Source organism: Zootoca vivipara, chromosome 8 (assembly GCF_965207765.1).
Source record: "Zootoca vivipara chromosome 8, rZooViv2.hap1.1, whole genome shotgun sequence".
NCBI lineage: Eukaryota > Metazoa > Chordata > Lepidosauria > Squamata > Lacertidae > Zootoca > Zootoca vivipara.
Genome location: NC_142591.1, coordinates 56,254,400 through 56,326,488, shown reverse-complemented (window position 1 = coordinate 56,326,488; position 72,089 = coordinate 56,254,400). Strand labels below are relative to the sequence as shown.

Below are 72,089 nucleotides of genomic sequence, written 5' to 3'. Positions count from 1 at the left end.
AAATGATGAGCAAATCAAATATTCTTCAGGCATTTCTGCACTTATTTCTCAGCTGTATGAACAGCAATTTCTAGCATTGAGACCACATTCAAGATTTTTACAATAATATATTCCCCCAGCTACTGAGGAAAGGCTTCTCATGCAGACTGTTCATCTGTTGCAGACATAGTAATTTTGGGTTATGAGTGTAAAAACTGACAATATGAGAAACAGACAAGCCCTAGGTTAACATTCATTTCATTCCTCTTGTCCAACAACAACGTATGATAACCTTATGACCTAGAGTTAATTAGTTAACTAAAGGCAAGATACATACTTCAAAATACAAAATATCTTGAAACCTTTTGTGATGTGGCAGCAATAAAATAATGGCATCAGTCACTACAAATGGACAATTTCCAGCATAATTTGCTTTATGTGCAGTTCCTAATGTTTTTCAGACATCCAAATGTTTTTCAGATAACTTTTCAGATATCAAGCCTGTGATATTAGTATAACTGAAATAAAGAAACCCCTAAGTTTTCTGGCTATGGAACATGCTCCGATTCCGTTAAGTAGTTGAAGGAGCAAATATGTAGCCGCTTCCAGCTGCTTTAAAGTGGTGCTATATTTCTTCATAGAATGTAATTTTAGTGTATCTTCTTAGCTCCATATCTGATTTCCCAGGCCACATTCCACATTTACATGACCATAAATTGCTTTAGAGATTGTGACTGGGAAGGGAGAAAAGTGGTTTACTTATGTGGCGCCCAGGCCATTAAAGGCTTAAAGGATGAAAGTTAGCACCCAGAATTATCCATCCAAGGCCACAGAAAGTCAATTCAGAGATGCTACTAGTGATAAAGGTAAATTCAGAATTGGGGTGGGGGGTTTCCCCAAATGCTCCCCTGGTGTCATGCATAGGAGAATCACTGCTGATTAAGGAGACAGAAATAAAGCCACTTCTGTTGTCAGCAAGTCTTTCATATTGCCTCATCTTCCTTCTCAAAAGTAAGGATTTTTTGAGGGGAGGGGTGGCAGAATCTGGCAGGGGAGGACTAGTGTTTTTCAACCCTATAAACCCCTGAGTGGTCCTGCCCACCCCCTGCCAAGTATTCGTTAGAAAACCTTTGGAAAAATAAATGGATGTATTTCAAGGGGAGGGGAAGGTGGAGCAGAAGGTGAAGGGAATTTCCTAACAGTAGATTTTACTGCCATGATTCCTATAGGGACATGTATTTTGGTTTCCCTTCTACACTTTAGTTTCTATTGGAAAGAATGTTTCCAGCTTTGCAGCAAAGAAATAAAGTATTATATATTAAGTAGTATTAAATACAAACTTATATATTGAATTAGCACCAAAAATTGTGCTAATTAGTTTGCATTGTTTTTGTTTTCTAGGGCAGTCTTATGGCCAATATTTTTGAAGCCTATAGCTTCTGATATCTCTTTAAAAACAAACAAACACCACTTTGTACTAAGAGATCAGCCCAATGGCAACTGATCAGCATTACTGTAATTTGTTTTATGGCTCCCCATAGCTTGGAATTGCCTTCTGAGTTTAGATGTCAAATGTTATTTTGATCATCTGTAAAGCTTTTAATAGTACAGTTTTTATTTGAACTGCTTTGTTGCCATCAAGTGGTTTATAATAGCATTTCATCACAGGCAAGAAATCACTTTGAAAGCCAAATCCATTACCAGATATCCGCCAATCGTTTTTAATAAAAGGAAATGAAATCACATATGGAGGCTCTATTTGGAAGTTTGGTTTCATAAAGTGAGATGAGTGTAATTAGCACATGCAAGACAAAAGCATCACACAGATGTTTGCAGACTGTTGGAATGGCTTGATGATACTGATTGGCTTTTTTTACATCCCCTCTGCAATCTTTTTTCTCTATGGATGGCAAAACATCATTTGTCCAGCTAGCTTACTGGATTTCCTTGGATAACCAGAAGCCCAGACAAATTCAAAGGCTACAGTGGTGACGACAGAGAGTGACGAAAGAGATGAGCGGAGAGCAGCCCATTTTCAATCCTTTAGACCACAACTCAACAAACCTGCTGTACCTGGAACTGGGTGTGGAGAGTGCAGCTGAATAGGACATAGCTGTGGGCAACCTGAAGAAGTACCATCCACCTTAGGTAGGCCTGCCCATAAAAAGAAAGTTTAGAGTAAGAGACTAGGGGCCACTGTTCCAGGAACTCTTCTAATTGTGAGGCCTTTGTGCTTGAGCTGAGAGTTTCCACATTTACCACAAATGGGGTTGGTTTGGCCATGGTTCCTTCTCACAATTATACCGTGATGCTTTGACTCTGAGAGAAATGGATGATGGAGTGAATGAATTTTCCTCACTGAGTGGCCCCTGCCTATGCCCCCCCCCTCAGCAAGCCACTGGGATGTATCTTGGACATTACCAGCTAAACCCTGTAGAGCATCATGACTAGTCTATGTTTGGATCCTGGAATCAGAACCATAGAACTGCAGAGTTGAATGTTTGCAGGTTTCTTTAATATACATTTTGCTAGATCCCCAGGAATTAAACATTGTGCATGAGCAGAAGTAGCTTAACTGTTGAAAAAGAACAGTTTGCGTATTCTGAAGTTTGTTTAGGGGGAGTTTGCTTATTCTGAAGTGCCTATGCTTAAGGAATGAAAACATGTACACTATTTGAAAGCCTACAGGGGGAGTAACTTCTTCAGGAGGGGATTTGTAGAAAGGGAATGGCAGGCAGGGCAAAGGTCACCAACATCCCTTTTCTCAGCTCTCACCCACCTTTTCCTGAGTATATATATTGAGAAGGGGGCAGTGAGCCACAGTTAGATGCATTTGACTATAATGTGTACTTTTCTATTATCTTTATACACTTTTTTACTTTTAGCCTTTCATGCAGCTCATTATGTAGAAAAGCATAAACCTCTAAGTTGAGCACATCACCATCTTTTATTCATATGCTGCATTATATTAGTTTAGACAGGACAGAGTTTAAGCAGCATTAGTGAAAATGGGTGCATTTCTGACTGGATGGAGTCCTGTTTGGGTCTGGTGTGTCTACCATTCTCTAGCTACATGATCCTGGTTCCACCCACCCTTCCGTCAAATCTTGAATTTATCTTACAACATCCTCAGTGTTTTCCCCAGAAGTCTCCCCCTTTAATTAAGCATTTCTGATTGATTCAGTTTTATAATGACTTGCATTGTTTCTGTAAAGTAACAATGAAAAGGGAGCTGTGTAGAGAAAAGCAACCTGCAAATGCAGAATTTGCAGTTTATAACACTTAAAGACAGCTTAGACAACTGCACAACAATATCTCGGCTGATTTCAAAAAAGGTCATACTTTACTACTTCAGAAGAACGTTGCAATGGTGAACCAAATGCAAGCCATGAAGGCAATGTAGCTTTGCGGAGGTTTGCCTATTTCTAACAACTGGGTATAAATCTGTAATTATTTATGCCAAACAGGAGTAATTAAGATTGCAATCTCCTGAGTAATAGCATTCATTAGTGCTAACACAAGCAAACCATCAATACTGCCCTTCGGGAAAATGGCAGCATTTAACATCAAATTCTCTATTATTAGTAGGAAAAGGAAAAGTAAAGGATTATTTTCTGTTTCATCAATTTCTCAATCTTAGGAAAAGTAGTTGCTCATTAAAAAGTTTGAAAGGCAGACATGTATACTGTAAACACTGGTGTTGAATTCCATTTCCATAAAAAAAGCATCTTATTTCCATGTTAGGATAGTTTTATCATCCTGCAAATATTCTTGGAGGCAGATGGTGATTTTTCTTGAGAGATAATCTGATGATCCCTGCTCTGGCTTTCCTCTTTTAAATACAGCTGATCATCTCATGAGTCAGCTGTTCCACAGTCTATTTAACCATCTGGATTTAAAACTTGGCTCAAATTATGAGCATAAAATGCATATTTCCTTTTAATTTAATTTTATTGTGAGTCTAGCATTTGGGAACAGCATAAAAATATAATTTAGAGATAGCTTCAGTATTTGCAAGTTATATAGCTTCAGATTATTGGTTAATTAGTTTAGTTTTTAAATTTGCAGCTAGTAATTACCAGGCTTGCTTAAATGTCTGGTGTCAATGGCATATTACATATTTGAATTCTTGGTATTCTGCTATTAAGTATACAAATTCAATTTGATCCACATATTAATGTGAACTTAGCCAAAATAAGATCAGAACCAAAACTGTAGCTATCTTTCAAAATGCACCCTTCTCTAAATTTTGTGACAAAGTTCCCTAGCCAAAATATATGTACAGTATAAGAATACGTATAGTAGGGGAAGGTGTAAATAAAACTCATATTTAGGGATATTGCTTGCAAAAAAGTGTATATTATGTTATGTTAGATATGGAGTGAAACTAAAATTGACTAATTTGCCCAAACCCATTTGCTATGCCATCTTGCTATACACCATGATCTGGGGGTAGCCAATGTGGTGTCCTCCAGGTATAGATGGACCAATGGTCTGGCTCAGTATAAGGCAGCTTCTTGTGTTCCTTGAAGAGATTTCATACCCACCTGTCAAAGGGGCCTGAGAGGGTGGTGAGGAAAGACAGTGGCCAACCTGATGTGGAAGGAGTTCAATCCTGCTTTCTGTAAGGTTTGAGTGCACCAGTGAGTATAAAAGCCTTTCTAGAATTCTATCAATCAATCAATCAAGAAAAGCAAAAGAAATGTCTGTCTAGTATTTTCCCAACCTAATGCCCTCCAGATATGTACAACTTACTACTACTACAACAAAATCTATTTAAATTATTAGCCCACAGCTCTACTGACATAGGTATTTACAAACAAAGGCAGAGAGTACTATCAGAGTTTTACAAGGGAGCCAAATGCTCTTCAGCCATAACGAAGTAGTTGCGAAACAGTCATTAATAGCAAATTCTTATCTTAATCCCATCCGTACTTATGGATAATGAAGTATTCCATCACCAGCTAAGTATCCAATTGGCAGCAATGAATTTAATATTTACATATGTTGGTTTTGGCATGGTGCTTTAATAGCAACACACTTCTGAACATTATCAGAGGTGCATGTGGGAAAATCTGAAAACAGCTTTTGGGGTATGCAAGTCATTAAAAGTCAGTGCACACCATGGTTTAAGGTCAGCTGTAAAGAGAGTTCATATACTCATGACTATGGTCCCTGTGTTGCTACATCTCACCAGCCTCGCTTTCGCCTCTACTCAAAACAATTAATCTTCAGTAGCTTATTTTCTAAGCTAAGAATGTTAGAATATTATTCACCTGACACTTTGCTAAAAGATGCATAAATTTCTGCTACCACTGCTTTCTTGGCATAGGATTACATATGGCAAAATAAAGTTTTTGACTTGTTTATATAATCAAGCTCCAGAAGATGATAGCTCAGATTGTTATCCCAAGGTGTTACTCTGATTTTTTTAAAAAAAACAACAACCCCTGTACAAATGGGGAGGGGAACATCCAGGGCTTTTCTTGGATAGTTCATCTACATCCCTATGTAGATAGTGAAAGTAAGGGAGAGGAATCCCTTTTCTTTACAATTCCTCAGCAGCAGATCCAGGCAGCACTCAGAGGTCTGCCCTCATGCATCACCCAGACCCTCTGCAGCATAGCAGTTGGGGGGTTGCTCGGTGAGCTAAACAGTCTCAATATTTGTAGGCAGTGTACCCCTGGAGTACTAGATGCTGAAAACAAACAAGGATGAGTTGCTACTGAACTCACATTCCTCTAGGCAATGTAAAAAGTTAAAACAATCCACTATAACAATACAACTAATCAATCAGTAAACACAATAAGCCAAGCAGCTAAAATCAGCCTTCAATTCCAAAGGAACAACTACCACCAGTTAACAGAGAACAAGCCAATAAAAGATGTTAAAAACCAGTTTAAATTTTTACAAGGGTTTCAACAGAATATATGCTTGGAACACTACTACAATCTATGTTCTATTATCCAGGTTAACTTGGTCATTGGTGGAGATGGGTTTGCCTGCTTTGCTGGATCCGTGTGACTTGTTGATGAAGTTTTTACACTGTATATATCTTACGCCTGAGATATAGTACCCTACTCTGGGATTTTTAAAATAAGGAGTAGGTAAAAATATCTAAATAAATAAATAAATGTATTCTAGTACACCACAGCTATAGTATTTGTGGCTCACAAAATATCAGAAATAATTGACAGTTCTTGCCACCACTTATTTCAGTGTACTTTCTCCACTATACTGCAGAAACACTGCCATCCAATGGTTGCTATATTAAGTTGTTCTTTGAGCATTTGTCAAAAGGCAGAAAAAGTAGTTGAACATCTTCATTATTTTGAATGTTGAATTGATAAAAACATGCAATTTAGATTTGGCTCAAAATCCAAACTGCTCCCATAGTCAGCTGTATGTGAAGTAGCCATTCCAACCTGGCCAGTTTTAGGAAGTAGAAATGTATAGGAAATATTCAAAATAATAAAAAACTTTGCATGAAATTCAATGGCAACAAATATATTTTATTGCTTACAGGCCAATGCTCTGACTTAATTGGTCATTTAAACAGTACTAATGACCACAACCCTGTTTTCAGCTCATTCTGATATTATATTGTTACACAGTACCCCAATCTCAGAGTGATGTGAGATTCCAGGGGTCCAGGTCTGTGTTTCCTTTGGAAATGAGGCATAGCAGAGACTGTGGTGTGTTTGGTATATGTGGTTTATTTATACATATATACAACCTGAGTCTAGAAGGAGGAAATTCAGAGCGTTCACATTCCAAGAGAATCTCTTGCTTCTCCCATAGGCACAGCAGTCTTGGCTCTAAAACAGCAAAATGCCATGTTGTCTGTCCCTTTTACAGCCTGTCTGCCCACATGGTACTCTGCTCCCAACCCCTTTCTCTGCAGCTTGCAAACTCCAAATGGTGGGGTAGGAGAAATTAAAACAATGCTAATATATTTCACGTCTGGCAACGAATGTGCCCCTTTGATCACATAGTACATGAGCAGAGACGTCTAAAAAGTCTGGGACACAAATTTTCATGGCTGTCTAGTGGCTTTGGTGGCTCATTTAACAAAAGTAATGTGTTTAGCATTAACTATGGAAGTGTATACTTGATTATGACCAAACTAAGCCTCCTAGGAGGTGCACATATCAGATGCACATAAAATGGTTGCTGCCTGCACTTCCATTTGCTGATCCATCCAGAATTCCAGGCCAGTTATCTTCCTTGCTCCATTCTAGCATTTTGAAACTATTTTTTCTCTATTCACTATCTTTATTCTACCCACCCACCCGCAATTATTTATCAGTCTTTTGTGGTAACAACCAAACTTTAAGTGCTCATTAATGTTGCTTGCTAAATCTGCTATTTCACAATTCTCTGCCAGTTCCCATTTGATTCCCCCCCCAAAAAAAATGAAGCAAAGGCTTCAACACTGGCATAAAAGCTTTAAAAATCTGAACACTATAATGCTAAAAGCTAAAAGGAACTGATCTCCATATTGCTGCCCTCAAAAGAAAAATGGCACTGTTCAGATTGTTCAGCCACAATTAGAAGGGCTCCCTCGACTCCCAAAGCAATTGAAAACTGCATTAGGAAATTATTGTCTTTATTGGGAAAGGGAGCAGCGGAACCCAGACTATATCACTACCCAGCAAGCTGCCTGATGGCCAAACCAAAAGAGCAAAGTGCAGGGCAAAGGGTTACAATGTGGTATATTAGCATGAACTTTGCTTCAAACTTTGGTGGATTTTCTCTCTCTTCCAAATTGCTATACAGCAAGAACCGAGAAATGCTGCCCTATCTCTGGCTATTTGATCTGGACAACTTGCGATAGATTTGATAGCTACCCATCTAGGTAAGTGCTTGAAGTCAGCCTTGCAATAACAACAAAAAAGTCTGCAAGATTTATTAGAACACACAATGTTTTCATAGTCTGCCAGCCACATATTCCTATATTAGTTTTTTGTGGACTTTGAAGGTCAATAAGAAGATGACAAAGGGAGGGAAGGAGGACGAACTCTTCCCCAATTCACAGAACTTTTCAGTCCAATTACCTGGAAGAAATGAGCATTCTTTGTCCGCTTGCAAACATGTGGAATTTGTTCTAAGGTCACATGCAGTGCAGTCCTGTACATGCCTTCTCAGAAATCTGTCCCTTTGAGTACAATTGGGTTTTGAATTCAGGTAAATGAGTACAGAAATGCAACCTCAACAAACCCACATATTGTACTTTCTAGGATTATCATGTCCCATGTACTATTCTTAACATGTTTCAAGAACAGATGCAGTTCTCCACTTGCTGAATTTTTTTACACTTACATGTATGTACATATACACATCTTGATATAAAGCCATGCACAATAAATTAGAGGGATGATATAGGATTCCATTATCAAGCGGTAGATAAGTTTAGCTTCATAACAAAATAAATTAGCAGATTCTTCAAACAAGGTGTCTACAGAGGCATCCTTTGGTCCCTTGCACCCTTTTCAAAGAACTGTTTCAGCAACTCCCCACCCCCCCACCCTAAACCGCCAAATTAGAAATTACTACATTTTATGTGACCCAAATACATCTGGAGTGAGGGAGAGGTGAAGAGAAAGGGTGAATAAAATGCCATCCCTTTGTGCCATAGAAGCTTCTCCTGTGTTTGATCTTGTGGCAACAGTGTGCAACGCAGTGCCACACACATACACTCCATCGTTTGATAGGAAATTTTTGTGCTCCCCACTGGACCTGCGCACCTGGTGGGGGTGGTTTCGCGAACACCTAGGTATGCCTCTGGGTATCTACAGTGAAAAGCGCAGTCATGCCAACTCCTTGTTAAAATATTCATTTTTTACCATAAAATGAAGAGAGAAAGGAGAGGCAGTGACCTGAGTAGGGATGGGCAAATCTGTCAATTTCACCCCTGGCCAACATTTTAAGATCCAGCTGAAAAGCCAGACACTGGAAATGTGAAAGCAGCCTTTCAAAATTTTTTCATTTCCTGGGTTTTCTTTTTTCACCCAGCTAATGCTTTTAACACAGATGCCTAAAATAAGCTTCTTATCCATTTCTCCAAATGAGATGAACTATGCTATGAACTTAGTGTATTTCCCCCCCCCCTTTACCACAGTCCATTAGTACACCACACCTGGTGCTTGTATAAACATCTTCATGTAAATTAAACAGAAATTTTTAAAACATTATATACAAGAGGTAATGTGTACACAGAATAGGAATCAGCCAAGATCCGTCAGTTAAGTACACATCTGAGTGCTAACTCCAACATACAAAGGCAAACAGAATCCAATCTGGGGCATGGTTCTTTTTCATAATGGGAAGGTAGCCTCCTCAAACTAAGAAATATAGTTCTGTTTTATTGGGAGCACTACATACTTACTTTCTACTTAGGTATATAAAATGGTAGTAAAGATGTCTTATTATCAATTGTGTATGCATTCCATGCACCACAAAGACAAAACGAACAACTAAGTCTCAGGAACTGTGCTTATGGATTATTATTTTTTAAAACAGTGCTTCATTATCTAGAAAAAACTTAGTAAGAGCCATTTTATTAAATTATTTACATACAAATTCACCCAGCTGTGTGAGACTTTCACAGCCCATATGAAGAATATTTAACACGCTCACAGTACTGTATCTGTCAGTTCACTTCCAGACCAGGACCTCAGAGTTTTTTGTTATTTCTCTGAAGAGGAATCATAGAAATGTAGAGTTGGAATGATCACTAGCATCATCTAGGCCCAACCCTCTGCAATGCAGGAACCTTTTTGTCCAATGTGGGGCTTGAGCCCACAATGCTGAGAATAAGTATCTCATGCTCTACTGACTGACCTATCCCAGAATAACAAGACAATATTGATCCCTATGCTTAAATGGCCAGGTGGCGCTGTGGTTTAAACCACAGAGTCTAGGGCTTGCTGATCAGAAGGTCGGTGGTTCGAATCCCTGCAACGGGGTAAGCTCCCGTTGCTCGGTCTCAGCTCCTGCCCACCTAGCAGTTTGAAAGCACATCAAAGTGCAAGTAGATAAATAGGGACCGCTCCGGCAGGAAGGTAAACGGCGTTTCCGTGTGCTGCTCTGGTTGCCAGAAGCAGCTTTGTCATGCTGGCACATGACCCGGAAGCTGTCTGCGGACAAACGCCGGCTCCCTGAGCCTATAGAGCGAGATGAGCGCCACAACCCCAGAGTCGGACACGTCTGGACCTGATGGTCAGGGGCACCTTTACCTTTACGACAGGGGTAGGCAACCTAAGGCCCATGTGCTGGATGCGGCCCAATCGCCTTCTCAATCCGGCCCACGGACGGTCCGGGAATCAGTGTGTTTTTACATGATAAGAATGTGTCCTTTTAATTAAAATGCATCTCTGGATTATTTGTGGGGCCTCCCTGGTGTTTTTATATGAGTAGACTGTCTGCTTTTATTTAAAACGCATCTCTGGATTCTTTGTGGGGCATAGGAATTCATTCATTCCCCCCCCCCCAATATAGTCTGGCCCACCACATGGTCTGAGGGACGGTGGACCGGCCCACGGCTGAAAAAGGTTGCTGACCCCTGCAGTAGGATCACCAGCATAATGCCTGCAGCTACCAGTACTTCCTGTGGAGCCTCAGTATAAATCTTCTTAAAAATCCACAATGCATGGGAGACTTGTTTCTTCTTCCTGCTGAGTTCCTGTTTGCACTGGCTTAGCCTTCTACACTGAGCATGTCCCTTTTACACTTAGAAACCCAGCCTTCCTTCTACGTATTCTGAACAGAAGATTGGTGCAAAGAGCTTCTCTCTGTGAGACGACATGACAATGGCTGGTGTAGATGCCTTTCTTGCATTGATGGGGTGGCTGATGGGGGTGGGCATACCCACACCATTTTGTGGTAGTCTTATTTGTTTAGATGTTGCAACTATTTTGTGTTATGCCACAGCAGCGTTTTGTGACTAGCACCCACGGCACTTCCTCAAATTCCAATTACGACCACTGGTCAAAAATGGTTGGTGACTCCTGGCCTATGATTTCCAAAATATACAGGGCTGGCATCAGGTTTGAGGAGTGGATCCCTCAACTGTAGCTGGTCCCTCACTTTAAGGGTATAGCTGGTGGAGATGGTCCAGTGGTGAATGGGAGCTCACATGGCTGGTCTCACTGGCATGGCCACCATTTGAATTTCGCCAGAATGCAGTATCAGTGCTGACGGACATGCTGGGCCCATGCCAGTGCAATCTCACTTACTTTTATTTATCCACAATGCAGTGCCTGTGAATTATGCAACAGCACTGCATTGTGGTGAAATTACGACAGTCCTGAGCCTGTGCTGACCACAAAAAAGTTAATGGTGGCCTACAGGCCCAGGGCCAGCTGTGGTAGTGGATCCCTATCCACTGCCTCAGGCACTTTCCTGAAACTCTATAAGCTGTGTTGAGCTAAACGGAAGCATGCAAAATGCACTGGAGAAGAGGTGCCTCTTCTCCTATCCTCTTTATCTCCTACCCAAGACTCCTGTCCCTCCTGTCCTCTTTTTAATATCCACCAACTACCACACCTCCTCCTGTTTGTATACCTTTCACATATGTATATCCTACTTCTCCAATGAATGCCATACTGTGGCAGTTAAGATAGCAAATTGATTTTAATAGAAACCATTGAGCGTACGGAGCATCACAGCAATCCCACTAACTACCAGGGGAATATTCTGTATAATTGTTATGCATAAGGTTGATTGGGTGTTACTTAATAGTGTTTTTATGAACAATGTAATGAAATTACACCTGAGAGATGTAACTGCTTCCAGTCACTAGAAAATATGATGGAGCTTATGGTTGGCATTTTAACAGCAACAGATAGTAGTGTATATTCCATTTTCTGTATTTAGTTTCTCATTTAGGAACTGAGCTAAATGGCCTCATTCAATACAGCTTCATGATGATGAGCTTAGGTCCTAGCTATCTGAAAGACTGAATTCCCTCATACAAACCTGCCCAGGCTTTGGGATCTTCAAGGATGGTCCTTCTCTTGGTCCCACCCAGTGCTTTTTTCAGCTGGAACTCGCCAGAACTCAGTTCCAGCACATCTTTTTCTAAGGGAAAAAGCACTGGTGGGGACACAGGAGAGAAGTTATTTGGCTCCCACCTTGCTGTCCTATCAGCAAGTGAAGACCTTCATGTTCCAACAGGCTTCTATGAACTGACTGCTTTTAATTAAAGGGCTGGTGCCATATTGTAATTCTTGGTATGTTTTAAACAGATGTGATGCATAGCTTTAATTCTATTTTGTATTTTAATGATGGATTTTTCTATAGTTTTAGTGGTTCTTGTTTTTATCCATAAGCCGCCCTGAGTCGTGTCAGGAAAAAAGGCAGGGTATAAATATATAATAAATCTGAAGCTATACAAAGTTAGATCCTTTGTACTGTTCTGCCTGCTTTCTTTATATCCTCAACTGTAACCTCACTCCATGTGCCCATTTTCCTCCCTGGGTCCCAGAATTCTCCTTATAGTTTGCTTGGTTATATCTTCATATGTATATTTTGTAGTTTGCGTCTTCCAATTAAACCATGAACATTAAGTCAAGAACAAACCTTGGTTGCAGCCCATAGTTTGTTTGAAGTGACATAAACCACAAGCTCAGGTTTGGGCATAGCGCTAAGCCAAACAATGCCTTGGCACCTGGCAGTCTCAAAGGAGGGAGAGGAGAGAGGTAGCGTGGCTTAGTGTTATGTATGAACCCAACTTCCTGTGAACATAGAGAAAAGGGAACAATGGAAGTCCTATTAACTTGCTAAAAATTCAGATATTATGACTGGAAGTCGATAGGCTCTAAAGAGGCAGGGAGGTAAAGTGGATAATAATGGTGTGAATGTATATTATTAAATGGAAAATAAATAAAAATTATATATATATAAAATAAAAATAAAATTCAAATATTACAAAAACATATAACAGCAATCACTCTAATCCTATGGCTTAATAAGTTGACGTAATGTTGTATCTGTCTAAATATTTCTTTGTCTTCAAGTTCCATCAAGCAAACGTTTGAATTTTGTATCAGGTATGTACTCAATTGCAGTCACAGCTATATTTATGGACAGATTTCAGTATGAGGAATTGCTGCCTTTATAATGGATTTATAATGGAAATGCAGACACCACTCTGCCCATTCCAAGGCAAACTGTGCTGTTAGAATATTTATTACATTCATTTTGTAGCTATGCAACTGCGAGCCCCAGTTTTAAATGAAAGAGAGCTTTCCTGACCTGTGTGATACATGAGGGGCATCTGATTTTAAAACACTGAAGTTCTGAGTGCCCATTTTACTTACAAGGATTGTTCTTGGACAATAATGTGAACTCTACTATTAGCACTGTATCAACTGAAGAAATTAGTCCACAAATGAAAGCATTTATTTCTTTCGGTGTATGACCATCATTAGTTATTCTGAGTTATGTACCTTCCTTTGCCCCTTAACATTTCCTGGATCCAGTGATTCGAGAGGTCTGGCATCCAGTTTAACACACCAACCCTTGATTAAATTCCAACAGTTGCTAGATCCAGGGATTAGAAGTCTGGCACCTACAAACTCAGAAGCAATTACCGTATATTTTATGCTTCAAACCTGACCTAGAACTGGCAACAATGGAAGATGGGATAGAACTCTTTAAGATACATCCACACCCACATTGCAGCTCCTAATGATAAAGTACACATATATGTTTGTGTGCTGAAGACAGGAGACACAAATTACTATGCATAATATCCAAGATTCATATGAAATGATCATGCCTTATTATCCTATTTTTAGAAAGGTGTCGAGAAAGAAGTACTAAGCATTTACAGCTCAATCAGTGCAACAAACTACAATATCAGCTAATGTAGAGATTGAGGCAATTAGAATACAAAGAACAAACTGAACAGCATTAATATTTATATAAAATCTTTTTGTTGCCTAGTCCAACGTTTTTAGTATCCATCACATTTATCAACCCGCTCCAATCCACTACATAGGCAGGTTAAAACAACTACATATGCAGATTCATATACGTACAGTGTAATACCTCTCTGGTTTCTGTTTTATATTTTTCAGTGTCCAGATGCCCCTCATGTTTTCTCTGAAGCATTTCCTTTTGCAATCCTTGGGCACTCTCCACCTATGGCTTCTGAACAATACCTCTTCAATTACAGTTCACTCTGCCTTAAATGAAAATATGGAGCAGGTATGCACAAAGAGTGACCTGGTCAGCCTGTGGTGGGACCTCTGATACCTCTGAATTACATACAGCTATCCCTGAAAATGGACATGTTTTCTTTATTGTTTTTCATCTTTTCTGCCATATGCTCTGAGTAACTGATCCTCTATAACTAGATTTTTTTTCTGGACAGAAGTCAGTAGTTAAGTCATACAGCTGAAATTGGGAAAGAGTCTCTGGATCCCAGAAAAGGTGCCTGCTAATTCTTTATTGGTAACAGATACTGAGCACTTGTGGTCAGCTTCTACAACAACACTGACTTTCCAAAAACAAATGTGATGAACTTTTTACTGTCAAATATTTCTATCTGTCTATATTGGCACTGGGTATGAAGGCTCCAAAAACATATCCCACACTTTATGTTGCTTTATATCTTTGCAATAGCATTTTCCAATTTTGTATTGATACATCATGGACAATTTTGTTTGTCTCTTAATAGCAAATAGTTTAGTATGTGAGCTGTGTTGATCGATATATAAATTCTTTCTTTTTTCCTGTCCTTTCTGTTTAAAATTCTGTAGAGGTTTCAGGAGGGGTTATGGTGCAATGTATTTATGTTTGTTTTTAAATGTAAATTGTTTGGAGACCTTTGGATAGTAAGCGATGTAACAGCATCTAGGTCACCCTCTATTAGTTTTAGCCAGGTCATTGCAGCTGCTGACACTTTTTGACTATTTTGCCTACCTGACACATCAGTCTTATATTAAGATTTACATTTTTAAAAAAAAAAAATTAGGGATTATTGCTTACCATACCTATATAAGTATAAATATTAGATCCTGTTCAAAGAGAAATCCAGGATGCTTCTGATACTGCCCTTACGTATATTTGTTTTCTTCTTTTCTGCTTTAGGAGAAGCTCAGAGAGATCATTTGGGCAAGACATTTTAAAGAAATACTAGCTCCTTAAGAACGTTTAGAAAACTGGACTTCCGGTCTGCCGCGCTGGCGGAGAGGTGCAGAAACTTCGAGCTCCGAGGTTTCTGGCTTAGCGGGGGGGGGGGAATTCTGCGGGGGCGACGTGGACCCCCGTAGAACCCCGGGTAGAGCGTCCCGGGGGCAAAAAAGCTCGGCGGAGCTCCAGGAGCGACTCCCCCGCTGCCCGGTAAGCTCGTAAGAGCCCCGAGAGCCAGTGGAGTTGCAGTTGCGGGAGCCATTTTGAGCACCAACGTTACCTCCACGAAGCAAAGCTCCAAGCCTACAGCCTGCAAGCGGCGGATTCTTTCCTTTAAAAAGAAGAGATTTGGATCAAGTAAGTCAAAAATTTGTGAATTGGACTGGATAATTGGCGCTGGGAGGAGGCTTAAAAGGGAAGTCAGTCCCCCTACCTGAGTAATGGACGATGCAGTGAAGCTGGGGAAAGCCCAGAAATTTTCTTTTAAGAACTTTTTCCTGATGCAGAGTAAGCGAAAAAGATAAAGTGTGTATAAATCTCTGCAAAAGACTGTGATTTGACAAGGGGAACCCCCCCCCCCGTGAACTTGGAGTTGGGTCAAAGGAAGGATCGGCTAGCCGTCTTTATGGCGTCACAATAGAAAAGAATGTGATTGTTTATATGAGTCTGAGACTGAGAGCTGCAGACAAGTAAAAGAGGAAGCTTTAAAAATAGACATCAGGGCTACTCAGTGCTAAATTTGAGACTGAATAATAAGAGAAGAAGTAAAGAAATAGAGGTTGGATCCAGTTCAGACGGGACTTTATTCTTTTTATATTTGGAAAATATAAAACATGGACAACAACAATACCACTTCCTGCTCTGTCACAATTATGGAGACGGAGAGCACCAACAGGAAGGAAGAGAAGGTTCTGGACTGTGAAAAGAATGGTACACAGTGGGACTTGATTTTGATAACAATTCTGGAAATGACAGAGGAGATTCGCAATCCTAAAGGTGTTGCAACAAGCATGGATGAGAGGACTGATGAACTAATAGAAATGAATTTCGAAATAGATTATCCATATGAATTCAGAGAGGAAGAAGAGGGAGAAGAGGAAGAAGGACTAGAGGAAGGACTAGAAGAAGACGTATGTTGTGATTTGATTTTAGGGAAAATTCTGGAAACGACAGAGGAGAACTGCAATCCTGAAGGAAATGCAATAACTACGGGAGAGACTGCTGAACCAACAGAACTGATTTTTGAGACAGAGGAGGATGAAGAAGAAATCACTGTTTCACCGGTGGGAGGGGTGGAACAGGGAAGGGATTTGATTCAAAAGGCCCCCCAAAAGGGGAAAAACAAAAAGGTTGCTATCCCAGTGAGAGAAGGGGAGAAGGAAGCAGATGGGGGGCAGAAAGAGAATGAGATTGAAGATAACATGTTGGGACTACAGCAGGGGGGGAAGGGCTGAGCAAAGCTTAGACCGGGACAGAGCAGGAGTGGGGTGAGGAAGAATTGGGGCGTGTTTTATAGATGGATAAAACACTGTTTGAACTTGGAAAGTATTAAGGAGCTGGCTGAAATCTCTGGAGACATCGATTCCAAGGAAAGGGGGTAGATTTAGTCTTAAGGGTGAGAATAAAAACGGGGGAAAGATTTTGAAAATTAACATGAATATTTTTGGGTAGAGAATATTGGGTAATAAAGGTAAAGAGAATTATGAAGGGTAAACGGTTAAAAAGAAGTTTTAAATTGGGAGAAAGAATGTAATTTTAGATTTGGAAACTGCAATAATTAGTTATTAATAAGGAACTCAAGAAGGGGAAATGAGGAAGTCTGAAATGTTTAGATTAGAAATTGGATAATGTGATTATGTCTTTTTTTCTATTTTGGTTTTTTCTTTCTACTTTTCTATATAAAATGAATAAGAATTATTTAAGAATAAGGTCATGAATTGGGAGATAGGACGTAATTCTATGATGTTTAGCTAAGATCTGGAAATGGTAAGGGTTAATTATCAACAAGGACTGTAAGAGGGGGAAGTGAAGAAGTTTGAAGAGATAAGGTGTGATAAGATTGTTACTGTATTTTTGTTTTTTGTATTTTTTGTTTAAATTTTTGTTTTTTTCCTTTTCTTTTTTCCTCTATGTTAAACTCAATAAAAATTATTATTTTTTAAAAAAAAAAGAACGTTTAGAAAACTTCTGAAATGTGTTCTTGCATGTTATATTTAGCACTATTGTATGTATGTATGTATGTATAAATAAATAAATAAATAATATTATAAAATAAAGTTTTCATAAAGAACTTGCAAGTTAAAATTTGATAAAATATTTTATGTCCATATAATACTTGTTAGGGACCCACACAAAATACAGGTGTACATTCTTTAATCTCACACATTCTACTTAACACAAGCAACTTGAAGGCTTACTTAGCTACTGGGTTATGAGAACTTATCTGTAAGAAGCATACAGTGATAAGCTAGCCAGCAATTCAGGAAAATTCAAGACCTTCCATTAAGCCTTTGTCTCGCATCAAGGTTAATCAGAATATGCCAAAGCAATAGGCCTGTTCAGGATAATCAAGACAGTTATAGTAATATTTTAGGCAGGAATTTCAGATTATCCACATTTACCAGACCAAATTCTGGTAACAATCAATGAGAACGTCTTCTATGTAAGCAGTGCTTTTTTAAATAGGGGTTCTCAAGGGTATGAATACCACCACCTTTTTTTCTAGGAGAAAAGCACTGGTTAAAATGTGGCACTTAATATAACAACTTCAGTGCGAGCACCTTTTGGTCTAGAAGAAAAGTACTGTGTGTAAGTATTATTGCATAAACAATTATTTTGCCAAGAGCAAAGTCATCACTGGAGGGGTTTAAAGATACTGAAATACTTTGTATATATTCACGAAGAAATTCAACACACAAATGGGAAATCTGCTGTATTTTGAAGGCAGGGAAAAGGAATAAGAGGGGCAAAATCTACTGATTTTTAAAAGTACTCCTGATTTCCCATTTGTGTTTTGAATCTCTTTGTAAACATATACTGTCTAAAGAAAGTATTTTTGTTTCTTCAAACCACATAGGTGATTCTTTAAAGAACCAGAGGAATCATTTACTAAGTAAGAAACAGCCAGTTGTGTAGTTTGGGAAGTGACTAATCAAGTAGCCACAACAGCTGTTCTTTAAAGAGATTTTCTGTCACGCAAAATGTTCTCATAAAGCCAACAAGTCAACAAAATGCTGAAAGGACACACACATTGATACTTTTGCTAGATATAAACTTAAAGTGCATTAGAGAATGAACTTAATGAAGGAAACATCCCCCCCCCCTTCAATGCAAACCAAACAGGGACAATTTACTTTCAGGGTAAAAAAGTACAGTATGTGCAACCTTTCCACTATGCCATAATGCATTAGATACTGATCACATTCCTTTTCATGAGTTTTAAAAATTCACTTATCAGGACAGTGATTCTAACTATGTAGACTGTATTCCTGTACACTGCTGTTTAGACTATCCATTAAAAGCAATTAGTTCACTGAGAAGGTCAACAAATGCCCTCCTGTGACCACCTAACCAAGTTGAAGCATTAGAAACTCTCTTGATATAACGCTGCCAGTCTTGAAAATGGAATATTAAAACAAAATAAGGTCCTGGAGGACATTCTGATAATGCATGCTCCTCCCACATTGTTCATTGGCCAGACATCTCTTACATAAATAACTTTCGCATCAACATCAAGCATAACACAGCTTCAAGCAGCACTCCCCTACTGAATTATATGTAAGGAACAGCAGATGAAGAGTCAGATAGCTGTGTCTTGGAGTTATTTGTGCAGAACTGAGACCTCTACCCCTGAAAACTTCTTTGCAAAGTAAGTAAAATATTGCTTTTGCTAATCCAATAAGATGACCATGCATTGTATTTTGTATTTTTTAAAATATGTTTCTTCAACATCCACAAATGAAGAAATCTCTTAGCATTTGATGCTATTCTTTTCTTTAGAAGACACAGTCCACATCCCATTATGATCGCATCATCAAGGTCTGAAAATATTTAAATGAATTCAGTTCTCTTCGCTACAATTTTGCTGTTGCTTGTGCCTTTGTCCTCGTTGTCTATAATTTCCCTTTTTGTTATCACTCCATGTGTGCCCATAATATCAGGCCACTTCTTTCACTTCTTGCATTCTGCTCTTTGTGCCTTGTTCCAGATGTGTTCATGTCAAGGAAAGGCCTTGCTATCTCTACATATTAAGCCAAAACCCTTTTTCATTTACACCTCTGTTTAGTATGTATTTATTTTGCAAATTGACTTTTGGATCACCAATTCACTCAGTGCTCTTTGGTAATTAACTTCCTTCTATTCACTTGTTTTTCCCATCATATCCTTCTCCACCCCTTCATCCCATCTCTGACCAAACTTTTAACACTTTCTATTCCCATTCTTCTGGCCATGTTATAGAGACTGTAATCCTCTGGGGTTAGGAACTACTGTATATTGCTTGTTAACGCAATTGGAGGTTTGAATTGTGAAAGGGGTTTGAATTGTGAAAGTAATGTTAATCTACCTTCTCAAACTAAAGTAAGAATATTCTGCAACATTTATATTCTAATTTAGCTTGCTATTTTTGTATTACAGTTTTCTGTTAATACAGTTAGTGACTTCATTTTAGCATTGGCCAGAATGAAGGAAACATAATATTTTCTACCTATAAAGTTCTTAGGTTACATAGAGGAGATTAAAATATTCCTATCTTATTAAACCAGTTTTTTTAAGGTGCATTTTTATCTGCTGAACTACTAAGAAATGCCCTATACCCAGACCAAAACAATGCAAAAACTGACTGTGGGGAAAGATGACTGTGTGAGAATGTTCTATCAAATTTCTGGAGAAGAATCTCAATTTGCTCAACAGAATATAAAGAGGGGGGGAGGGAGGCTTAATGCCTTTAAGGAATCTCTTTCAGAAAATTATCATGCCTCATAGAGCACAGTGGTTGTTGTGAGTGAACAGACTGTACTGGACACCCAATTTGGGAGTATAATAGCAACATCATTGGATACAGCTTCACAAAGGCAAGTAGCATGGCATAAGGCTAAGGTTCTATGCTTGACATTGCCACATTGCTTAACTCAGCCCAGGCTGCGGAGTTGAATTGGGACATGGAGAATCAGTGATGGCCATCAATGGCTTTAATGCCATTTGAGTGGCACACTGCTGCCACCACCCCTGCAATGGGATATCCAACTCCTGTGCCCTAACATCCCACCCCCAGCTACCTTGCATTTATTAATCCTGCTGAATGCCTTAGTGCCCTTTGATAATTGTGACACAACAAAGCTGTGGTAAACAGCAACAATAAACCATCCCTCCCAGGGAATCAACAATACAAACATCATAGGATTTTGAAACTGATTCTGCTAGTTCCAGCCACATGTAAATTTCCTTCCTAGCCCCACCAACCAGCAGCTAACACTGGGTTCACAGCAATCCTAAGATTACTTCAATGTATGTTACAAGCTACAACAAAAAGAGGTGCGTAGGGATGGGCAGGCTGGGAAGGAACTGGTTGTGTCCTTGGGAAGAGGCACCCCTTGTAATCTTTCAGGTGAACCAGATTCACCTTGGTGCCCCTCTGTCCTTCCTGCTCAGGCTCTCCTGATTGGCTGGAAGCAGAGAGGCCAGCTGACAAGATGGGCTGCAAGTGCAGTATTATCTCTGCCCACCATCCCCACCTCAGGCAGAAAGAAGACCATGTGAAAATCTATTTTGTCACAGAAGTAAATACAGTAAAAATAAACGGCAACATTAAAGTAACTAAGCATGTATGCAAACTTCCACACTTATTATTCCCATTATGTAATAGATTCTGAAATTAATTGTCTATCTGCCATTGTTTTAGCCTAAGTAAGCGTATCTTGATTATAGCTGCATCCTTTTACTCACCAAGGTGTCCCATGGAACTCAGTGAAGCTTACTTCTAAATCGACATGCATAGGATCTGTCAGCTTCATATATTTGGCAGAATTGTGTTCTTACTGTGAATACAGTTCATTTATTAAACAATCTTATTTTCATTGAAGGTTTGCTCTGTGGTTATCTTTAGTGAATCTTGCATATCTTAATGGGTCCATTGTTTTACCATTAGCAAGCTCATATTGGCAAGAATGTGCATAAAAGTGTTTTCAGTCGACTCTGGGGAAAACAATACTGCCTACTTTTTGCCTGCTTATTTGAATTGGTTACTTATGTGAATCATTATGGGGAAATAGGAAACTATGGTCAGTAATATTACAATTCTATTTCATTCCCCTTAGGAACTAATTCTTCACTATCTTTTTTCCACATTCTCAGAATTTCCCCTTAATATTATTTTATGCTTCCAAACTCGCACTGCTTTAAAAAGATGAAAATGTAATCAGCCTCAAAGAATGAACAAATACCATAAAATCCTGCTGTATTGTTTATTCTTTGGGAACATGGCTTCTCGTTAGATCAGTTAAACTAAAATATTAGCAATAAATAAAAATTTGAAACTAAGATCTGTAACAGTAGTAGTCCTGTGCCGTTATTTCAACAGCATAGTCTGTTCAATGCAAACCAAAATTGTTTGTAGAATGTACATGATTATTTTTAATTGTCTAATCTAATTTAAAGCCTTGGGATAGGATAGGTAACAATAAACATAAAAATCTGTTTAAATTCTAAATCTTATAACATCTCATTGAGGCTGCAATCCTACAGACATCCGGAAGTAAGCTACTTTGAACTCAATGGAGCTTAGTTTTGAGCACTGAAAATCTTTCAAGATATCATTGTGAGTTGGAGGTGCCAGATTCCTCTATTACCTAATAGGTGTTAGGTTCAAGCCCCCTGAATTCCTGGATCCAGCAGGAATAGCCAGGCCAGCCTGATGATGGCTACTAAGTATGAGTTGTTAACAATGGCAAAGTGATGAACCATTATTGTAACATTAAGAAAGCTGGGGCTCTGTGACAGACAGCTGTCAGGAGGGCCTATTCTCCAGCTGTGAGTTAGTTTGCAGGCCAAAGGCCAGAGTTTGAAGAAGAGTAGTTTCTTTTAGGATTGCGGTTGGCTGGGATGTGAGCTTGGGAGGAAAAGGTGGCGGACCATGAAACGCAGCAAGCTGGAACAGAGCAACGGAGAGTGCCATGGCTAATTTCTGCTGACATCTAAAAATGAGGCCATGGGAAAGCAAGAACCCCTTGGAGTGTAGTGCTGTGACCCCCTCCACCACAGGCTCAGGTTGTATATATGTGTAAATAAACCATATATCATAAAAACACCAGAATCTCCGCTGTGCCTTGTTTCCAAAGAAAACACGAACCTTGGGTAACCACCTGGGACCCCTGGAATCTCACACCGCTTGGAGATTGCTGTGGCGTGCATCAATACCTTGGGAAACATGCTGGCATATATTATGCTACTAGTAAAATAGAGCTGAGTGTTGGCAGCATAGTGATGACACCAAACCTTGTAGACCCAGATTATCTCCCACCATAGTTTCATGTACAGTAGTTGTCCCATATGTAATTTTGTTTGTTCTGTCTTGGAATGTTCTTTTCTGTTAGGTGATAAATTTTATGGACTGAACTGTGGGGTTAATGATGTGAAAATATCTTTTTAGATTTTTCTAGTAATCAGGGTGTCTTTGTACCACATTCCAGCTGAGTAATGTAGAAATACATCCCTATTTATAGGAAGACATATACAAATGTCTCCTTTTCTCGGGGCATCTCAGGTCACCTGGGAAGAGACCAATGCCTGGTGGCAGAGAACGTGCTTTGCATACAGAAGGTCTCAAGGCTGTACAGAGTTCAGTAATTTTTCTTCTTCTGCATTTTTTATTTTGGAAGCCAAATACCTCAGGGCTGCATGGAAGAAGAGTGCATGAAGACTGCTTAACCCCTTCCTCTCTAGCCATTTTTTCACCTTCTTTTTCACCCATGGGGGTCTCCACCATCTCCTTTCCTCTTGTGGGTAAAAAGGCACCTTATAGAGGGTGATTTTAACCCAAAAATAACCTTTTCCTGCCTTTCCGAGGCTGAAAAATGCCAGAAGGATCAGAGAGCTCTGCTTAACATTTAACTTGAACATTACTTATGAGATTATATCTGTGAAACTTCCACAAACTGGGACAGGGACTGGATAGTTTTAGCCCCGTGTAATCAAAACCATTGACATTCCTTATGCCTTCCTCGTTGCAGTTAGCAAATCATTATTCAGTGAGGCAGAGTTGGTCAGAGCTTTGTTACCACGGACTATTGGCTGGGTATGAACTCTGTAAATTTATACTGTATATGTAGTCATCTTTACATGGGAAGAAGACTGAAGCAGCAGCAAAGGCTTGCATAACCTTTAAAGGTCAAAACATAGTTGTAGGAGAAGTTTGGGTTAAAAAAAATGTTTGTGTGGTGTACTTGCCTGTTTTGATTGGGAGTAGGGAAGACCCAGGTGGCGCTGTGGTTAAACCACTGAGCCTAGGGCTTGCTGATCAGAAGGTCGGCGGTTCGAATCCCTGTGACGGGGTGAGCTCCCATTGCTTGGTCCCAGCTCCTGCCAACCTAGCAGTTCGAAAGCACATCAAAATGCAAGTAGATAAATAGGAACCGCTACAGCGGGAAGGTAAACGGCATTTCCATGTGCTGCTCTGGTTTGCCAGAAGCGGCTTTGTCATGCTGGCCACATGACCTGGAAGCTATATGCCGGCTCCCTTGGCCAATAATGCGAGATGAGCGCGCAACCCCAGAGTCGGTCACGACTGGACCCAATGGTCAGGGGTCCCTTTACCTAGGGAAGAAATAGTTCCTCTTTAGCACTGTTTCTCATATAAATAGCACGCTCTTGAACGTGCCATGAGCCCCTGCAATGGAAATAAAAATACAAGGACGTGTGGATATAATCAGTGCTATTTTTCTAGAAAAAATGGTGCCGGAACTCACCATGAACACCTCCTTTGTTCTCTTATAATGGCAATGGCACCCACCTGAGAGCTGCTGGAACTCAGTTCCAGCTGGGGGAAAAAAGCCCTGGACATAATAAAGTCATAGAGGGAAGAATTCTGAAGGAACCATAGTTCTATGTGCGTGGTGGTGTATTTACAATGTCTGCTGCTGCTGGGCAGAATAAATTTGTTTTCCAAGGTTCAATAATAAATTCTACATAATGTTATGTGCCAGCCCAATCTCTGAGTGGGAAGAGACTCCAGGGGTTCCAAGCGTTTTCTAGAGTTTGGCTTCCTTGGAATGATGGTCAATACAGTACAGACTTTTGTGTCTTTAGGATGTGAGGTTTCATTTACACATATACAGTATAGAACCTGAGTGTAGGATGGAGGAGCTGAGAGCTTTAACAAGATCTTTGAGAGGTTTTGTTTTTTAAATCAAGCAGTGTATAAATTTTATAAAATATTTTTTCTTGTTTCTCTGTTGTTTCCAGGGAAGCCCCAAAGCCTAGAACTGAGCAGACTTTTCTGTCTCTTGCCTCCAGCATCTCTAAGACACAACTCTCTCACTGCACAGGGAAAATGCCTACCCCATTTCATGTTGAGCCCTATCACTTAGTTGTAGCCATTGCAAACCAGCTCATTCTTTACTACCCCATTGCCCTCAAGTCTTCTCTTTGCTAGGAAAACCATACCCTGTTATTTCCTTCAACCTTCCCTTATAAAACGGGCAAGCATTAGGCAGGGTTTTTTAAATTTCTTTTTACTAAAGTTGTAGATTAACATTATAGGTATATTTCACACTTTTTGTTGCTTAATTACAATGAGAATATTCTGGTGTTTCTAGAGTGCCATACCAAATTCCCATGTTAGTTTTATTTTAAAAAAATTAAAAAGTTAACTTTTTTAAAAGCTGCTTGTTATTTATAATTATGTTGCTTTTACAGTTTACATTCTGGGTGGTTTTTGTCCCTGTGAGGGGTTTGTTAACTGCTCAGCCTTAGGCTGTATCTTCTTCAGTACATATAAAATTGGCACTTAAAAAGGAAATAGGTTGTTAATAGCTATTCAGTGCTTTATATAATAAATGAGAAACATACTAGGCTGCCGGTGTTTAGGTTCTTTTGGCCTTGCGAGCGTGCCCTTAGGGAGTCCAACCCGCAAATTTCTGGGTACCGGCCTAAATGGTCTTGCTCGTTCCTGAGGGGAAGCAGCAGCAGCAGCACAAAAGCGTCTGTCTGAGTGGGGATGTCGCCACATAGGCACCACTGCGCTCCCCACGGCGGACAGCCGAGAGGGGCCCCACTCCTCGGCTGAGGCGCTAATTTCCTCCTTTGGCGGTCGAGCCTTGTTCTAGCGCAGGCCGCTTCAGCTTCGCGAGGCGAGCGCACCGGCGCCGCGCTGTTCCTCCGGCGAGACCCCTCAGGCCGCCGCCGCCGCCCCTGCTCTCCCTCGACTCCGGAGGCGGGAATCTCTTCCACGAGCCCGCCGCTCGCTCGCGGCCTTTCCTCACGCCTCTTCCTCGTGCAGCCGGCTCCGTCTGACGGCGCCCCATTCGCGCCTCCTCTTTTGTGGGTGTGTGCACTTCGCCCGTCCCTCCTCCTCCTCCTCTCTCGGGCTGGGCTTCCCCCTGCACAGATGGCTCCTTCTGGTGTCTCCCACAGGTCGCCGCGGGAGACGGACTGGCAGCGACACCATGAAGCGCGCCTTCCTGAAGCTGTTCCAGTCCGGCCAGAGCAAGCAGGACACCTGCTACGAAGGGGTCGTGTGCGAAGCCGACGCCGCCTCGGTCGCCTCGCAGGATGTGTTTAAGGTAAAGCGCCTGGCCGCCCGAGTTCGGCGGCACTTAAAGTCCCGGTAGGTTAATGGGGTATAAGATTGAAGCCTGAAGCAGCCGCCCATCGCGGGGCTGCCGGGAACAGGTATGCAGTGTCTTCAGATCTGTGCTTCTGGGGAAATCCTGTTCTGGGTCCTTGGTCTCTTTTCCGGCCAGGATTAACCATGGAGGAAGATCCGTCGGAAATTCAACAGGCCAAAGTTTTCCTTTTGGTGCACCTCCATACTGGCAGACTCTGCACCTGTTGAATCTCTTCCTGGTAAACATGTTAAGTGCACAAAGTGATGGTCCAAAGGCAGTTTCAATACCCTGGCCAAGAAGTCCAGGTTGCTGAAAACTCAGCTCTTAAAAATGATGCATGTATTGGGAATGTACTTGTTTCTGGGATCTAAAACTTCTCTAAAACCTCCTTTGAGTCATAATGTTGGACTAGGTTACCTTTTAGAATTCTATGGTTGTTCTTAAAAAAACACCTATTTTGTAGAATGGAGAAGAATGGAATGAATTTGTAGGATGTTTTGAGTTCAGTTTATGTAGTTTAAAATGCACACGTTTTAAGGGTTACTTGCTGCTAATCTGTTTTGTGTTGCCTTTAACAGCAATATCAGAACTAACTCAAATTAATCTGGTAATTTCCTATGACTCACAAGATTCAGATATGTTGCAATCATAAAAAGTTTTAATCTTTTCGTTGGCCTTGATCCAAAGGTTAATATAGGATATAGGTCTTAGGACCTCTCTCCATGTGAAAAAACAAAACAAAAAACAAAGCACGCAACAGATGCCTCCCCCCCCCCCCAAGTCATATATTCATCATATCCACACTCTGGCTCATATGCCATAATGTACTATTCCAATGTAATGAATGCAAGTAGCATTGCTGGAGAGAAAGCCATATTCTTTGATTCTATCTCTTGTTTTAAGAATTATGTTGTAGAGTGGGTAAGCACCACACTATGATATTTTCAGAGCTAATACAGCTCAATAAATTGAGCCAAAACTAGAACCCTGCATTTGCTGTCCTGTGAGCCTGGAGGAAAAATTGTCTCCTGAACAAAGATAAGTGGGATAGAATCATAGACTTGTAGAGTTGGAAAGGGTCATCATTCTAGTCCACACCCTGCAATGCAGGAATCACAGCTAAAAAATCCCTGACAGTTGACCATCCAACCTCTGTTTAAAAACCTCCAGTGAAGAAGAGCCCAACATCCTCCAAGGTAGTCGGTCCTACTGTTAAACAGTTCTTGCTGTCAGAAAGTTCTTCCTAATGTTTAGTCAGAATCTCCTTTCTTGTAATTTGAATTCATTGGTTTGGGTCTTCCCCTCTGGAGCCGTTGAAAACAAGCTTTCTGCATCTTCCATGTGACGGCCCTTTAGATATACCGTATTAGGCAAAACAGTCTTGGTTTCCACACCTTTTATCATCTTGGTCACCCTTTTCTGCACTCTCTTTTATTAGATTAAAAGATGATTCATACCAATGTAATCCAATTTGGTTAACTTTTAGCTTCCTGGCTCTAACAGATTAAAAGCATGTCTATAGAATGTGGCATTTCAGTACTACATTCTCTTTGAAAATAAGTATTATTGCATTTAAAAAATAATAATAATCCAAAATTAGGTGATCTCAGATGGAAGTACCTGCAGACTACGAAGTTTCATTAAGAAGAATCGGGATGGTCTTAAGAAACTGGATGAGCTAAATGCCACTCCATTGCATCATGCTGCAGCAGGAGGTCAACTTGAGCTAATGCAAATGATTATAGATGGTTCTTCAACTGAAGGTGACAAAAATCATTATTATTTAAAGCATGTATCTATTGATCAGCACATATAAAATTTCATGGGAGAAGTCTTGTGTTCTAGTCTCAGCATGTTGGGATGTGTATCTACCGTGTTTCTCATATTATAAGACATGTCTTATATTCATTTTTTCCTCAAAAAAACACACTATGGCTTATTTTCAAGGGATGTCTTATTTTTTTCCTCCTCCTCCTGCCGCGGCCGGCATTGCTGCTGCACCTATCACTATGTCTTATTTTCGGGGTATGGCTTATATTCCTTGAATGCTTAAAAATCCTGCTATGGCTTATTTTATGGGTATGTCTTAAAATATGAGAAACAGGGTAGTCAGTCAACTAAACTCATATCCAATCCATAGTATCATGTTTTGACTTTATTAATAGCTTGAGCACAAAACTTGATAACCACACAGTATAGCAGCTACTTCATTAACTAATGAGATCACATTACCTTTGTGTGTGCCTCTTCACAACAAATCCCCACACTACCATATGTAGGTCTACTAAATGTTTTCACTGTCTCGTGCTGCGTTGCCTTGAGGCATCAGCCACGCAGAGGACATTTCTCTCTGCTTATGTACCCATGTGGCACTCAGGTGACAATGGTAGGTCTTCTGATAACTGGTGAAAGGAGCATGTGATGCAAAGGAGATGCGCTTATAGCTTAATGGGATGTCGCCCACCTCAAAAAGCAGTTGTAATGGTGAGCACCCAAGTAATATTTGTGTGCAATTCCATTCTCAGGGTTAGTCATTCTGCATCTTTTTCTGGGTTCATGAGTGCAAAGCAGCCTTCTTCCACTGTGGAACAATAGTCCTCATCCAAAGCTGCCATAACAGTCTTCCAGGTTTTCCCATTCTACCTTCAGGGCAGTTGCAGCGATGCTTGCACATGCAGACCTGAGTGTTTGCATAGGCTAAGAACTCATTACTTTACCACTTTGCTAGCAGATTAAGCTCCTCATTTACAGTAACATCACAAGGGCTCACTAAGAATTTTCGAATGTGGATCTCCATGGTCTGTAGTTTCAGGTTGCTCTCTCTGTGTGTGTATGCAAAGAACAACATGCATGCCTTGTGCCTCCTAAATCTGTTCTGGAGGGTTGAGGGAAGCACCAGAACAGATTCAGGAGGCACTGTGGTTTACACAAGAGAGGAGAGGCAGAAAAGTTACATTGCATGGCTAAAAGTTGTTGCACTACCTGTAGTATAACTATTTAATTGGATACTGCCCTGGATCTGCATGTCCAAACTTATGTGTTTCTTGAGGAGCAGCTCCCTATATCACATGATTAAAGGTAAAGGGACCCCTGACCATTAGGTCCAGTCGTGACCGACTCTGGGGTTGCGCGCTCATCTCGCATTATTGGCCGAGGGAGCCGGCGTACAGCTTCCAGGTCATGTGGTCAGCATGACAAAGCCGCTTCTGGCAAACCAGAGCAGCACATGGAAACGCCGTTTACCTTCCCGCTGTAGCGGTTCCTATTTATCTACTTGCATTTTGACGTGCTTTCGAACTGCTAGGTTGGCAGGAGCTGGGACCAAGCAACAGGAGCTCACCCCGTCACAGGGATTCGAACCGCCGACCTTCTGATCAGCAAGCCCTAGGCTCAGTGGTTTAACCACAGCGCCACCTGGGTCCCTCTATATCACAGGCCCCTCAGTTTTAAAAGCAGTTAATATCACATGATTAACTGCTTTTAAAACTGAGGGGCCTTTTAAAACCAGTTAAATGTTTTCTGCAGTTCAGATAAAAAATTGAAAAGTAGAGATGGACATGCTCAAGTTCTTGGCCGTATCTAAAGTAACTCTTTAGATCCCCAGACCATTATTTTCATGGCTATTGGAATACTTTTATGTTGTAAATAGAGGTAACAAAAATTACATATGTATCCAGTGTCCTGTCCTCCATATAATACTAAATTTAGTTTGTGCCACCTCTGGAACTTCTCTGGGGAAGTTGGAAGTGCCTAGTAAATAGCAAACAGAGACTGGCGTCCAACTAGCCATACTCAGAGCAGACCCACTGAAATCAGTGGGCTTCATTTACTTGTTCATTTGTTTCTGTAGGTCTACTCTTGAGTGTGACTTAACTGTGGATATGTAGGGTAGAGAGAAAATTTTCTTCCTCTCTCACTGTACCAGAACGCAGGAGAATCCAATGAAGCTGAATGTTGGAAGACTCATGACAGGTAAAAGGAAGTGTGTCTTCACACAGCACATAGTTAAATTATGAATTTCACCACCACAAGATAGTGATGGCCCACCAAATTGGGAAAGCTTTAAAATAAGTTTATATAAATTCATGGGGGGGGGGGTAAAGCTGTCAGTGTCTACTAGCTGTTCTGCCTCCAAAGACAGTATGCCTCCAAATAACTGTTGCTGGGGAACACAAACAGGTGAGTGTCCTATTTGTGAACTTCCCACAGTGTTTGACCACTGTGAAAACAGGATGCTGGACTACAATGATCTTTGGTCTGATCCAGCAAGACTTTTCTTACTTTCTGATCAACAGGTAATCTTAGTGATTTTTTTATTTAAGAGTCTGCAGGTATATTATATTGCTATTACCGATCCATATTCTGGTAGTTCTGTAAAATACCCGTGCCCATTGAAAAACTGGGACTGAGATGCATGATCACTTTACCATGCAGTCAAACACAGCCCACATGACGGCAACCGTTCAGCACATTTCAGTGTCATGTGACTTGGCAATTGCACCTGCACCATCTTCCCAATTCTCCTTCCTCCTGTTTTCTCCCCTTCTCTGGTGACATAGTACAGCTTGTACCACCGCAACTCTTATGTGTCTAGGCTTTTAGGTATTGTGTCTGTATTGAGACGAAAAACATTTAGGAAATGACTTTGACAGCAACATAGCCCATGTAAAAGCACCTGTGTGTCCATTTTGCATTTGGAATCATACTCTTTTACTTACTGGATTTATTTTCAGATGGCTATATCCTATTGTAGAAACCACATCTTTGTGTCATACCCTGGAAGCAGCAGATCAATAAGAGGTTGGCCTTAAAAAAGCAGGCAGTTAGAATGCATTTACAAGTGCAGATAAGTAGAAAAAGCATTAACTGTTTTTTTAAGAGTGTATCACACACTTTCATTTAGATTTTGTGATTTAAAATTTACAGTATGCAAATGATACAGGACAAAATCTGCCGAATAAAGGCTGGCACTTTTACAGTTACTATTTTTGTTAAAACATAATGATTATTAATATCAGTCATTGTGTGCATCATACAAGTGTGATATAACATTCCACTCTGTTTTCTTACCCTTTGGCCTAGCACTAAATGTGACTGACTCCTGTGGAAACACACCACTGCATTGGGCCACGAAAAAATCCCAGATTGGAAGTGTTAAATTACTTCTCCGCAAAGGAGCTAACCCAAACATTCTTAATTCCAGTATGATGGCTCCACTTCACTTGGCTGTGCAGTGCCTTCAGAATGAATTAGTTAAGGTAAAGTTTAATTCCAAGTTCATACGCTTGCCAATGAAAAGTGAATAGTAAAACAGTCTCTATGTGAAATGGTTTTCTTTTATTAAATATGTTTTAGTGAAACAGTATGAATGGCTTCCTCCATCAGCTCATGCAGTTTTATAGAGTGACTAGGGGAAAGTGCCTGGCTCTGAAAATATTTTGATATTAAAATGAATAGTGCAGTTTGTGAGTTTGAACCCATCACACCAAAAATTGGGCAAAGTCATGTTTTGGTCCAACAACTTGATTTAAAACGGCACATGTCATCCGAGCATCAATGAAGACCACCGCACCCATTGCAGGAACCCTCATGCTGAGTTCGGCTATGATATCTCAAGAGGCAGCCAAGCCTATGCCAAAAAAGCCATACCAAAGTTGTGTTTGGGTCTGCCATCTTGATTCAAACTGGCTCCCAGCATCCAAATGGTGACAAACCCCATTTTTACCACCTCAGGAACCATCATGCTGAGTACAGTGATGATGTCTTGAGAGGTGGATGAACCTATGGAGGGCAGATGGACAAACCGCTTTCCAAAATATATACGTACAACCATTCCCTGCCCCCTCCACTTATGAGGTGGTTACGTTCTGGGCCCATGCACACATAGGATGTAAGGGGAAGAATATAGGGACCCTCTTCCCCTCATCAGAAGCCATAGCTGCCAAGTTTTCCCTTTTCTCGCGAGGAAGCCTATTCAGCATAAGGGGAAATCCCTTAAAATAAGGGATAACTTGGCAGCTATGTCAGAAGCAGCTCCTCCCCAAGCAGCGATAACAGTGAGAACGCTCAGGAGTCCAGTCAGGAAGTGGAGAGAGAGAGCCAGGGCTCTCTCAGCACGGGAGAGCCCCTGCGACAAAGGAGGGAGGAAGAGAGAGGGGGGAAAAGGGGGGAAGAAGGAAAACATGGAGCGCAAACACTTTCCTCCAGTTCCGGAATTACGCAGGAGAAGGAGGGGAAAGAGATTTGCTGTCCCAAGGCTCTTATGCTAGAGGAGGTCCAGGGGCTGTCCAGTGCCGGATTCTGTGTCGGACTAAGCAGACATGTTGTACATACCTAGCTCACTGTAAATAGGCTGCACTAAATAAAAACTGCTGAAAGACAAGCATGCGGAGCGTCGTTACTCTAGAGTAGCCACAACAATCCCGTGACATAAGTGAAATTGTGTAAAGTGGGCAACAGCCTCTAAATGCCCTTTAAACGCCTTCTCTGCCACTCACTCTTCAATCCATACAAAAATACTGTATCCAAAAATCTCCACAATCAGAATGGAAGATCTTTGGCCAGCAAGTCACTGGAGGGCATGCAGGAAAGAGGCTAATGGGGCTCTGGTATCAGGGCCGGCTCGTCGTAGACCCCCGGTGGCGCAGGGCACCATGGCGCCGGCCCGCCAGGAGGGTGCGCGAGCTGCGCCCGCCCACTGGCCGGCTGCCCGCCGGTCCGCTGCGCAGCTGTGCGCGGCGCCCACCTGCCCACCGCGCTGGGAAACGGGGCAGGAGGGCGCCGGAGAGATCGCGCTGTGCCCACCCGCCCGCCGTGCAGCAGCGCCGTGCCCACCCGCCCACCGCGCTGGGAAACGGGGCGGAAGGGTGCCGGAGAGATCCAGCGCACCATGGCGACAGGGGCGCTTAAGACGGCGCTGTCTGGTATCCCACACAACAGGTTTTAGATTGGGAGGCTGAGCAGCCTCAACAAAGCCCTGCTGTGTTTCTGGTCTCTTCAGGGCTTCCTGCACTCTTATTGACATCCTCTTCAGGCTCCAGAGAGGGTCTCCTCGTGAGCCATGAGGACTTTCCAGATCTCTCCCTCCATTTCCGGGTTCGAATCTATTTATACACAGTGATGCCCAAGTGGGAGTGGAGTAATTAATATTATAGGCTGACTGAGGTGGAATCCACACACTAAAAAATGTTGTGAAAATGCTTTTTAAAAAAAGTTTTGAAAAATACATTGAATTTGGCATAGCTTACTGGTGCCGTCTAGTGTCACATTTGTATTTTGCATTTTACAACACATTTAAAACGTTTTATTTGCAGCTCGGTAACTGAGTCATGAGTTAATTGACACACACCCTTCCCTTTATGCTTGGCTGGTTGATTACTTCTGTGATGGTTGCCGGATTGCTTCACTTAGTGTTTATTTCTTTGTGTGTTATGGATTGTACATTTGTGGAAGATTTTCTATTGTCTACTTGTTTTGTTTTTATGTAATCAAATGTAGGTAAATATGCTCCAAGCTTTCATTGCTTCTCTGCTTATTTGTTGTTGTTGTTGTTGTGGAAGTCTCAATAAACTCTTAAGAGCCCCATACCCAAATAATAAGGTAGTCTTATGATCTGAACTGTAAATTAACATTTATGAAAATTTTGTGCTGATATCTTAGTGATTTAAAATCTGGATTTTACAGCATGCTGTACTATCTCATGGAAGATAAATGACTCATCTCACTGGCTGCAAGATGAAGCAGAGAATCAGTAGCTCAGTAGATTTACGGACTTATTCTTCATATTTTAAGAACAGCTTGATCTGTAGGTAGAAACAGACTTTGGTCTTTCAAATTTCAGTGGTGCCATGTGCAAGACCAAAATTCAGCGTACACACCCCACCTCTCGCCTTCCGTTCTGCTCAATTCACTGCGTCACAGTTGTGATTACCTGTGGTAATGAAGTTTTTTGAAATACCGTATGGAGATAAACTATTGAAGGCACATCACAGAACCAGGGTGGGGAAAACTTTTTTTGTCAAGGGCTACAATCCTTCAGAAGCAATCTGTCAAGGGCCACATGCATGGAAATGAAACCTGTGTTGGGTAGGCAGGAGTCAAAAGGCTGATTCTTTTCAACACTTCACAGCCATCATCCCTGCAGTTATTTGTAACCTCTAGGATCAAATGATACATGTGAGGCTCCAGGTGGCTTCAGAATGCAGTGAGAGGCCTTGTGAATGGCATGGAGAAAGCATATCTAGGCAAGTTTCCATCAGTTGTACGTTAGCTGCACACAAAATTAAAGGTCCAGGCTCGTCACTAGAACCCATGTCAGATGGCCTGTGCCTGAGACAGTTGCTCCGGAGTTACCTATGGGGAAAGAGAGTGGGTCTGCCAGTAATTACGTGGGTGTTCTGACAGAGGTGTGTTCTATTTATTACTCCTGAGATAAGCACAGCAATGATGTGGCAGAAGAGTCAGACTTTTAAATTTAATTTTAATGTTTAGATTTTCGTCGAACACAGCGCTACAGATGTGAACCTGGAAGGAGAGAGTGGGAACACGCCCATATTACTTGCATGTTATAAAGATAATACTGAAGCACTGAAACTTCTGGTATGTACAGAAAATTATTTACTTTTTTGTTTGTCTTTCTCTGTGACTCAGTGTGGTTCTCTTGCCTTTTCATATTTCTATATACTGTAGCAAGTTATGTGTATAAGCATTGCACATGTTAATTGCTAGATGTGGCATCAAGGAGCTGGTCATAGGCATCTACTGTGGAACCTATCAGAAAATTAGAAGCTCTTGTTTTTTGAAAAGAATTTTTCATATGAATTCTGAGGTTTTAAAAACTTGAAGTCCACCAGACTTTCTTATTCCCCAAAGTAAAGGCCTTCTTGTCCATGCTAGAAGGGCAAAAAAGTGAGAGTCACACTCTTCTGGAATCTGATGCCATGGCCATCAGCCTATGGACTATGACTCTCCCTGCCCCTTTATCATTGAAGAGGCCTTTGGGGTAATCTTCCATCTCTTAATGAGAGAGGCACTGATAGGCTCCCCACGTCAGTATCTCAAGTCATTGCTAGTGTCCCAGCTACTGACCCATTGGCCTTAGCCTTTCACAGGTGACAGTTGTGATCCAAATATAGTAACGTGGCTATCATCCTTTTGAAATAAAAAAGTGAGTGCTTAATATGTTCCAAGTATTCAATCTGTGAACTGTTTAAGAAATTGTCATCTTAATATTGGATAATTCTCTTGCAGATAAAAAATGGTGCTAAAATATGTAAAGCAAACAGTTTAGGATGTATGCCAGTCCATGCAGCTGCATTTTCTGGTGCAAAATCATGCATGGAGATTATCATAAAGAAGGGTAAATACATTTTACAATCTTCCATCAATATTTATTTCAATCAAAGCATGACTCACCAAGCCCTGTTTCTTAAATTCAGATCACACATTTCTTATGTGATCGTTGCAATTATCAGTTATATGGAGATATCCTTGTAATATTCTTTTGTAAGGCAAATCAAGCAAGGATTTGATAATATAGTATTTTATTAAATATTATTCAAACTGATTATTTAAATGTATATTCAATATATTGAGGGAATATTTTGGGGATTAAGCCCTGATCTAAATCTCTCATTGGCCCATAGCCTCACAAAAACTTATGCATCTGCTTTTCTCCTTGTAAGCTTAACAAAGTCTAATCAGGTGCATGAATTAGGTTGCTATTTTATTGATTATACTTATTACCTTATGGTCATAACTAAATACAGTTGCATAAATCATATTGCAACATCAGAAGATGCTTTCGCAAAATGAATATACTGCAAAAAATTGGGAGAAAGCTTTTGTTTCTGCCTCTTGTCATATATGATATCCTGTTATTTGTAACCGTCTATTTTTTAATCATTAAGGTGAAGAATTAGGCTATTCCTCTAAAAATCACATCAATTTTACTAATAATGGAAAGTGTAGTCCTCTTCATCTGGCAGTTCAAAGTGGAGACTTGGAAATGATTAAAATGTGCATTGAATATGGAGCCCAAATTGATTTGAAGCAGGTAAGAGCTAACAAACACACTTTTATTTAAATATACTGTGCAAGAAAGTTAAAGAATAGAAAGTACTTGAGTATGATGGAAGGATCCTGCTAGCGCAGAGAGGGGTGTTTTCTTCAAATTCCTTGCTCTCCCTGCAGTAGCCAGTGCCATGCCTCGCATTATTGTGGAGGAGCCCCCAGCCCTCTGGAACAGTATGGGAGGTGGGCTTGGGGTTGCAGTGGGAGAAGGGAATTGGCAAAAATCACCCCTGCTATGTGCAGGAACATCCCCTGAGAGGAACTGTGTTCTGGGAATGCTTCTCCCCAGTAGGAGCACAGTCTAGTTCCACCCAGATTTCTGACTGAAGATGTAGACAACTCATTACATTAGTTCATTATGTGGCATGAGGCTAGTTTTTGTTTCCATACTTCAAAATAATAACCTGCAGGGGCATCGCTTCCCGTTTTGCTGCCTGAGGAAAAATGGGAGCATGTTTGCCATGCCACTGCAGGCAACCCATACATGGGTTGTATGGCTGCAGCCACAAAGACAGCAGCAACAGCTTTCCGGAAGCCAGTGCCACTTTTCCAGTGGGGGCAGGAGGGGTGCTCACAAGGGTGCAGCCTCTTGGTCCTCTGTTGTCCGAGGCAGCAGCCCACCCCACCTCAAGGATGGGCTAGCCCTGATAATTTGTACGTATGGCTGTAATAAGAAGTGCTTGTGCTATAAATTGGCCTTTGGAAGACCAAAATGATAGTTGGAATTTGACCAAGACCCTGGTTCTAAATTCCAAGTCTATAAATGGGGAGTTTCAGACTTATTGTGGAAAACTTTAAAACATTTGCATAGGAATGGGAATAACTGTAAGGCTTTCTTGTGCTTTGTATTCCCACTTTTAGAATGACAAATGCACAGCTCTTCATTTTGCTGCCACCCAAGGAGCTACTGAAATTCTTAAACTGATGATGTCATCTTATGCAGGCGATGAACCTATTGTTGATGCATTAGATGGAAATAAGGAAACATTGCTTCACAGGTGAGGCCTTTGCCTAATTCTACTTTATTTCCAAGTATATTTGAAGAGGTCATATTTAAAATGGGGGAGAACAGGTTGGAATATGCTTGCTCATCTATCATCTCTACTGATTTGTCCACTGGGCATATTTAAGATTCTGTACTATCACTGAGAGTTGGGTAGCTTACAGCAATAAACACTTTATGCATTTCAATCAATGAGCGTGATCCAAAGCATTTTGTATGCAGGATGTTTTCAGTTCAGGGAGATGTCCAATAAAGGGATTTCCTTGTCACCACCATGAACAAGAACAGGGAAATGCCACAACATGTGCACATGGGAAACCTCTAATAATGGCCAAGTCTGCAACAGACAGCTATTTCAGCCTGTCAAAGAAAATCATAATGCTTTATACTTAACACCATTGTGTTTTTATTTTAACAACTTCGTTTGCTTTTCATTATTCCTATAGGGCTGCATTGTTTGATCACTATGACTTGGCAGAATATCTGATATCAAGGGTAAATATTAAATTTTAATTGAGTTTATAATGGTAATAAAGGTCTGTGCTAACCTTACTATCAGGTTGCATAGTAACATGCATGAACTACATACTTAAAAAAATTAATTTCCTGTTTAGCAAGTGAAAAATGGATACGGAGGGTGGGGCGGCTATATGTGTAGAAGTAACTTTGATACTATATAATACACACTTGGAAATTACAGTGTCAGAATCGGTGGGATCCAGTGAAAGGCATAGCTGCCAAGTTATCCCTTTTTTAAAGGGAAATTCCCTTATGCTGAATAGGCTTCCTCGCGAGAAAAGGGAAAACTTGGCAGCTATGGTAAAAGGAACTGCCTATAAATTGTTGTTGCTATCATCGTCATCATTGCCATCAATACAGCGGTACCTTGGTTTACAACCATAATCCATTCCGGAGGTCCGTTTGTAAATCAGAACAGGTTGTAACCCAAGACATGCTTTCGCCAATGAGGCCTCCAAAAAATATTTGTTCGTAATCCCCCAAAATGGGTTGTAATACAAAAAAAGGTTGCAAAGCGGGACACGCACTTCCAGGTTTGACGTGTTTGTAATCAAAGATGTATGCAAACCAAGGTACCACTATCAGATAAAGGTACCTATCAGATAAATAGGTCTGGGTTTTGTTTCTTTGTTTTGTACTCACCGTTTCAAACCGCCTTTGCTTTTGCCTTTCCTTCCAAAAATTGCCTTTGGCGACATGAACTTTGCTGTGTTTTTGTTTCATCCTTGTCAAAATGGATGATATTACTGAACTCTAAAAGTGTATCCTGGTATAGAGCTGTGTGTATTTCTGTGTATAACACAAAACACAGAGTCAAACAGATACTATACTGTTACTCAGAGATATACAGGCCTACAAATATTTAACACCAAACTTAAATCAAATGTAACTAGGGCTAGGGTGTGATGGGATGAAAGTAAATAGCTAATCATGAAATACAGACACAAACAAAAAGAATAAAAAAGAAAAGGGATCAAAGGGATTAGATTTTAGAAAAGTCCAGGGGAGGGAGAATAATTGTAAATAACATGATGAATGAGATTTGTATCATTAATTGTTATAAAATTCAATAAATATTCCAAAAAAAGAAAGAAAGAAAAAGATTTTAGAACAGGCTGGTCCACAATAAAATAAGTAGGTCATATAAGCAAAACACATCCACCAGGTTCAAATGATCTGTTAATTTTGCTGGTCCTAGAAGAGTCAATCTGCAAAAGAGGATTTGACAACAAGTTCTGATTTATTTTACTTGAATGTCCATTCCAAAAGCACTGTGATTAGACAGCCCTCGTAAATCCCTTCTTTGGTTGGAAGGGGCAGCTGTCAGTCACTGGAGATGGAGACATACCTGAATAACAGCTGTTTTCTGTAAATCCAGAGGTGGAGAATCAGCCTTTGCTTATGTTTCCCTTTCCTAGCAGACCTTTGTGCAATCTGATGCCTGCATATAGTACCTAAAAAATTCTCATTTGAATGTCTTCCACCTCCACCCACATTCTGCCTGAAGGCTCTGATCAGATGCATACTTAGGGTGTTACCACCAGCCAAGTTTTTTATTCCCCCCCCTCCCTCACTTGTTTACTATCTAGCTTGAATAAGAGTTCTGGAAGACTTGAATGTTTGTGTGCTATTTTGTGATATTTTAGTTAAGTATTGGTTTAATATGCATTTTAGAAGCCCATTTGATTTAAGAGGAAAATAGGCTACAGCTTTTCAAAGCAAAAATGCATCTATAATAGGCTTCCAATTTAATTACCTACAACCATTCATACAGTTTAATGGAATTTTAATTGCAGGGAGCAAAGATCGATAGTGTTGACGTTGAAGGTCGAACTCCACTACTACTTGCTACTTATTGTGCATCATGGAAAATTGTGAATTTATTACTATCAAAAGGTACAAGATGAGGGAAAAAAACTATGCATTATGAACAATGTTATTAATTGAGAACATGCCTATTAGTGTTCATCAGCTTTGAAATCTCTGCTAATTTTCTTTATGTTTGTTTAGGAGCAAATGTAGAATTAAAAGATCATCTTGGTCGTAATTTTTTGCATCTAACAGTACTACATCCTGGAGGATTAAAACATCTGAATGAACAGTTTCTGAAGGTACAAGAAGCATCTGCTTATGTATGTTAGATTCATGCACTAATTGATAGTGTTTGAGAAATATTACTCTCATTTTCTTCAGAATAAACTTATAAAAATTGTTTACATTTGCATTTTGCTCATAGTATTCAACATAGCTGTTTAAATATTTCATTCTATGAAATAGTGCATACATCTGGTGCCACAAAACATTGCACACATGCATTCACATTTTAGAAAGAGAAAGAAATACAGAGGATTAGAGGTAAAATAGAACTGTTCCTTTTTTCTTTAATTGACACATTTATAATTGCATACCTTTCACCAACACCTCAGCTGGGGCATTAAAATATTCAGCATACATATACTAGGAAAAATATTTAAGTTCAAAGTGGAAGTGCGTTTTGTGGCTACATTCACACAGCAATTTATGCCATTTTCCTGATGGTTATTTCTGCATTTTATTTGAGCTTTTATAAAATGTAAAAGCCACTTCCAGGAATATAGTGGAATGTAGCACAGGTTTTGCACTCATTTTCTTCTTATTTGCAAAGAGATTTTTTCTCAGCACACAGTTTAGCACACAGAATATTTGGTTGTATTTTCAGAAGAAGCTTTTACATTTTATAAAAGCTCAACTATAATGCGGAAATTAATAGTTAATGTTGGAAAATGGAATAAACTTCCATGTGAATGCAGCCCTTGTCTACAGTAGCAAAGAATATAAGGATACCTTATGGAAAGCTATTGTGTTTATGGAGTATCAACTGCCTTAACTACTTATTGACACAATTCATTGCCTTCTAAGATGTACACTGTGAATATTCCAGTCTAAAACTTTCCAAAACGTTCAATGAAAATGTGTTATTATACATTCTACTACATCTCCAGCAGCTAATCACATTCACTTGATTCTTTGAGGAGTCATATACCATCTGAACAGAATCTTGGACTGAGTCTCTTTCAAGTGAGAAAGACTTTTTTGATTCATAGATTTTCTGCCATGCTGTCTCTTTAATAAAGTTTCCCAGATATCTTCCCCAAAGCATAACATTCTCTCATTAAAATAATAATAATTGCAATTTTATAGAAGCAAGTATTTCTTTTTTTTAAATTCTGATTCTGTTGCCTGAGTTGTCTTATCATGTTTCTTTACCAAAAATTCAGTAAGGACTTAAATACAAAATGGGTTTTACAGAAAGACAGATTCCATAAGGTGTTGTTAATGTGCTGTACTCTTTGTATGTAACAGATGAAGCATATTAAAGATCTCATAACTGATGAAGATAACGAAGGGTGCACTCCTCTACATTATGCATGCAGGCAGGGGGTTGCCCTTTCAGTGAACAGCCTCCTTGAACTGAACGTTTCCATCTGTTGTAAAAGCCGAGATAAGAAATCTCCTTTGCATTTTGCAGCTAGGTAAGCCTATGTCCTCCCTAATTGGCTGTTTCACATTCCTGATGTCATCATGAGTATATGCAACAAAAGTTTCGCTTTTCTTTTTTTAGCTATGGGCGTATCAACACCTGTCAACGACTCCTCCGTGATATGGTAGATACCAGGCTCTTGAACGAAGGAGATAAGAAGGGGATGACTCCTCTGCACTTGGCTGCCCAGAATGGTCATGAGAAGGTAGTGCAGTTTCTCTTGAAGAAAGGTGCCCTCTTTCTCTGGTAAGTTTTTTGTTTTCTACCCCCCCACCCTTCAAGTTAACAATAGACATGTAAAGTAACTTGCATATATTACAGGTAGGTAGCCGTGTTGGTCTGAGTCGAAGCAAAATAAAATTCCTTCAGTAGCACCTTAAAGACCAACTAAGTTTTTATTTTGGTATGAGCTTTCGCGTGCATGCACACTTCTTCAGAACTTCCTCTGAAGAAGTGTGCATGCACACGAAAGCTCATACCAAAATAAAAACTTAGTTGGTCTTTAAGGTGCTACTAAATGAATTTTTTTTCATTTTGCATATATTAGATATGCATAGCCTTAGAATAATCTGAGTTATCAAGAAAAGAACCCTGTTCAAGAAAAGTGATATATTTTGTGTTTAATTCATTGACAAAGATAATTATGTGACCAATAACTGAGCAGTGTCTCTGGGTAGCTAATGGAGGCATGCATAGGAATATAGGAAACTGTCCCCTCTACCATTGATTCTCCTATATGGTTTACACGGATTGACAGCGGTTCTCCAGGGATTTTGACAGGGGTCATGCAACAGAGATGAGATGAAATTTCACATATTTCCAGCAGCTGTTAAATCTAGCTTGGCATGCTATAATTGCCAGTCCATAAAGCCGGTGCTGTCAGTTCTGGTCACCGTTTTGGTGGTGTGAAAGAGTGACCTGAATTTGTCACCTTTGTCCTCACATAAATGGCCAGGTGTGTCAGAGTGCCACCTTGATTGATCAGGGCTGTAGTCATGTTCATAATGTACCAGTTATTCTTCAATTTGAAATACATTATACAAAATATTAATATTGCATTGGGAAATCACGGTGCCATGTATTTTTACACAAACCACTTATATATCTGTGTAGTTAAGATTTAGCTTTTTCCAAATCCATGTAACTTACAAAAAAAATGTGGCCAGGGAATCATAGTAAGGCACAGTACATAATAATATGACAATACCTTGTTCTGATTTATTTCAATCTGTTTTTTGAAAGTGATTATAAAGGCTGGACAGCTTTGCACCATGCTGCATTTGGAGGGTATACTCGCACAATGCAGATAATTTTGAATACTAATGTGAAGTGCACAGATAAAGTGGATGAAGAAGGGGTAAGTCTTGCGCAATCTTCAGCAATATATAATAAAAGAATTATGGAGTAGCCTCATTGTACTACTTGGCATATAAGTCTGCAGAAGGGCTGCCATATTCCAGTTCCCCAAATCTTGGCTGACTAACCTGCACAATATGCACATTATTTACTAATTAGGCAAAACATGTGGTGGGTTGGGGAAAGGTTAAGCAACCCTCACCCCAGGGGATGGGGGCGTAAATGGGAAATAAATATGTGACTGTTTCAGTTAGTTCATATTCTAATGACATCTATTTGATATGTTATCCTTGTGGAAAAGAACACGGCTCTCCATCTTGCTGCCAGAGAAGGCCATGCCAAAGCCGTTAGGCTGCTTCTTGATGACAGTGCCAAAGTACTCTTGAACAAAAATGAGGCTTCTTTTCTTCACGAAGCCATACACAATGGCCGGAAAGATGTTGTAAACACTGTCATCTTACATAAAAGGTAAGAAGCACCTGATACCCAACAATATATGATATCTAGCATGGAGATCTATTATTTTTCACACTGTGTGTCTACCATACCATTTTAACAGTTTGATTTCTGTACCATTCACATTTGCTTTCCCCCATGAATTTGTACTGTTCTTTCTCTTAAACGTTATCCTTGGAAAAAGTAGCTGGTTAGAGAGGAATTTTGACTATCTTTCTCCACACCTCTCTCTGTGAGACAGGGTGGGGAACATTTTTTTGTATGTGAGGCCAATCCTGATTGAGGGGAGCTCCTCCTTTAATCATTTATCTGTTTCTACAGCAAGTTCTGGACCCAGGTGGCGCTGTGGTTAAACCACTGAGCCTAGGGCTTGCCGATCAGAAGGTCGGCGGTTCGAATCCCTGTGACGGGGTGAGCTCCCGTTGCTTGGTCCCAGCTCCTGCCAACCTAGCAGTTCGAAAGCACATCAAAATGCAAGTAGATAAATAGGAACCGCTACAGCGGGAAGGTAAACGGCGTTTCCATATGCTGCTCTGGTTTGCCAGAAGTGGCTTTGTCATGCTGGCCACATGACCTGGAAACTATACGCCGGCTCCCCTCGGCCAATAATGCGAGATGAGTGCGCAACCCCAGAGTCGGTCACGACTGGACCTAATGGTCAGGGGTCCCTTTACCTTTACCTTACAGCAAGTTCTACTACTGAGTAGTAGATTACCCCCCCCCCCCCATTTCGTAGTCTATCAGTTAGTTTTGCCATATCGGCATATTCTGTAAGTTTTTCTTGCCATTCTTCTTTAGTTGGTATTTTATCGCTTTTCCATCTTTGTGCCAATAGCATCTTTGCATACATAAAGAGTCTGTGTTTTTCCTTTGGCAAATCTTGACCTAAAATTTCTAACAAGAAAGCTTCTAGCGTTTTAACAAAAGTTATTTTAAACATTTTTTTATTTCATTATATATCATTTCCCAATAATTTTTAACTGTTTTACAATTCCACCATAAATGATAAAAAGTTCCTTCCTTCTCTTTACACTTCCAGCACTTATTGGCACTTGCTCTATGCATTTTTGACATTTTCATTGGTGTGATATACCAATGGTACATCATTTTCATATAATTCTCTTTTAATAACATACAATCGGTAAATTTCAAATTTACTCTCCATAATTTCTCCCACTCCTCTAATTGTATATTATGTCCTATACCTTGTGCCTATTTGATCATTGTAGATTTCACCTCCTCATCTATAAATTGCAGACAATTTATAGTCATTATTCAATAGCGAGATTGGCCTATAATTTTTTTTTATTAAAGTTGGAACTGCCTCTTGTTTAGGAATTGATGTTATAAATGCCTCTTTCCATGTCTTTAGGACTTTACCAGATCTTAAAATTTCATTCATTACTTCCTGTAATGGTATTGATAATTGTTTATGTACCAGTAATATTTTATAATATTTTGCTGATAATCCTCTGGTCCTGGCGATTTCCCTGTTTAATTGCCTCTGCCACTTCCTGAGATGATATTGATGCATTCAGATCTATTAATTTCTCCTCTTTGATTTTTGGTGGGTTACTCTCTTTCAAATACTTACCTACTTCTATACTTTTTCCCTTTCCTTTCTTGTACAAATCCGTGAAATATTTAACAAATGCTTTCCTAATTTCCTTCAAATTATCTATAACTTTTTCATTTAATTTGATTTTATTTATAATATTCTATGACAAAAATATTCTAAGTCCAATCAACTTGTGGTTTTTTTCAGATGGGAAGAGACTGTTGTAACATTTTCTCACCATTCAAGTACAAATAAATGTCCTCTAATAGAGATGGTTGAATATCTTCCTGAATGTTTGAAAGTAAGATTGTATACTGAACAATTTAACTTGGGATTAAAAAAAACATAGGTTTGGAGCACATGTAAAAGAATATGTTTTATACCTTGTCTTAGACGAGCCTTGTGTGAGTAAAGTAAAACTAAACCTTTGACCATCTGTAATGCATCAGTGGGAATCAGAATGTCTATAGTGACTAACTGAAATAATAATTAAATCCAAAATGCATGCAATGTGGGTAGCAGTCAATGAATAAAACCAGCATGAGAAAGTAATAAAAAGTCACAACAATACATGAAAACCACAATATATTGGACATTTCTCAGCTCAATGTAATAAATGCATATCAATCAATAATGATAAGTCTGCACAAGAAGGCAAACCTCCCAAATGTGACTTATTCTGGGGTACAAAGGGCTGTGCCTGAAAAGGGAGGTTTTGGAATAGTTTACTACATGATTCTTTTTCATAGAGCCTGAAACTTTAGCTTCGATGTGCATTTGAATTTGGGGGTTTTGAACTGGAAAGATTAATTGCACTTTTAATTTTTGTGAGCTATTTCAGTTCTTGTCCATATTGTAGCACCTGAATGACTCATTGTGACATTTGGAATTGTTATCCTACAATTTTGAAGACGAAAATTATATTTATCCGAGCTTGGAAATTCTGCTTTATGGTTGCATAACACTTTTATTATTAAATGTGTTCACGTGTTGTCACAAAGCACCGAAATGCTTCTTTTTCTTCTTTTCTTGGTCTCTATAAGTTAGTTTTAGACAATTGCATCACTGAATCATCAGACGACAAGGCATCCAAAGACTTCTGTGTAAGTTAAAAGCACCGTTTTTTTTTTAAAAAGGAGACGTCTTAGAGTTGCTAAAGCATTTGATGCATCAAAAGACAAGTCATGATTCCTAGCTTTGTATTGTAATACAGTGGTGCCTCGCTAGACGAAATTAATTCGTTCCACGGGTCTTTTCTTATAGGGAAAAATTCGTCTAGCGAATCCCATAGGAATGCATTGAATTTTTTTGATTTTTTTTTTTTTGCCCATAGGAACGCATTAATTGAATTTCAATGCATTCCTATGGGAAACCGCAATTCGCTAGACGAATTTTTCGTAAAATGCATTCGTCTAGCGAGGCAAGCTCCACTCGAAAAATCCTTTCGTTAAGCGGAAATTTCGTTAAGCAGGGCATTCGTTAAGCGAGGCACCACTGTACGGGATATCATCTTATGAATATAGCTGTGTATTGTCTTGGCTTGTATTCTCTAACGCTCCTGGTCATCCTCATAGAGCCAGAGGGGTCTTCCAACAGAACTGTTAAAGCAGGGCCTTTTGAGAATAAGGTATCATTTTAATTTGTTGCATTGCACAGTGGATGTACATCTTTCGCTACAGCAGTAATGCTGGGAGCAACTGCAAACTCCTGAAAACAGAGTAGCTACTTTGTGTGGGGATGGTGGACAGCGCCCCTTGCAACTAAAATAATATTAAAGAAAATAGATGTCTCACCATTTACAATATTTCTTTTTTATTTCCATTTTCCATTTCAGGATTCATACTTCACAAAAGTGTGTATGTGTTTAGTTTTTATAATGAGCTTATTTGTGTCTAGTAATGTATTGTTTTCATATGCTAAACTAAGATATAACCATATTGGCTCATATTAACGCAAAATTGAGTATATATTTTAGAGAATATTCAAATTTTAGTAGACAGTGTTTGCACCTTTTCATGGTTTGCTTCAAAGGCATATAGGAATGTACTGTTCTTTGTTGTTGAACGTTAAACTGAGATGATCTTGCTTCATACTTGTATAGATTGAATATAACTTCAGATATCTTCAGTGCCCACTGAAGTTTACCAAGAAATTAAAAGAAGATGATGATATTGTGTATGAGCCACTTATCACTCTTAATGTAAGCTATGCTAATGTGATTTCAAACCTACTACTTTATTTTGTTTTGTTTACTTTATATTATATTTATTTTAATACATTTATAAACTATTTTTTCCAATTTTTTAAGTGGCCGAGTTGTTGCCAGTCACCCAACCAACACCCACTATTTATGACTCTCTCCAGCCTACTGCAACCCTCTGTGCTATATCCCAGACAATTCAAGAGGGTCCTGCAAGGCTCAGGAGCAGTTTTGGGGGGGACATGGAGGACTGCAATGGGTGCATTAGCAACAATTGGGTGTTCCACTTAGCACATGTGGAAGCGCCTTCCTGTAGAGCAAAGCCACTCTTGGTTCTATCTCAATTTGTTTGAAGCAACATTTTCTTAATTAATAACATATCATTTAAGACATTTGGTTTGATATTTATCCTGACTGTCTGCATCAGGATAATCAGAAACATGATTTGAATGATGTTTAAATTAACTCTTCGGAGAATGTGAGGCTTCCATCAGTATTTTCTCTTCCTGGAGTATAAATTGGTATTTTTCAACTCTTAAATATATTTCAACTCTTAAATATTTTTCACATTTTTAAAATAAAGATACCACACTGTAATGTTTAAAGATGTGTGTGTGTTTGTGTACACACACATATGTTTTCCCTAAACTTATGAAGCAGTTAGGAGATTGCTTTCAGTTATAATATTAGCTTGAAAATATTTAATTGCATAAATGGACAATCTGCATTTCCCCCCTCCCCCAGGCCATGGTCCGTCATAATCGTGTCGAACTGCTCAGCCATGCTGTCTGTACAGAATATTTACTCATGAAATGGTAGGTATTTGTATTACAGTGGTACCTCGGTTTATGAACACAATTGGTTCCAGAAGTCTGTTCATAAACCGAAGTGTTCATAAACCGAAGCAAACATTCCCATTAAAAATAATGGAAAGTGGATTAATCCGTTCCAGACGATGAAAAACACCCCCTAAAGCTTCAATTTAACATGAATTTCACTGTCTGCCAAGAGGTTTCCGAGGCCTATGGAGGCCTCCACGGAGGCATCGGAGCGTCCGCGACTGGGACGCAGCCACAGAAGCGCTCCGATGCCTTCACAGAGGCTAACTGCGTCTCTTTCAAAGCGGGTGGGGGGGTCCCTTTGGAAGCGCTTACCTTGCGCATAGAAAACAGCGGTGAGAGGCTTGGCTGCGCGGCGGTGGCGCTCGCAGCTCTCCTTCCCTCTCTACGTGGTGCCAGCCGGGCGACCTTTCTCCTCCTCAGAGCAGCCACCACCACCACCAGGCGCCAGGACTGGCTGGGGTGGCTCGAGGTGCGCCTGGCTGTGCTTGGAGCGGCGGCGGCAGCAGCGGCGGCTTCTCTCAAGCCCGAACCTCTCCACTCTGCAGGGGCGCAACGGTGAAGGCCCGGCCTCGCTTCTCTTGACCCCTCCACGAGGCCGGGCCTTCACCGTCGCGCTCCTGCGACGTCTCTCCACCTTCGCCATCGCGCTAATGTGGAGAGGCGTCGCAGGAGCGCGACGGCGAAGGTCCGCTTCTCTTGAGCCGGCCTCGCGGAGGGCTCAAGAGAAGCGGGCCTTCAGCATCGCGCTCCTGCGACGTCTCTCCACCTTCGCCGTCGCGCTAATGTGGAGAGGCGTCGCAGGAGCGCAACGGCGAAGGTCCGCTTCTCTTGAGCCGGCCTCGCGGAGGGCTCAAGAGAAGCGGGCCTTCAGCGTCGCGCTCCTGCGACGTCTCTCCACCTTCGCCGTCGCGCTAATGTGGAGAGGCGTCGCAGGAGCGCGACGGCGAAGGTCCGCTTCTCTTGAGCCGGCCTCGCGGAGGGCTCAAGAGAAGCGGGCCTTCAGCGTCGCGCTCCTGTGACGTCTCTCCACCTTCGCCGTCGCGCTAATGTGGAGAGGCGTCGCAGGAGCGCGACGGCGAAGGTCCGCTTCTCTTGAGCCGGCCTCGCGGAGGGCTCAAGAGAAGCGGGCCTTCAGCGTCGCGCTCCTGCGACGTCTCTCCACCTTCGCCGTCGCGCTAATGTGGAGAGGCGTCGCAGGAGCGCGACGGCGAAGGTCCGCTTCTCTTGAGCCGGCCTCGCGGAGGGCTCAAGAGAAGCGGGCCTTCAGCGTCGCGCTCCTGCGACGTCTCTCCACCTTCGCCGTCGCGCTAATGTGGAGAGGCATCGCAGGAGCGTGACGGCGAAGGTCCGCTTCTCTTGAGCCGGCCTCGCGGAGGGCTCAAGAGAAGCGGGCCTTCGCCGTCGCGCTCCTGCGACGCCTCTTCACATTAGCGCGACGGCGAAGGTGGAGAGACGTCGCAGGAGCGCGACGGTGAAGGCCCGGCCTCGCGGAGGGATTAAGAGAAGCGAGGCCGGGCCTTCACCGTTGCGCCCCTGCAGAGTGGAGAGGCTCGGGCTTGAGAGAAGCCGCCGCTGCTACCGCCGCCGCCGCTCCAAGTACAGCCAGGCGCACCTCGAGCCACTCCAGCCAGTCCTGGCGCCTGGTGGTGGTAGCGGCTGCTCTGAGGAGGAGAAAGGTCGCCCGGCTGGCACCACGTAGAGAGGGAAGGAGAGCTGCGAGCGCCATGCCGCGCAGCCAAGCCTCTCACCGCTGTTTTCTATGCGCAAGGTAAGCGCTTCCAAAGGGACCCCCCCACCCGCTTTGAAAGAGACGCGGCCGCAGCCGCAGGGCTCCTTTCCACACAGTTAGCCTCCGTGAAGGCATCGGAGTGCTTCTGTGGCTGCGTCCCAGTCGCGGACGCTCCGATGCCTCCGTGGAGGCCTCCATAGGCCTCGGAAACCTCGGGTTACTTACTTCCGGGTTTCGATGGTTCGTAAACCGAAAGTTCGTAACCCGAGGTGTTCGTAAACCGAGGTACCACTGTACTAGGATTCCACTGTTCCATTAATTTTGTTCTTATCTTATTAAGGTTCATTGGCGGAGAGAAATCTCCACTGAGATTTCCAGTGCATCGACTTAGGATTTATAGGAGCTGTATAACCAGTATATCAAGCTTCCCGCAAACATCATATACATGAGTTGTAGTTATGCATATTCCATTAATTTAAGGGAAAGTGAATGCTGCTTTCAAGCTGGCAGAGATGTCTAATCCTTGCTGTTGGGTTTTACCAGGGTGGAATCCTATTTATGCTTTCCCCCAGTGGCATAGAAAATATTGACCTTTGATAATACTACAAAAATAGGCATGGTGACCATTTTAGGCGTGTCCAACTGATGCACAATCGCTGATGCGTGGGTCCTTTTGGATCTGGTAGAAGCTGAACAGGGGGCAAGGGCAGGGCATAACAGAGCGAGGCACATTTTTACATTCTCCACCAGCTTGGGGGGGGGCAGGGAAAGGAGCTCCTGTGCAAAATGGTCACCGTCTATAATACTGAATTAAATTTTGCTTTACAGGATGGCCTATGGGTTTCGAGCACATCTCATGAATCTAGCTGTGTATTGTCTTGGCTTGATGCCTCTAACGCTCCTGATCATTCACATAGAACCAGAGGGGTCTTCCAACAGAACTGTTCAAGCAGGACCTTTTGAGAATAAGGTATCGTTTTAATTTGTTGCATTGGGACAGTGGCTGTATCTTCCACCACGGCAGTAATGCTGGGAGCGATTGCAAACTCTTGAAAACAGAGTAGCTACTCTGTGGGGTGGGGGTGGGGTGGACAGCGCCCCTTGCAACTAAAATAATATTTTAAAAAAATAGACGTATCACCATTTACAATATTTCTTTTTTCCATTTCAGGGTTCATACTTCACAAAAGTGTGTATGTGTTTAGTTTTTATCATGAGTTTATTTGGAATCTGCAAAGAAATAATACAGCTCTTCCAACAGGTATATATATGTACATGTGGCCTTTCACATTTCTTGAAGTGTTTTTTAATGTGCAGTTAAAACAAAGTTCTGCCTTTTAGAAAGAAAATCTTCCTTAATTACAGAGAACATGATGTGTCATCTGTTTTAATTCATTTTTGACCGTGTTAACACCTATTTTTGTCCTTTATACTCTAGAAACTTAAGTATCTCTTGGATTATTCAAATCTCCTCGACTGGACAATTTATACTACAAACATCATTTTTGTATCATCTTTATTTATTCAACTTCCAGTTCGTTTGCAGTGGGAGTGTGGTGCAATTGCTATATTCTTGTCTTGGATGAATTTCTTGCTGTATCTGCAAAGGTAAACTACAGTGCACTTTATGACAATGTATATGGCTAGAGTTGACTGGGAACCTGGGATGAGGGAGCTACCTCATCTCACATGGTATCAGTCAGCAAGGCCAATGAGTCAGGATGTTGGGAACTGAAGTCTGACATCAGCTGGAGGGTCACAGGGGCCCTTTAACCCTGATGGAGAGGTAGAGTCACCTAGGTTAAAAAGTGCTATTGCTACTGAAGGAGAAAGTGACTCAACCACTATGGAAGCCTAGATCTTAATTACTAGATTGGGCCAATTATCAGTGACGGTTTGTCAGTTTCCTTCACAGCAGCATAATATGTTGATGCTATACATATAGTTGGGGGGTTTTTTATATAAGAAGATAGTTAGTTATGTTTTTTTCCATATATATCTTCCTAGATTTGAGAATTATGGAATATATGTTGTGATGTTTTGGGAAATTTTGAGGACCTTGATCCGAATCATCATTGTCTTCTTCTTCTTGATGTTAGCCTTTGGGCTCAGCTTCCATGTTCTTCTCGGTTCACAGGTTAGAAATGTCACCATTGTGTAATACTTTGTTTATTAGAAATATAAATTATATTTATTTACAAAATTTTTTAGCAACAATGCATAATATTATGAAAACTCTTCTGTGTGTTTTGCACATGACAGTCATAAATTCTGGGACTAATGCCAGAATAATGCCTTTATTATACAGTAATGCCAGAATAATGCCTTTATTATTTCAGGCACTTGAACAATAGCAACAATTCATATGCTACCCATCTGACTGGGTTGCCACTCTGGACAGCTCCCAAATAAATATTAAAAACACAATAAAACATCATAATAATGTACTGCTGGAAGAAACTTGTATTCCAAACACTGGAAATGATTTTTTGCACTCTTTTGTTAAAAGTGATTGTTGTTTAGTTGCTTTATGGATTTCTTTTCTTTGAAGAAAAAAGTTTGATCTTAAAGCCATTTCACATGATGCCATATATATTTTATTTCTCTCTTTTCCCATTTTTAAAATGTCTTTGTAGGAAACATATGGCACTCCGTATCTTTCTGTAATGCAGACATTTGCCATGATGCTAGGAGATATCAATTATCGTGAAGCTTTCCTTGAACCAATGCTTGCCGATCATCTGCCATATCCATTCCTGAGTTTTGCAATGCTTGTTATCTTCTCTCTCCTTATTCCAATCCTTCTTATGAACTTGTTGGTAAGAATTAAATGTGTTAAATGTGGAAGCTGGTGTTATAGCCAAACTGCTTGCATATTTGTCTGTCCGTCTACCTACCTACCTACCTATATCTATCTATCTATCTATCTATCTATCTATCTATCTATCTATCTATCTATCTATCTTGTACGTGAGAGACAGGGATAAATTTTCTTTCAGAAAATGTTACAGATGTATATATAGCAGCATTGACAATTTTTGCGTTTTGGCTTGTTGTGGGCAGACAAATCCAGTCTTGTGTTTACTGCCTCAGAGGAGGCCGACTTGTACCAGGTCAGGTTAATTGTCCCTGTAATCTTTTCAGCACCTACTAGAAACACTTTTCTTTAGAGAAGTCTACACAGATATGTAGAAAGCTGATGCTAGTTTTCATCTGTTTTTAGTTTATTGCTACTTTATTTATTGTATTGGTTGCTTTATTTTTGCGAAAGGCAATTTGAAGCGAATCACAACCAAAGCACAAACAAAAAACCCTGTATACATTACAACCAAGAGAGAGAAAATACATTGAAAATACATTGAAAACATCCCTCCCACTTTAACTTTTTGAAAGTCTTATCTTAAATTATTGTTGTTAATTCTTCTTACTAATTTTGTTTTATCTTTTTTGAAAACTGCTTTGAGTGGTTTTTCCTGTTTTTACAATCATGTGGTGTAGAAATTTTACGAAATAAAATAAATAAATAAAACTGCGAATGCCACCAGATAATAAAGCTGTGGTATTATGCGAAAATGCTTCCTAAATCTGGATGTGAGCGAATGCTTTGTTTCACTGCAACATAATTACATGCAGTGGTATACTGTAAGGCTACTTTTAATTTTGAAAAGCTAATTCCTTACGTATTTGGGAATAATTTATTACCTCTCAGAAATAAAATTAATGCGGAACAGAATGGTAACGCGGGGAAAGCATGGGAATCAAAATGGCCTTGTTAATTCTGCTTTGTGTTTTATAGATTGGCTTGGCTGTTGGTGACATTGCAGAGGTACAGAAATTTGCAGCACTGAAAAGAATAGCAATGCAGGTTAGTGATAGACATTCTGGCTATTATATTTATTACAATGGATGAAACTTTCCCAGCACTGAATTAGCTTAGAATTGAGAAATTCTGAGCTAATTCATGTTAAATATGCTCATTTTGTTTAGGTCAGTCTTCACACAAATTTGGAGAAGAAACTGCCATACTGGTTTCTCAGCAGAGTTGACCAGGATTCAATCACTGTGTATCCTAATAGGCCAAGATATTGTGGATTTATGGTAAGATGGATGAATAATTCCTTCTAAATTGTAATCTGAGTCCTTCATCCAAACATACACTTATGAGAGGAGGGGGTGGAAGTTGATTACTTCATTTAATATGTCTTTCCCTACTCAAATTAATACAGAAAACTGAACTCAGTCTCTCTGGGAAAACTCCTTGGTGATCCCACCAAAATTCATATTTTCTCACTCCGAAACTGCAAATCTTCTTGGTCTCATAATGTGAACAAATTCTATGAATTTTTGTTTTTTGTTTTTGCAGAGTGTGTTTCAATATTGCTTTGGCAATAATGATATAGCAGCAAATACACCGAATGCTGACACATCTTTGGAACTGGAAGTATTGAAACAGAAGTACAGGTATTTTTTATTGGGTGTTTCTTCTGCTTTCTAAATGCTTGGATAAAGAAAAAAATGTAGCCAGGTTTTAGTTAATGCCAGTGTTATGGTGTTATGGTCTACTTGCAGCCATTATAGAATTACTTGTCAAGAATCTACATCTCATTGTAAGCCTTATTTTTCCAGGATGAAGATTAGCAAGCTACTGCAAAGTTTTTTTAAACATCTTTCTCAGAACCATGCCCCAAAGAAAAAGCAAAGATTGGCAGGCCACATTAAAAGTTGTTTATTATTATTATGGCTGTTCTGTTACTGCCCACCACCACCAACCCACATTCTTGGCTGAAGAGGATACAGATTGCATCATTTCCACTTTTTGGCCTACAGGACATCTAAAATAAGCTAAGGAGATGGGCGAAAAATGAGGAATTTTCCATGCCTTCCATAGTGCATGCTTTAATACAGCTTTGGAAGCACAAACAACCACTGCCCTGGTTAAAAATGAAAACATAAAACCAATGAAAAAAGATAACTCTGCATCCTATGAAAGGAGTAGCAAAATGCCCTTGAGAAAGATCATCAGTATTGAAACGCATTGTTCATACTACTAAATAATTAATCCTTTTAATCCTTTTGCCTGCAGATATTTCACTTTCTGTTTTTTCACTGTGGATTGATGCAGTTCTCTGTATCAGAATGAAATTAAAATAGCCTACAATATAGAAATAGCATAGCTTAAAGTAGTATAAGTACGCTTTAAGTATTTTCTTTTCAAGATTTTTTTTGTATTTAATGTTATGAAGAGTTCTGGATCCAGATATATATATCTGATGTCTTTTTGTATTTTAGGCTTAAAGATATTGCAGCACTTATGGAGAAACAGCATGACCTCCTTAAACTGGTGGTTCAAAAAATGGAAATCATATCTGAGGCTGAGGATGAAGACACAAACGATCTATTCCAGCACAAATTTAGGAAGAAACAGTTGGAGCATAAAAACAGTAAATGGGATACAGTATTAAAGGCAGTGAAATGCAAAGATGCCGAGATCTGATAGAGCTGCCCCCAGCAGCAGCTGAGGAAGGTGGCTTTCAAGCAGGAATCATTCACCACATGTGAGGCAAGGAAGAGAGAAGATGAAAGTTTGCCTTTTACCCAAACAAACCATCCAGATGTAGCGGTGAGGGTATCCAGGGCAGCACTATGCAAATGTATAGTTGCTGACTAGCAGACCCCGTGGTCTTCTCTGTTTTAATCACCCTAATTAGTCAGCAACTACTTGCTTGCAGGATGCTATCCCTACCTCGCAGTTTCTCTGTGATGGCTTTTGCTAGGAATGAGCTTAGCACTATTCAAGCATACTTGCTTGCACTTCGTTGTCTAAAATACTCCTTCCCTCCTGGCTGCCTTCTGATGGCTCTGTTTAAAAACTCTGTTTAAAAACTTCCTACATATCAGAGGCTGCTGGTTCCTGCCAGAAAACCACTTCACTAGCTACTTCTGGCTGTAGTGAAAACTCTGTACGTTGTTATATTTTATGTCTATGTATTTCTGCCTCAGCTATTGCTAAAGACAGGGCCTCTTCTTCTCCAGTTGCATGGTTATAGTAATACTAATGGAGTTTGCATAATGGAAAGAGAGATGTTCTTGGCTAGAGAGTGTGTTAAATACATCTTAACTCTTTATCTTATCACATGTACGTAGCATGTATACAAACGAAGAGGATAAGCAATGATTTAATGTAGCAAATAGCTGGTTCATAGAATACTCAGTCAGCACAAGTCCCAGTTAAATCACTGGAGCATCTCAAAGTATATGTGTAAGAAGTAGATGAATAGGCAGTACAGTCGACTTGCAATTTGTGTGCATTAAACTTGTGCAATTGCAGCTTTACATATTTGGTGGCCAGCCGTAATCGCACAAATATCATGCATGCAAGGTGGAGAGCTTAAAAAATATTTCCACGCCAGGTTTTCCTGCATTGGAGAGCTTTTAAACTCTCAGACTTATTTACTGGCTCTGGGAAGTTCTTGTGTATCTGGGAAGGTCTCACAATATATTGTAAACTGCCTTGTGTATAATAATATAGAAAGGCAGCTTACAAATTAAAAGTGAAATGAAATTTCGCAAATGTCTCCAGAGTCAGTTAAGCAAGACAGAGAGTTTGTTACATACGTAACAGAGCACAGAACAAGGTAGTACATTCCTTCAGTATCCCTTCCTCAAAGCACTGTGATTGAACAGCTCCAGTAAATCTATCCCTTCTGATTAGAAGCTAATCCCGCCAGTCACAAAATAGATCTCCAGTCTGCCTTCCTATGCTGGCATAATCTGTTTTTTTCCAAGCAGGAGATGGAATGCTTCAATTTTTGCAGACACAACGTCTGCAGGTGGGGTTGTTTTTTTGTTTTTTTAAAGAATATCAGAACCTCTTAATTTCCTTATATACTGTAGTTTCAGAAGTTGGGGTGGTTTAGAGCGATCCTGCTTCAGCTCAAACAAGCCCCAAATCTGTACAAAGCCACCGCCTCAGTACATAACTCAGAATTGATCCAGATCTAATGCCCATTCCTATGCATACACTTGGATTTATTGGATATTGATCTAAATTAGTGTATGATCCAGTTGCTCCTTTTCAGTCTCACTGCTGTCCATGGGAAAGTCAAACCCTCTGCTTAGCTCTCAATACATTGAACTTTAAGGGTGGAATCCTGTGAACACTTATGCACAAGTAAGCCCCACTGAAATCTTACTTTCACGTAAACATATATAAGATCATGCCACACAGTGCTAGGCTTTAACTGATTTGTGCTGTGTACATTTATTTATTTGGTAAATGATTAACTTTGTGTGACAAAGTATGAACTTCTGAAATACTAAATGCTTCTTTAGGAAGGCACATTTTTGTTCTCTGTCATTTCTGGCAGCCCCAGTCATTTCATTTTCTATTCATTATAGCCTCGTTCATTTTTCTTTACTAAGTTAATCTCAGTGGATTCCTAGCTTGTCTCCCAAAGCCTGTAACTTTAGTGTTTTCCATTCCAAATGCTATGAAATATTCAGGTGTAGTAAGGCCATCAGCCCTGCCATGATTCGGACAGATTGGATAAATGGCCCCCCATTTCACAAGCAATTAAAAAGGGTTGTTGTCTTCAGCATGGAGGACTTTATTCTTCAGATTGGACAGTTTTCATGTACTTAGTGCACAATACCTTCTTCCTTCCCTGCACACAGTTCTCTCAATGTTTCAGTTTGCTAAACAATGGGATGTTTTAGAACTGTGTCTTGTGAGAAATGATTGAAAGCACAGTAATATTAATGAATGGGAAAAACTAATCAAAAGGATTTTCATTTGTTTGTCCCATCTGTTTCTATTTTTCAGTCATTTCTCATGGATACATGGAAACTAATGGGGCTCATTCATTTGTTTTTTCATTTGTTTTTTTTTGGGGGGGGAATTGCACCCCTAGTTAAAATGACTAAATGCATATTTACCTGTGTGACACAATAACATAGAAACAGAACACTGAAGTACAAAGGAATATGGAATTAAATTGGGGCATGTATTCGCTTGATTAACAGCCTAATGCAGCTTGCTTAAATCTCACTTTGTTTTATCTTAAGCACTGGCTCTGCTGTATCACAATTACATGATGTAACCTATTAAGCACGGGCTAAAATAATATGTCAGTCTGTGTTGCTATTAACCATTGTTGAAATTGTGTAGCATTCTTCCTGTTCCATAAAGATCTCAATAAAACTATGCCTACGCCTAACAACTGTCATTCATTCATTCCCTTTTGTGATTACATATGTGATTTGTTATAGCATTTATAGATTGCATTATTTCTTCTCTATGTGGAAATGATCGTTAGATAGATATAGATGGATATCTTAAATAGCTCTTTAAAAGTGTAAGGAAATTTCTGTTCAACTTTCAGAAATTCACATGGAGGGTGGCTCTTCTGAAGTGACCAAAGGTCAAACTCTGCATGCCTATGCAATGCTTAATAAATCAAGAAGAAGGATTCTAGCCTAGTGGTCTTCCTGGTATGCTGCCTTTTCATGAACAGAAAGAGTTTGACAATGTGACATTCTCACCTCTAAACATTTCATTTGCCCAATTCTACTAGATCTAAAGTAAGAAATAAGATGATCCCTTTTGGATCAGGCCAATGGCTCAACTAGTCCAGCATCCTATTCTCACAGTGACCAACCAGATACCTATGGGAAGCCAGCAAGCAGAAACTGAGGGAAAGAACACCCCTTGTACTTGTGATGCTCATCAGCTGCTATTCAGAGGATTACTAAATTCCTGCTCCTCCAGTGTGAACTCCATTAAGTGAATTGGGCTAAGAAGCTGAAGAATCTTTATCATCTATGTGCTCTCCTGGCACTATGGTGTGGTGCCTTGCTAGCAAGGGGACAACATCCCTAATGTTTATTTGCAAATCCTGTGCAATTCAAGGTATCCAAGTAGCTACAAACAGGATGTGCTCATGCACCAGGGTATCTACAGCTCTCTTGCGCTAGCACAGCTGCGTCTGGTGAAGCGAGTTTGTGAAAGTGGAAATGGTTATTTGCAGTGTTGACAGTCCATCATAACAACACTAGAGGGCAGTGAGTGCTAGTATTTTTTTTATGGGATATTATCTGGCCATTATAACATTTGTTTGGATGAAGAAAGGACCGAGTGCTTTAACCTTAGTAGTGGAATAAGCTACAGCTTTACTAGCTGATATTCCAAGTCACAAAATGCAGTGGCATTTGACACATCTAGGGAAAGTGTGTAGGAGTGAGCCCTTTTACCATGTCCTAACTCTTTGCTGGGGTACATATGTTTTCTTCTTCCTTTAAGCAAGTGATTTGGAACGGTTTGTTTTTGTTCTGCTTTTGTCTCACTCATGAAGCAGCTGTCATGGAGGCTGGGAACATGCATAACACTCTGTAGCCTTCGCCACCCCCAGATGCATATCTAAAGTTAACCTCAGAGCCACTGCTTGGATTTGGCTGGCAGAGAAGACTGTTTCGTTTGGTGGTGTTAGCAGCTTCCCAAAGCTCCAAGTGATTCTGTTTTTATTTACTGAGACCTAGACACAGAAGTTTCACAGCTCAGGAAGATGTACAGCAACTATTTTTCCACAGTTCAAGGTAACCACACAGCTTGGAAACCCTCAGCACAGCTGCAGGCCTCAGTGTTGTCTGGCTCCAACACACTAGTGTGGCTGAGGGAACAAGGAAACACAAAATAATTTCATATTCTTTGAAAATCATTTTCAAAATCTACTTGCGCCTGTATTTTAAAGGTACTATAAATATTAATTTCCAAATATTACATTATACACATATATAATAAAACAGATTAGCATTCAACATGCCAATATTTCTTAAAAAATAGTCAGATTGTATTATTCCCTACAGAGCCTCCCGAGTGTTAAGACCAGCAGATGTCTTGGTAGTGAAGGAGACGTGTCCTGGGAGAGGGCATTCTCTGTGACAGCCCCTAAGTCAAGGAATTCCCTCCCCACAAAGATGTGCCTGATTTCTTCAATATACAGCTTTTTGACTCCTGAGATCAAGGGTGGCTCTACTATGAATCTTAAACTTCAGGGCCCCTACTCCCAGTGGGGCCCCTGAAGCAACTCTAGTCTACATTGCTATAAAAAGTTTGCTTAATAAAGTGCCTCAGGCATGGATATAACATTTCCTTAATTTTCATTCTCCCCGTAACTCGAAAACTAAAAGGCATAGGATTTTTTTTGTTCACACCAGTGACTTTGACATGTGAGATAATCCCAGTACAGCAATTTTAATCAAAATCTGAGATGTAGTAGTTAATTTTTAAAAAAGTGGTGACCTGTCATGGAACGACCCCCCATTGAAGAAGATAACAGTGCTTACCCAGACCTCATTGCTGGTTGTGAAGGGCCCCCCATGACTCTTCAAGCTTCAGGGCCCCTAAAATATAGTTTTGCCACTGCCTGAGATGTGTGTTTTCAGGGCCTGTTCCTGTAACTGTGTACTGTTTTAACTGTTTTTAATGCTGACTTTTAAACTGTTGCATCCCACCTTGTGACCTGCTGGTGAATTGTGGTTAATAAATGTAATACCAGTCAACGTTGCTATTATAATAATTATGGAACTGTAACCTATGGCCAGTGCAACTCTTCCCACTGGCAAGCCATACATAATAATACGAAAATGAGGTGAAGTCACTGCGCCAGTTGCATCACAGCATTCAGAAACACCTTAAAACTGTGTAGGCGCTGGACGAGGCAGACCTGGGTTGTGTCCTCTACCTCTCTGCCTCCTGAGCACTCTACCCTGGGGCAGTTGCATAGGCAGAGTAGGCAAGAGCTCATGATTCTTTGGGAGAAGCCATGAATGTTAAAGTGGTACAAGAGTGGTGTGGATGTGATCATACTCCCGTGACCCCTGGCAATGCTGGCTGCGGGCTGATAGGATTTATTGTCCAGAACTTCTGGAAGGCATCAAGTTGCCACCCCTAGGCTATAGGCATACAGAGGATTATAAACTTTTTAAAGGATTAGAAATATATTTTACATGAAAACAATGTTGGAAACCAGCCATTTCTAGCATTGAACTACAGATAAAATTAGAAATGGCGTTATACAACATATTCTGAATAGAAATCCAACACTGTGTGAACCAATATGAAGGAATGCTATTATTCAAAATTCAGAAGAGTAAAATAAAAGGTTTGCAGCATGCAATGAATTAGCAAATACATATTTGTAACCTTGAAATGTCATACAAACTATTACAGAGCCCACAGAAGAGAAACGAACCTACAATATTCTTACAATATTGGCGGGGTGGATGGGTGTGGAATGCACCAATTAACAGAAGTGAAAACTAAACCCAACCTATATTCCCAAAGCAGACAGCATAGAAAAACATTTGCATGACCCATGGTCATACAAAATAACCATAAAACAGCAGCCTCATGAATAAAGATAGTCAAGGAAAGAAGCAAAGGCTACAGCTCTCCCCCAAAAGGTACATCGATATCTCCAGATGAAACCATGAGATTTGTTAAGATACGCATGCTCGGGGCCAAGTCAGGAATGGAAAAGGACTGCCTGATTTGCAAAAGATTAGGAAGGTAAACATCTCTACCACAATATCACCTAATTCATTGAAATAATACAATACAGAGATACATATTTCAATGGTTTTTGGTACAGGAGTGAAGCAAAAAAATGAAGTGAAAGGAAGTGTTTGTATATAGATGGTCATTTACATCGATATACAAGGCATAGCTGCCAAGTCCCAGTTAGAAAAATACGGGATCAGCAGCGCTGGCACCGGAAGTCGCTTCAACGCATGTCCAGACAAGGTGGGTCATGCAAACCCACCACCATATGCCTATAACCACTTGGTAAGCTGGTCATCCATAAACTGGTCATCCATATTGTCCTGTCAATTGTGATGCAAATTCTACCAGGCGAATCAGAATTCCAGAAAAGCAGGCGAGTGGGAAGATCTTTTATCATCAATTGAAGGGAAATATAGATGACCTGCTAAGTGAGTGATTATATGCACTCTGTGAACAGGGTTGGTTCTACTATTAGGAAGAATGAGGTGGCAGCTTCAGGCAATCCCTCCCACTTCTGCTGAGCCCCAGCCATTTCCTTCCTCCTGAGCTGCTTCCTCAAAGGAGACAATGTTTGTGCCCTGCAAGCCCTTGCTGAGTGGTTATCATCAGCATTTGGAGATGAATGCTCAGTGAAGTTGAACTGAATACAGAATCCTGGCTGGAGGAGCACCCTGCATACAATCACAGTAACTCTGGTTCTATCTAGCTAAGGTGGAATGGCATTGAGCCATGCTTGCTCTTGCATCTCAGCAAGAGAGAGCTCCAAATATGTTTGCTTTCTCATGGAGAAGAAGATGTTGGGGTGAGGACTACACCTGTAAGATCTTGTCTGTGAGTCCTGGAAGACCTGCTTCTTGCTTTGCAGGTCTCTTCCCGCTTGGCTGGGGTGGGGAGGGCAGGGCAGGGCCCTGACTGACTCCAGCTACAAAAGCTGAGGCTGCTGAAGAGGCCAGACACCACCTTGACTGTCTTTTAGTGCCAGATCACAACCACCACCCACTATGAACCACAATTGGCAGGATCGGCAGCAACAGAAACGTCCTGTGCTTAAGATAATTTTTTGTTCCCTTGCTAATAGTGCTGTTTTAAATCTGCCTCTTATACTGGACTTCCATTCGCAACATTTTCTTTTGAAAGGTTTTGGTTAACTTTGCTGCACTCTGTACTTGACCCTCCTTTCTGACGTTTCGTTTCGAAACCTTTAAGATAATATTTTCTTGTTTATGGTGTAGCTTTGAATGTATACTTGACTTTTTTTCAGTAATGTTGTATTTTAGATTGTTCGATTGGGATGTTTTAATGTAAGTTGTAAACCCTCTTAAAAATATAAATTGGTATAGAAATGAAATGAATAATAATGGTGAAGTTGATGATCAGATACATTGGCCTAGATGAGCTGCACCCTGACACTGCTAACAGTTACCTCCCTTAAGCACCTTCTCCCATGTGTCACAGACAGCACCACTGGGAAGGGCCCCTGACTAAGCCAGCAGGCAGGCAGAGAGGCAGCCAGGCAAGGCCACACACTCCAGCAAGCAGCTTGCTCTGCTCATGTGTTGTATGAAGGCGCTACTGCACTGCAGCATTTGTTTGATTTGCTTGACTAGGTAGCAAGGGTCGGGCGCGGTGCTGAGGAACTAACAGCAAGGTGTTGAAGGACAGAGCGCCACATGCCACGCAATCTACCCAGCACCCCATGCTCTAGCCTGCCGGCCTCAGGTAAGGATGGGTCAATTTGGGTTCCTAGCAGGTTTTCCAAGTCTTCACATCAGTTCTCCACATTTCCACTTCAGTTTGAGATTTATTTATTAGTGAATGAAATGAAAATTCCATCAGCATTTTGGTATGAATCTTTCCTAATAGGGGAGATGTTTGTGTGGAGCTTTGCCTAATGTGTACATTTCTGCAAAGCAATTTCCCCACATGCAACACATCAGCCATGTTATCTGCGCCTATTTATGCACACTTCACTCTAGTATATACATTTCTGCACACATTGCTTGACAGAAGAAAATTTGGAGGAGTGCAAATTTGGAAGGAGGGCTCTTGTTTCCGTCTGAATATAGTCCCAGAAAATCTGAACTAAGTAGTTTTGCTGTTAAATGTGAACTGAGTCAAATTTCTCTGCCATCCCTACCCTCAGGTGCAATGGAGGACACTAGCCTGGTGCCAAAGGAAGACTGAACTGCCAGTTGGCCAGCTTCAGTGGAATGGGGCAGCAAAATGTAATGGGGGTTGCATTGCTGGGAACACGGCAAGTTATCCCATTCTGGGCTGTTCTTTGACTCCAATCTCACCCCCTCTGTAGCTGCAAGTGCACGCTCTCTCACTCTCCCCCCCCCTCCACATAATAAACATAATAAACACAGTAATCAAAGAGCAAATGGCAACTAACATATGCCTGGGTTGGGAGACCTGATCACAGATCTCCCATGTTACCTTGCCTAGTTTACCTTTTGGTTTTTGTTTGTATCAATATGCAAGATATGAGCCACAACATGGGTGCTTGCTGCCTTTGGAGAACTTGCCCTTGGCCAGAAACTAGGGGCGGCTGAAAAAGGAGAATTTTGTTCCCACCCCATATAGAAACTATGATTCATAGAAGCACGTACTTGTGAACTTCATAGTCTTAAGTGCTTTCCTGAATCTGGGCCATAGATAATGAAGTCAGTCTTTGGAAAGAGAAGCGGGAAGCAAAGGCAGAGGGGATGATGAGGTGCAGGTGAATAATCTGTTGGTGCCTGAGCTGGAGACAAGCAACAAGGCTGGTTATTATTTTGATTTTCAGAAAAGAAGATGAGCAAAGATGTTGCTAATACCTCTCAGCAAAGTAAGAAAAGAGAGAGGCACATGCTGAGAGAGTTCAGAGTGGGGTCAATAAAACAAGAACACGAACCATGAGTCACAACTCCACTCTAGCTGAGCTGTAAAATCGACATCCAGCTATATGAATAAGCTCAACAAAATCCTAATGAGTCCTGAGATGCTCATAAAGCATGGAAGATCTCAAATGAAATCCATTTTTAAAATGTCACTATATGTGGAGATTGGCTTTGGCTTTTCTGTTTTTTTCCTAGCTATTGTGACCATTACAGTTGCCGCAATGAACATCAGTACTTTTAAAAAAACTAAAAAACAAACCTAGACTAATTCACTGTAGCTTCAATATACTGTACAGTGGTACCTCGGTTTATGAACACAATTGGTTCCGGAAGTCTGTTCATAAACTGAAGCGTTCATAAACTGAAGCGAACTTTCCCATTGAAAGTAATGGAAAGTGAATTAATCCATTCCAGATGGGTCCGCGGCGTTCGTAAACCGAAAATTCGTAAACCGAGGTGTTCATAAACCGAGGTTCCACTGTATATGGATGGATGGGCATACCTGATTTTAAGCACATTTACTGGAAATAAGTCCCACTGTAAACTTATGCTCAGCAATCAAAGCTGCTTGGTCATCTGAAGAAGTCCAGAATAGCTCAAAAAACCTGCAGATAATAACACAATAAAGTTAATTCAAGGGTACTGTATTCTGTGTGTGTGTGTGTCTGTGTGTGTGTGTCTGTGTCTGTGTCTGTGTCTCTCTCTGTGTGTGTACCTTTGTTCCACAACCAGGACCACTTAACCAGGCCAAAACTAAGGGAAATGTCACTGAGGTGTGGAGAAGCTTTGACCCTCCAGCTGTTGCTGAACTATAACTTCCATCAGCCCCAGCAAATATTGTTAACAACCAATGACAATGGGAGTTGTACTTCTGCACACCTGCTCTATAGCAACATTTCCACCTCACAATAAAAGCCGCAACAGTTCAAGTTGTGAGGGAATGAAATGACCTGAAGTGACTCACCCTGTGGTGATTGATAGCACTCATTTGTGCATATAAAGTTACTGTAAATGTGTCAGCATTTGTAACGTTTCCTCTGTACATTAAAGTATATGGTAGGTGATGATTTCATAAAATGTACTGCAATTAAATTATCAGGTAGCCCAAAGGCAAGTAGGATATTCACAATCGTTTAATGTAGCAGAGTAGTAACAGGCAAGAAATGGACAACAGGTGGTAAAATGAATGGAGTGTGTGTGGTCTTTCATAAATCCTTTCTGAAAGTCTTCAGAGTCACAGATATTTGTGGCTGCCCTTATTTGGACTAATGTTTCACGTTGGCACTTCGAAGAAGCTGCCTATCACACTCTTTCGGCAGGGGATTCAAACCAGTAAGAAGTCCACTTTTCAGAGGTGGGGATGGGAGATAAAGTTGGTTCAATTGACACTTTAACAGAAAATTCCTTAATCTGTGCTCCCCAGAACAATATGGGGGACAAAACACAGCTATCCTTTGAAATGTGCACTTCTCCAAATTTTGTTATGCAGTTCCCCAACCCAAAACTGTGCACAAAAGTGTGTTTATCTTAGAGGAAAGGAGGGGGGTGCATATATTAGTGAAAATAACTCACAAAAATGCATTTTATTCAGAGACATTGCTTGCAAAAACATGTATATTAGGAAATACGTAACCCAATATGACAGCATCAGGATACATTTTCTCAGTAAGGATTAGCTAAATTTGCAATAATAGCATCTGTAGAAACTGTGCCAGTTTAAGTGTGAACAAGCCTTCGGAAGTACTTAAATCCAAAAGAGCCTCCCCAATATTTTTTCTTGGTTTTAAAATCTGAAGCTTAGAACTATTAATGGATTTCAAACAATTGGAAATGGGTTCATAGCTAATGGATGCATAGGCTGTAATCCAGAGAGCTACTTTAGGTACATACAAGAGCTTGCTTGGATCCAATGGATTCCCCACCTCAGAGAAACAGATTGCTATGGAATATCACAACCACTTTCAAGATTCCCCTGAGTTCCAATAGCTGTTTGCGATGTAGATTCAGGGATCTGCTGTTTGATCAACACAAGTCTGTAGTTCTGCTTTGGATGCAGAGCTGGTCACACTATTCTCTGGACTGGAGCCATAACTATGAATGATGCAATCCATTTAGAGCATTTTCCTGCAAGTTAAGCCTATTTAGGAACAGGATTTCCAGAAAGGTTAGGCACAACTTCAACTGTAGACAGCAGCAGACAAGCAAAACCCCTCAAGGTGTTGTGAATTGTGTTAAGCCACACATTTTAATATACATAAGGCTACATACTTGCAGTCAATTACATCAGACACTTTGGAATTACAGATAGATTGGAGTACTTTCCCCTGTATTAACCTGCCCATATAGTAGGATTGGCAGGGAAGTCCTATAAGTGAAGCACATGTGTGGTAGACCCAGAAGAGGGCCTTTTCTGTGGTGGTGCCATGCCTGTGGAACTCTTTCCCTCCTGAGATTCAATCACTGTTGTAATTGGGTATCTTCTATTCTCAATTAAAAACAAATTTCATTCTCCCAGGCTTCTACTAGGGATTGATGTGCTATAAATTGAAGGCCGTTTGCTCCAGTATTGCTGGGGTGGATCTTATGCTGAGTTGTCTGCTGTGAATCTTTTGTTTTACTATTTTTGGTGCTATTTGCAGTATGGCTTATATATGCATTTTATTTATTTTTGTAACACACTCTGGGATAAGGAAAGTGATACAGATACAGGGTGGTATATAAGTTCTATGCATAAGCATACATACTGAAAGAGTAATAACATTTCCAGGACCTGCCATTTAAGTGGGGATGGTTCTGATTTTAGTGTCTCAATTCTGTAACCATACTGTACACATATTTTCAAGGCTCTGCTTCATGAAAAGGTGCCAAGGTCAGTTATTATATGAACATCTACAATGAAAATAATCTCAGGTAGACACAGTAGGAAAGTCCTCTGCCTGAGACCCCGGAGCACTGCTGCCAGCCTGAGTCAACAGTATTAGGCTAGACACACACACACACACACACACACACACACACACACACACACACACAACTACTCATGGAACATTATGGGCTATATTTGACATAAATAGGGGACCTACTTGTCATTTATTTAAAATTTGATTGTCCCACGCTTGTTTGTTTTGTTTGTTATTAACATTGTTCTGTACAGTATGTGTTACTTTTAGGTGCCTTAAACTTGATGGGAAAAACTTAATAAAAATTAAAGTTAATTTTTAAAGAAGAAGAAGAAGAAGAATGTGGAGCTGACCCACAAGCAAATTCCAGTTTGATGGATATCAGAGGCTTTCATATTTGAGGGGATCCATTTTTGGTCTTGTTATCATTTGGGATTTGTTTGAACCTGGTCCTTTGAAAATAAGTTAAGAAAAGTGCTTCCTGCTCTCCACTGCTCTCTTTAATTTTTCATTTGGGAAGACTATTCTGAATGATTCATTGATAGGCGCTTCTTGGGACAGTTTGTGAATCTTTATTTCCTAAGAAGGAAGCCAGTCTGGGACTTTGAGCCTCTTACTTTTAACCTGTGACTTAAACTTTAGCCTTAAATGTAGGGAACCATTGAATTATCTGTGAATCCTTTCATTAATTCCTTTGTGGTGTCCCTCCCTCCCTTTCATCTGCCATCCCCTTTGCGTCTTCATCAGCAGCACACTGAGTGATGCTTGTTAGCAGCTGCAAGTCTGCCAGCACCTTGAGCAATCTCAGATATACTTCATGGGTACTCTGCTGCTGTGTCCAACTTCTTCGCCTTCCTCCTACAGCTCCACTCGTACACATAGGAGGCCTTCAGCCTGAGTGAAGCAGGACATCCTCCCCCCATGCTTACTCAGACAGATCTATTAAAAGGCTCATATAAATCATGGTTATTAGCCTACTGATTCATCTTGGATCACTGAAGAAGACTCTGATCTCCTAACGTTTTCTGGGTCTAGACAGCACCAGAGTGTTGATGAATCTTTATGGAACCCTTATCTTGTATTTTCAACAGCAAAACTCAAGCTATGTTTTAGCAAGGTTGTTTATGTATCTAATCAAAGTAGGCCAGGAAATGTGGAAGACAGCACAGGACTGCCTGAGAAACATAATATTTGTCAGAAAGCATTAGCTCAGTCTCTCTTTCTTTCAAGGGGTGATAGATGAACTGTGGCCTGAAGTTCTGTTTAAATTATGTGAAATAATGCACTAGTGGTTACATCCATCCTAAGCAAATCATTTTCACTCACTTGAGCTTTTCTGCAAAAATAAAAATAAAAAATCCTTCTAATACTTAAGTTTGCATAAAACAAAAAAGGGAGTCTTCACGTGACTCCCATGCGGACATTCTTGTCTGAATAAGTTGGGAGAAACATAACTCTGCTAAAGTGTAAGCGGCAAGTCACACTCCACTTTTATATAGCAAACCTAATGTGAAACCCCCATGTACTATGTGGGCCCAGAACTGTTTTTGAACCATGTGCTAGAGACAAGATTTAAAAGAGGATTGGACAAAATAATGGAGGAGGAGGCTATCAGTTGCTACTAGCCACAATAGCTATGATCTGCCTCCATGGTCAGAGGCAGTAATTCTTCTGGATTCCAGTTGCTAAACACTACAGTACCTATTCTTGCTCTTGGAGGTTTTCCGCAGGCATCCAGTTGGCCACTGTGAGAACAGCTTGCTGAACTACATGGGCCATTGACCTGATCCAGCTGGTTCTCTTTAAGTTTTGTTTCTATCCCACTATTTTTGCACACACACCCCCCCATTCATTTACAAATTACCATTGCAGCTTCACGCGTTTTCATAATAAGGTAAATGCATGCATCTTACACAAATGGGGCTGCTGTATACAAATTGGTTAAGACCTAATGGAATCAAGACCTAATGATCAAGACCTAATGGAAATAGAAGGCAGTTAGGAAGTTCCTCATTTAAGACTTACGTGGGAAACCAGTTGAAATATTTTAAGCCTTGTTCCAATGCATGTCTAATACATTATTATTACCAGTTTAATCACGTAACTACCGGTACTCACCTGATCTCCAGTAGGTTGTATTTCTCCTGCTTATCAGGAGGTAGAGGGAAGTAAGGTTGATGCAGGGAGAAGCCAATCTACATCCCACCATCATTCTACCTTCTACTGAGTAGAATACTGCCAAATTGTGATGGACATAATGGCTGGCCATTGGCACTGTGCAAATTCAACTTTTGTTGATAACCGCGGGAGCAGGTTTCTCTAGAGCTCAATCCAGTGGAAAATATATTTCATTTGCTCAAACTATAGTACTCTTCCAAATGACTAAAATTATATACATATGTTTGCATTGTTATTTGTTTTGTTTTATTGAATTAGTTGGGGTTATTCTTAGGTAAGCGTGTTTAGGATCTGAGAATTAAGCAGCATATGTTAAGTAACACCAATACTGAGTTTCACTTCTTAAGGGAAATTTCATTGATTATCCTCTCCTCTACTTTCATACTTCCTTAAATATGATGGCAACAGCAGCTGGGAATTCTGTGAAGGAAGGGGGGGGAATCCCATTAACATATCTCCTCCACTCCACCCCAATATGCTTTAATAATAAAGGAGAACCACTTTGGCTGATTATTTTTCTGTCGTATGAAATATGTCTTCAAAGAAACCTCACTGGTTTCCTTTTCAAGGTCCTTCAGTAAAGAAAGTAAGTTTTGGAGTGCATACAGCAGTGGAATGCTACCTTTTTGTAAGATTTATTGAGAGTCTTGAAGAGCTCAATGAGCTGGAGAAGGTAACTTTTTATGCTACCTCATTCAAGACCAATTTAATTCATGTTGGTTCTGAAACTGCAGCCACAATATTAGCTGTGAGTTCATAAATTGGTCCTTAGTGTAGCTGACCTGGGTGAACAGGGCAGACAAGAGTAGGCAAATAGAAAAATAAAAATTGTCTGATTATTTGGTTTGCTACTTTTTTACCAGGTTATTGCATTTCGGATTTTAGTCTCACTTCTTTTCTTTTTGTTAATACAAGAAAATACTCCCCCTGTTAGCTTAAAACATGGCACTAGCAATAACAGCTGTCAAATCTTTTCTGAGATTAACCAGACTATACTGGCGAATTCTATCAAACTCAAAACATGCTAAGGGGTCAGCCTTAGACATACTTAGTGTTGGCCCACTAAAAGCAATAGGACTTTAGTCTCATTAATTCCAATGGGTTTACACTAAGTACGATTAAAGCTGGAGCCAACCCACAGTTTTTATTTACGTGGTAAACATATTTGCCTCCACCATTTCTTATAAAAAAGAAAAGTCTTAGTTGAGTCCCAAGGTAGTGATCATCCTTTTTGCTAGGTATGAAGCAGAAAGGAAGGACAGTTTTCTTACAATGAACATGTGTAAAGCTGGTCTCCTCCTCTCCTGTAAATTATAAACTTTCTATTGTCAGTTGTAGCTATTCTTGGTCAGGAAAAGAAGCATGGAGAATGAGGCCATCAATGACTATTGTTTTGGAGATGGGTTGTATGTGAATACCAGTCTGCTGTTTGGAAAGGTAGGTTGGAGGCCAGGTGAAAGAAGGGCAAGATCAAGGAACAGTGCAGAACAGCACCTTAGTTTGAGAATGACAGCAGGACAGACATGTCACACGTTTGACAAAGTGAAGGGAAGATGCACAGATGGAAGGCTCATCTCTCACTTCTTGAGAAAGAAGGTAATATTTCAAGCTATGCTTCTTTTTTCACAAGGCTAAAGTGCTAAAGTATATGCACAACAAAGGATGACCCTGCTTTCCTTCCACCTACAGATGCACAGGACTGGTGTAAAGGGTCGACATGAATGAGCATCTGCCAAAATCACTGCTATGACTCCCCTGGACATGCTTGCCCTGGACATGCTTGTTCTCCTGCCTCTTCCTCTGGCCCAGACAGCAGTGGGAGTGAGAGGAAGAAACAGTAAGTGCCAGATATTCCTGTGAATGCCAGATATTTGGCCATTGTTTCTTCCACCAGCTGGATTTTCAGGTGTTGCTTGTAACATAGTGCAGTTAAACGCTGTATTGGTAAAACAATTCTAACTAAGGTGGCCTTATTTTACCATATTGGTTTCTATAGTATTGCTGCTAAGTCTGTCAGCATTTATGTTTGTTTTTCCTTTCAAAATACTGTTTTATGCTTTTTTCCTTTGATTATATTACTAGCTTTAAATAATTTTTCCAGGTACTTAAGATAAGCACCAAAGCATTTCCCGCCTCACATTTATTGAATTGCACGAGCTATAGGGAACTCATTTCTCTATTCTTATTGTTTGCCCTCTTGAAATTCAGTCCAAATTAATTTGCCAGGGAACAAATTTGTGATCTTAGATTGTATTGGGGAACCTCTGGCCCTTCAGCTGTTGCTTGATTCTAATCCCCACCTTCTTTGACCATTGGTTATACTGGCTGTGGCTCATGGGAGTTGGAGTCCAACAACAGCTGGAGGGCAGCAGGTGAGTTATGCTGATCTTATCAAAGCTGCAGTCATCCCATTGCACATTCAAGAACGGTGAAAGATCCTTGAATGATCCAAATGTTGGACCTGCCTAATATTTACAACACAAACATTCCAAAGAGTGTCAGCATCCATAATAACACTCAGCTTTCGGGCATCCCTTTCAACGCTTGCAAGTACATCTAAGTCTCTAAAGAATTAATTAAAAGCAGATGTTTGAAGCATCCCATTGCCTTTCACAAGCCCTTCTAGTGATGCAAAGTATGTATTTCTTGAAGCAGGTTGCCATCACTGTCTATCTATTAGCTGGACCCATTTGAATATGACTTCGGGCTCAGATATGGCATCATAATGGCCTGGTTGATGACCTTTTAGGGGAGTGCAGCCTTGTTGATTTTCCTTGACTTCTCAGTGGCTATTGATACAATTGACTATGGTATCTGCATAGAAGTGCATCTGGCAACTTCATTTCACAGCTTTCAACATGCCTCTTTACCTTGGCTTTTGACACACCGGTTGTATACCTGTGATTGTAAGTTGCTTTAAACTGTTTTTAACATTGCATTTTAATTGTTGCATGGGACCTTAAGATGAAGGGTGGGTAAATATTAATAATATTCATCATCATCAATGATAATCCAGCAACAAACTAATTGCCTTCTTCTTCTGACTCTGCTGCAGAGACAGAGAGAATCTGACTGCTGATTACATGGGAGCCCAGCCTGTAAAAACAATTGACTTTGCTTCAGAATTCATGTCATTTCCACATTGCACATTGTGGCCATTTTTCTTTGGCATGAAAGTAGTGGTTAACGTCTAACAGTATTATTCTGAGAAAGTATCAGAGAAAGTTATTATGACACTGACTCTCCAGCTACATTATTTTAGGGAGGGGCTAGCTTTCTCCCATGTATTCTTCCTTTATCTAAAGCAGATGCTCAGGTTGCTGCCTTGAACAGGTGACTATGTGAGAGGCATTTAAACCTTTCCCTGCCCCCCTG

The 72,089-nt window shown here is 40.5% G+C and overlaps 1 protein-coding gene across 2 annotated transcripts; it reads left to right on the top strand.

The window, feature by feature from the left end:
- The first annotated feature begins 18,870 nt into the window (after positions 1-18,870).
- Positions 18,871-59,751, top strand: TRPA1 (transient receptor potential cation channel subfamily A member 1). 2 transcript variants are annotated; one of them, XM_035125682.3, is made up of 28 exons: positions 18,871-18,988; positions 25,747-25,895; positions 27,541-27,703; positions 31,023-31,198; positions 34,431-34,538; positions 35,190-35,298; positions 35,849-35,994; positions 36,873-37,009; positions 37,461-37,509; positions 39,330-39,429; positions 39,544-39,644; positions 40,876-41,045; positions 41,135-41,299; positions 42,296-42,410; positions 42,711-42,877; positions 44,631-44,724; positions 45,467-45,526; positions 46,525-46,623; positions 47,368-47,438; positions 50,023-50,164; positions 50,366-50,455; positions 50,633-50,802; positions 51,202-51,331; positions 51,831-52,013; positions 52,991-53,059; positions 53,182-53,292; positions 53,558-53,655; positions 54,484-59,751. In XM_035125682.3, exons 2-28 carry the CDS (start codon positions 25,779-25,781, stop codon positions 54,686-54,688), a joined length of 3,345 nt encoding a protein of 1,114 aa, XP_034981573.1. In that variant the 5' UTR covers positions 18,871-18,988; positions 25,747-25,778; the 3' UTR covers positions 54,689-59,751. The 2 variants fall into 2 exon arrangements, with proteins under 2 accessions (XP_034981573.1, XP_088531736.1); XM_088675610.1 differs by lacking the exons at positions 18,871-18,988; positions 25,747-25,895; positions 27,541-27,703 and adding an exon at positions 29,443-29,912.
- The last annotated feature ends 12,338 nt before the right edge of the window (positions 59,752-72,089 follow it).

Excerpts from the sequence above, each read along its gene's own strand:
- TRPA1 (XM_035125682.3), top strand. The coding sequence starts at position 25,779 with ATGAAGCGCGCCTTCCTGAAGCTGTTCCAGTCCGGCCAGAGCAAGCAG. Across the intron at positions 44,725-45,466 it reads ATCTTCCTGAATGTTTGAAA|TTAGTTTTAGACAATTGCAT; the intron begins GTAAGATTGTAT and ends GGTCTCTATAAG. Across the intron at positions 46,624-47,367 it reads AGCCACTTATCACTCTTAAT|GCCATGGTCCGTCATAATCG; the intron begins GTAAGCTATGCT and ends CCCCTCCCCCAG.